Consider the following 60,948-nt stretch of genomic DNA (forward strand, 5'->3'; position numbering starts at 1 on the left):
CCGCCTTTCCCCAAGACCATGCAGCTGTCTTTGCTAGTAATTTATGCAGCGGCTCGGCTACTGTTGCCTTGTTCCTTAAGAATACTGCGTAGAAGTTGACCAGACCTAAGAACGCCTGTAACTCCGTTTTGTTCTTTGGAACCGGGGCCTTCCTGATGGCCCGTACCTTGCTCTCAGTGGGGTGAATCCCGTCCCTGTCTATCCGGTAGCCCAGGAATTCCACAGACTCAACCCCGATCTGGCATTTGTTCAGTTTAACTGTGAGACCGGCAGACCGGAAAATGCCCAAAACTTTTCGCAGCCTTACTCCTAATTCCTCTAGATTCTCAGCGGATACCAGTACATTGTCAAAGTATGGTACCACCCCTGGTAGGCCCTGCAATAGCCGCTCCATTAGGTTCTGGAATAACCCTGGAGCCACGCTAACCCCAAACTGTAACCGGGTGCACTTAAAAGCCCCTCTGTGAGTCACAATTGTCTGCGCTTTGGCTGTGCTGCTATCTACGGGCAGCTGTTGATAGGCTTGGGCCAAGTCTAGCTTGGCAAAGACTTGCCCTTGCCCCATTGAATGCAGTAAGTGCTGTACCACCGGGACGGGGTAAGCACTCTTTTGCAACGCTTTGTTAAGCGTTGCCTTATAGTCAGCGCAAATCCGGACCGATCCGTCCGGTTTGACTGGGGTGACTATAGGGGTCTCCCACTTAGCATGGTCAATTGGCACTAGAATTCCCTGGTTTACTAGCTTGTCTAGTTCCTGGTCAATCCTGGGCTTTAGGGCGAACGGGACCCTCCTAGCCTTTAGATGGATAGGGGCAACTTGGGGGTCTAAGTTAAAAGAGATAGGGGTCCCCGTGTACTTGCCCAGGCAGTCTCTGAAAACGTCCCCAAATTCTTTCACAAGTGCGTCTTTGAGGTTGACTTCGTTTCTGAAGATTCCAGTCACTCCCATGCCCAATGCTCGGAACCAGTCCAGTCCCAACAAGCTTGGCAGGGTCCCATCGACTATGGTGATGGGCAGAGTTTTCTTGTATTGTCCATACTCGACGTGGACGGACGTTACCCCTCGAACAGGGATGCGATTCCCTTGGTAGTCTTGTACCTTTAATTTCTGTGTTTTCAGCTTGCGCTTTGCGATGGCGGGTAAGGCTTTCACGAGAGTGTCCCAGGACATGATTGTGATCGCTGAGCCTGTGTCCACCTCCAATCGGCACGGCACCCCCTCAATCTTTGGCTTCGTAAAGATTTTTTTCTCTAGGCGTGTTGCTGCGTGACCCACTCTCACGACAGTCTTATTCAACTTCGCGCCCTTTTTGAATTGACCAATCGCGGGCTGCTTCGCCGTTCCCGCGCTCTGGTTGGTCAGTTTGAATTTTTGGCGGGAAGGTTGGGGTGCTCTACAGACCTGTGCTAGGTGCCCCTTCCTTTCGCACCGCCGACAAGTGGCATCCTTAAACCTGCATTGTTGTCGTTGGTGTTGCCCTCCGCAACTCGCGCAGTCACCCCGGTTTTCTTTCTCCGGCCTTCCGGTGTGGAAGACTCCTTCCTCCTCCTCACCGTCCGATTCGGCCTGGACCTCTTCATTGTGGACCGGGGTTGATTTCGCACCAGCCGTTGGTGTGACCTGCTTTTGTAGGGTTTCCGCCGCTTGGGTAGACATCTCGTGAGCCCTGGCTTCGTCCAGGGCGTTTGCCAGCGTTAGGTTGCTTTTAGACAGCAGCCGCCTCCGCAACCGGATGTCCCTGACCCCGCGGATGAGTTGCTCCAGCAATGCCTCATCCAAGTCTCGGTACTCGCAATGTTTTGAGGCTTTCCTCAGGGCAGCCATGTATGTGCTGATGGGCTCGCCCTCTTGCTGTCTGCGCTCCCCGAATTCGAACCATTGCACGTACTTGGACGGCGTTGGTGCAAAATGGGCTTTCAATAGAGTCTGCAGCGTTTGCCACGGTACCGACTGTACCGGCGTTGGCTCTGCCAGGGATTCTGCGGTGTCGAAAACTTCTGGGCCGCAGTGGCTCAGGAAATACGCTCGTTTCCTGTTGTCTGAAACTCCTTGAAGTTCGTTCGCCTCGAGGAAACACTCGAAACGAGCCATGTATGACCCCCATTTTTCCTTAGCTGGGTCGAATGGCGCTGGCGGTGTGTAGCCGGACATCGCTGCTTTCCGCCCCTTGTTTGCTGGGTTCGCGTCTTCCTGGTGAGTTCAGCTCTTTTCCTGGCGCTCTTAGCCTCGAAATCCCACCTTCGTCGCCAGTGTTAGATTCAGGCAATAACGAGGCAGGAGACCAGGATAGTGACAACAGCTCTTTACTATATGGTGAACCCAGCAGCCAGTGCTGGGAAAAACCTCTCTTTATATACAGTTTAGCCGGGGGCTTCAACCAATCAGCAACGTGCTATTTTCCCGCCAAAACTTTTAAAGATACATTACAATTTCCTCTGTATCTCTTTGCCTGTATCTGTTTTATGAGGTGGATAATCTCACCTCCTGACAGGATGGAATTAACTAAGTCCTGGGCTTCACTTACTGTATCTCTCTCATACATTTCCCTAAATAAATCTTTCTGTTACAAAGCCTCCTTCCTTAATATGTACTGAGACTAGACTCCTGTGATTAGGATTCTTCACATGCACGGACTGAAAACTTCTATTTTGCATGTCTCTGGAGATTCTCAGTCTTCCAGGTCATGATTGTTCCAAAGGTGCTTTTTCAAAAGGCAACTGGACTTTCTGGTTTTTCCTTGAAGACGTTTCGCTTCTCATCCGAGAAGCTTCTTCAGCTCTGACTGGATGGTGAGGAATGGAAAACATTTCACTTCTCATCCAAGAAGCTTCTTCAGTTATGACTGAATGGTGGAGAATGGGAAGATTTATATTCCTTCCAGCCTGTTAGCCTCTTTCTGTCAGTTGTTGAGGCCACTTGGAGGTTCATCTGTGCCCTCAGGGTCACCTGAATCCTGTAATTTGCAATTTTTTCTGAGAATCTGTTCATACTCCTGCACCGTTCGAAGGGTGTTCATTCACTTCCAGTTTACATATTGTGTTTCCAGTGAGGGATCCTGATAACAACAACCTTGTGAAGTTCATCAGGCCAAATAAATGTGAGTCTGTACTGAAATAATCCAGTCAGTTCTGTGACTACACTTGCTCTCACACACAATTCCACATATCCTTTGTGAAAATAATGTACAAAAAAACATTCAGTTATGAGGAAAATATGAAATAAGGTTTCAGGTAGGTTGCGCATATTCAAAGGAAATTGGAGGAGAATGTGTATAAACCTTCATGCCACTTTTAAAAAGAAAAAAATTGAGACACTTATCAAAAAGTAATCATTACTCTCCAACATAGCTTATTGAAGTGGTGGCAGTTGGGAATTGACTGTTGATGGTTCTGACGTCACAGAGAGAGAGAGTAGCTGATTGGTTGTGAAGAGAAATAAAGCAAAGGGCAGTTAGGACTTGCAGGGAGAGAGGTTGGGAAGTATCTAAGGTCCCTCCAATGAAGCCACAAGGAGATTTTTGAAGGATACAAATTAAGGGATTCTCATCACTTTCCCATCTCATCTCAATCTCCCACAATTAAGCTCTTAGTGAAGCTGAGCATCATCCTTAGAATTGAAGTATCCTTAGGATTTGAAAAGCAACACGGGTCCAGGAAAAGAGCCTTTTCTGCCGTGGTCTCCCCTCTTTGGAAGATTTTGACCCAGGAGATGACATCTGCCCCACTCTGTTCTGGCCTTCAGGAAAAACCTTAAAACTTATCTATGGCAGTTGGTATGGAGCCCTAAAGAAAAAAAACTTTTGGCTGGAGATGGCTGGTGCACCAGAGAAAGGCACCACCATTTCTTCGCTCCAAACTCAACGTTGGAGCAAATATCAGTCCACACAAGATATGCAAGAGGAGTAATTCCTTAAAAGTCCTATTCTACTAACTGTTGTGCCCCGCCAGCAGCCAGCCGAGCTGGCAGCAGATTTGGACAGTGAGGAGGTTGGGGAGGAACATGGGCCAGTCCTGGAGGCTGGGGAAGGTTCTGATGAGGGCTCTGCATTGGAGGCAGAGATGACGCCAGGACCGGATAACAGGTATCAGCTGCCTTTGTAGTCAGACATCAGTGAGGCAGACAAACAGCTGGAGCCTGTTCCCAATGTGCACATGTGCAGTTGCCAGAGGAAGGGAACAGCTAAGGAATATGGGTTGACTTGGGAGTAAGGCTACAGGTGGATGATGAAGGGAAATAAAAGAGGAGTGAAAAGGGAGGGGTGTTTGCAGGAGACAATTATTTCTTTTCTTTTTTTTAATTTTTTTTAAGAAAAAACAACAATACATAACATAAATTGACATAAAGCATATATTCCTTTTTTACATCAGCTTTGTTTCCTTATTCTTCTCATATTTACATCCTTATTCCCCCTCTCGTTTATTTTAATTGTACTTTTCTTTTTTGTCCCATTCTCTCTTGTTTCTTTTTTCTATCCTATCCTACTAACTATTCATTTTCTTTCATACATTGCCATTTTTTATATATATATAAATATAATACAGTTCGCCTGTTTGGAACCCTCACCACATCTCTGACATCAATACAATTGAACGTGTCCAGAAATACTTTACAAGAAGAGTTCTCCATTCCTCTGAAAACAATAAAATACCTTATCCCACCAGACTTGAAATCCTCGGCTTAGAAAACTTGGAACTCCGTCGCCTTCGACAAGACCTAAGTTTAACTCACAGAATCATCTATTGTAATGTCCTTCCTGTCAAAGACTACTTCAGCTTTAATTGCAATACTAGAGCAACTAATAGATTTAAACTTAATGTCAACCGCTTTAATCTAGATTGCAGAAAATATGACTTCTGTAACAGAATCATCAGTGCTTGGAATACTTTACCTGACTCTGTGGTCTCTTCTCATAATCCTAAAAGCTTTAACCAAAAACTTTCTACTATTGACCTCACCCCATTCCTAAGAGGACCATAAGGGGCGTGCATAAGCGCACAAACGTGCCTACCGTTCCTGTCCTATTGTTTTTCTTTTCTTTTTCCTATATATATATATGCTTATACCTTTATATACTATATAACCTTTCTGTATGATAGTTACATGTATTGTTGTGACAAAATAAATAAATAAATAAATAAATAAATAAATAAATAAATATAAGCTTTTCACCTTTTTTCATCATCTAGTGTTTCTAGTCTCTAGCCAATTATACAATTTGTTCCATATTACGTAGTATTCCGACTCTTCTTTTTCTTTTAATTTCTTTGCTAGTTTGTCCATCTCAGCACATTCCAATATTTTGTTTATCACCTCCTCTTGCGTTGGTATATTTTCGTTTTTCCATTTCTGTGCGTAAGCTATTCTGGCTGCTGTTATTATATGTAAAATTAAGTATCCTATTTCCTTACTATATTTCATGTTAAATATTCCCAACAAGAAGGTCTCTGGTCTCCAGTCTATATGTTGATTAGTTATTTCTTCCAGCCACTTTTTGATTTTATTATTATTATTATTATTATTAATCATATTTATATACCGCCCTATCTCCCGAAGGACTCAGGGCGGTTTACAGGCGCTTAAAAAACACATAAACACATAAATACAATATAAAAACAATTAAAAAACTTATTCTATAAGCCCGTTATTAAAATATAAAACAAAAACCCAATTAAAACCCATAAATTTAAAATCTAGCCCAGTCCTGCACAATTAAATAGGTATGTTTTAAGCCCGCGGCGGAAGGTCCGAAGGTCCGAAAGCTGACGAAGTCCGGGGGGTAGTTCGTTCCAGAGGGTGGGAGCCCCCACAGAGAAGGCCCTTCCCCTGGGCGCCGCCAGGCGACATTGCCTCGCTGACGGCACCCTGAGGAGACCCTCTCTGTGAGGCGCACGGGTCGGTGAGAGGTATTCGGTAGCAGTAGGCGGTCCCGTAATAACCCGCCCAATGCCATGGAGCGCTTTAAAGGTGGTCACCAAAACCTTGAAGCGCACCGGAAGGCCACAGGTAGCCAGTGCAGTCTGCGCAGGATGGGTGTCATCGGGAGCCACGAGGGCTCCATCTATCACCCGCGAGCCGCATTCTGACTAACTGCAGCCTCGGATGCCCTTCAAGGGGAGCCCCATGTAGAGAGCATTACAGTAATCCAGGCGAGACGTCACGAGTGCGTGAGTGACCGTGCATAGGGCATCCCGGTCCAGAAAGGGGCGCAACTGGCGTACCAGGCGAACCTGCTAGAACGCTCTCCTGGAGACGGCCGTCAAATGATCTTCTAGAGACAGCCATTCATCCAGGAGGACGCCTGTTGCGAACCCTCTCCATCGGGGCCACTGACTCGCCACCGATGGTCAGCATGGATTTAGCTGACTGTACCGGGATGCCGCATCCACAGCCACTCTGTCTTGGCGGGATTGAGCTTGAGCCTGTTTCTCCCCATCCAGACCCGTCCGGCCTCCAGGCACCAGGACAGCACTTCGATAGCTTCGCTGGGGTGGTCCGGTGTAGAAAAGTACAGCTGGGTGTCATCCGCGTACAGCTGGTACTTCACACCGAAACCACTGATGATCTCACCCAGCGGCTTCATGTAGATGTTAAGAACAGTAGGGGCGAGAGGATCGACCCCGCGGCACCCACAAGTGAGGCGCCTCGGGGCCGACCTCTGCCCCTGTCAACACCGACTGCGACGGTCGGAGAGATAGGAGGAGAACCACCGATAAACGGTGCCTCCACTCCCAATCCTCCAACCGCGCAGCAGGATACCATGGTCGATGGTATCGAAAGCCGCTGAGAGGTCTAATAGGACCAGGGCAGAGGAACAACCTCATCCCTGGCCCTCCAGAGATCATCCACCAACGCGACCAAAGCCGCTCCGTGCTGTAACCGGGCCGGAAACCGACTGGAACGGGTCTAGATAGACAGTTTCATCCAGGTGTAAGGAAACTGATATGCCACCATATTTCTACAACCTTCGCCGCGAAGGTTGGAGACCGGACGATAATTACCTAAAACAGCCGGGTCCAGGGAAGGCTTCTTAAGGAGGGGCCTCACCACCGCCTCTTTCAAGGCGGCCGGGAAGACGCCCTCCACCAAAGAAGCGATCGTAATCGCCTGGAGCCAGCCTCGTGTCACCTCCCGAGTGGCCAGCACCAGCCAGGAGGGGCACGGGTCCAGTAAACACGTGGTGGCATTCAGCCTACCCAACAACCTGTCCATGTCCTCGGGAGCCACAGGGTCAAACTCATCCCAAACAATATCGCCAAGACCACCCTCGAGCATCTCACCCGCGTCACCGCAATCTTGGTCCAGACCATCCCGAAGCTGAACGATTTTATCGTATAGATAACCGTTAAACTCCTCAGCACGTCCCTGCAACGGGTCATCCCGCTCCCCCTGGTGTAGGAGGGAGCGAGTCACCCGGAACAGGGCGGCTGGGCGGTTATCTGCCGATGCAATGAGGGAGGAGGCGTAGCTACGCCTCGCTTCCCTCAATGCCACTAGGTAAGTCCTAGTATAGGACTTCACTAGTGTCCGATCAGCTTCCGAACGGCTAGACCTCCAGGAACTCTCTAGGCGTCTTCTCCGGCGCTTCATCCCTCTCAGCCCTCGGAGAACCAAGGAGCCGGTTGGGACCCGCGCCGGGTCAGAGGTCGCAAAGGCACGACACGGTCTAAGGCCCCGCCGCGCCCGTTCCCAGGCCGCAACAAGTTCCTCAACCGAGCCGTGAGCCAGACCTCAGGAAATGGCCCAAGCTCCGTCCGAACCCATCCGGGTCCATCAGGCGCCTGGGACGGAACCAACGATCGGCTCCGTCTCCCTGCGGTGGTGAATGGCGGTCAGAAGTCCAGGCGAAGAAGAGAGTGATCTGACCATGACAAAGGTTCAGTGACTATTTCCTTTAAGTCCAGATCTCTCAACCACTGACCAGAGAAAAATCAAGTCCAGAGTGCCACCCCCAATGTGAGTAGGGCCATCAACTACTTGGGTCAGGTCCAAGGCCGTCATGGAAGCCATGAACTCCCGAGCTGCCGTCGATGACGAGCCGGAAGATGGCAAGTTAAAGTCCCCCATGACTAAAAGTCTGGGGGTCTCAACTGCCACCCCAGCAAGCACCTCCAGGAGCTCGGGCAGGGCAGCTGTCACGCAGCAAGGAGCCAGGTACGCCACCAGCAAGCCCATCTGACATCTATGACCCCATCTCACAAAGAGGGATTCACACCCGGCAATCTGAGGTACAGTGGTCTCCCTCGGCTCCAGACTCTCTCTAATCACAACCGCCACCCCACCACCCCTACCCTGGCCCCTCGGCTGATGGAATGCCCGGAAACCCGGCGGGCACATTTGAACAAGGGGCACGCCCCCTTCTGTGCCCAACCAGGTCTCTGTAACGCCCATAAGGTCCGCGGCACCCCCCTGGATAAGATCGTAAATCAGGGGGGCCTTATTGACCACGGACCGTGCGTTGCACAACATCAGCCAAGACCAGGGCTCTGAGGGTCCTGACCATCCGGGAACGGGAGAAGTTTGAGGGCTCGGACGCGCGATCGCCTGCAAACATCGAGCACGCGTCCCCATAACACGATATGAGCCCCACTTCCGCCATATCTGCCCCTCCCCTTACCGTGGAAATAGCACCACCTCAACCGATGGAACACAAACACCCCGTGACCTCGGACCTATTAACTTACCGCCACGAGCATGCGCAGGAACTGGATCCCCACCCGACGGGTTTCCCCAACACCCGCCCTTTCCTCCCACCCTTAAGAATGCCCTATCTAAAACCCCAAAGGCTCTTCCTCTTCGCATGCCACCTCTGTGGGTCCCAAAACCCGTCATAGAGGCCGGCCCTCGTAACGAGCGGGCCATTCCTGCGGCGGGGCACTCGAGGCGCAAGAGTTCTTGTGCAGCGTAACGCATAGAAAAGTACGAATCGGTGAAGGATGATAAGATGGCAAAATCCCAGGTGGTAGGACATTGGGAGATGGTAAAGCCTCCAAGGGATGTCCAGATGTCAAGTAGGACAAATAAAAGCCGGAACTGGATAATAAGGATGATACAGCCAAATAGGTAGCACAAAGGCCTCCATGATTAAACCTATGGATAAAGTCCCTACAGAAGGTCTTAACAAGGCAGAAACTACCATCCATAGTCACAGTCTGTGGTCCAGTCCAAAATCCCATAAGATGAAAATAGATGGCATCACAATCCCCCACCATCGGTGTCCGTTGTCGGTTTCTCCACCGGGCCCATCATATCACCCCCAACTCCTCCGAGAATGGGCTGCGGACTACTGAGGCCCAAACCTGCCCACGGCCACTACTGACTCCAGAAAGCCACAGGTCCCAACGTGGTAGGGGTCAGCAGGGGCCAGCTCGGATAGATGATACCAGGGGGAGAGGGCGAATGAAGGCCAGGAAAATCTTCACCCCTTCAATGATCGAAAAGTCAAGGGCGGACAGCCATAGGCTAGGGAACAATCCTTCGCCCCTTCGATGGTCAGAAGTCCGATGTTCGCAAAAAAGTCCGATGGGGGGGAAGAAAGGCAGACCAACAATAGGGGACCAGATGGAAACATGATGTAAAGTGCCAAAAGGGGGAACAAATCGTAGCCACATCTCAGGCCTCGCCTCAGGCCTCGTCTCCCACTGCGGCCTTAACCCAGAATTTTTTCACTGTTGGGCATGTCCACCATGTATGGTAATACGTTCTGTATATTTGGGTTTACGCCAAATACCTGACCTTCGGACATTCCGTCGCGAACTGAAGACACATCTTTTTATTCGCGCGGGGCTGTCTTAAATTGTATTTTATCAAATTTTAAAATTCTTATTAACTAATTTTAAATGGGGTTTTTAGCTCACTGTATATTTTAATTTTCAGGCCAATTTTAAAATAAGTTTTTTTTTTAATTTGCATTTATATCCCGCCCTTCTCCGAAGACTCAGGGCGGCTTACACTATGTTAGCAATAGTCTTCATTCTATTTGTATATTTATATACAAAGTCAACTTATTGCCCCCAACAATCTGGGTCCTCATTTTACCTACCTTATAAAGGATGGAAGGCTGAGTCAACCTTGGGCCTGGTGGGGCTTGAACCTGCAATAATTGCAAGCAGCTGCTGTTAACAACAGACTGTCTTAGCAGTCTGAGCCACTCGAGGACCCTTTAATTGCATTTTAAATTATATATTGTACTGTTTGTTTTATTTTTGCCTGTACACCGCCCTGAGTCCTTCGGGAGAAGGGCGGTATAGAAATTAAATAAATAAATAAATAAAAATATTTTTTTACACTTCCAACATAGTGCAGAGCTATTCGGGTACATCTTAGCAAGCCTTGCAGGTGGAAGGTGCCATCTATAAAACATTTTCAGCTGGTTTTCCTTGAATGCCGCTGACATTGTCATTTTTATATTTGTTTTCCACATTTTTTCCATTTCTCCAATTCCATATTGTATCCCAAGTTTTTTGCCCATTTGATCATTGTTTCTTTAACCACCTCATCTTCCATTTTATATCGCAGTAGGTATTCATATATTTTACTGATTAATTTTAGCTCTGTTCCATGTACAGGAGACAATTATTTCATTCCCACATTCTTGCCAAGTATTGCGGCATCTGGAAGATATCGGCCTGCCACTCTCCAAGCCTGATAAAGGTCAGTAATTGTGAACTATCTTGAAAGACTGTGTGAGAGGAAGGACTTTGCTGGAGAGGAATTCACTGTAAATGAAATAAAAGGGGTTTATCGGGACAAGGACTCGGCTTCCTGCTGCTGGGGAAGCCTAGGTCAGAACACCGACTTCATGGATTTCTTCCATCTGGCCAGGATTAGGACTGGGTGATAATCAGGATTCAGTGATTGAAAAAGTACTTTCTAATGGGTGGAGATAATCGCGTACACAATAATTCAGAAATGGACAAATGCTTATTAAGTTTTTAAAATCAGTTTGCTATTTCCTAAAACTCCAGGACTAATGAATAAATGTGTATAACGTGCTGTGTTGTCTTATAGAAGTTACCTGGGAGCTACAGATTCTTGGGGCAGAAATGTCCGTTTTGTCAACAATAATTAATGAGCTCCATAGTAGAAAAGTAAATGGTTAAAAAGCAACTGAAATATGGGAAAGAAGGAGACACAATCAACTGTTGAAGTACCTCCCGCTGTTTGTAAAATAATAGTTCTTAGATCACGATGTGGTCTCAAGGACATAGCTTACTTCAGTTGAAGATATTTCTTCAACAAGATATTTCTTTTCCATAACTGGAAGCAGCACCTGGATTAAAATTCTGACCATATCAGGTGGGCTGCTAAAGAAGCTTTTCTGCTTTAGAACTGGAAATGTGTTCACTCTTTTCTAGGTAGAGCACCTAAATTATGTTACCTTACACAAGATGATGCAGTGGTTAGAATGCAGTATTGCAAACTAACTCTGCTCACTGCCAGGAGTTCATCCCCATAATTCAACTGGCATTCTAGAAGAGGTGTAGAGGTCCAGTTGGCTCCATTTTAAGTTACCTTCTGGAAGAGGTTAGATTGATAGTGTTTCCAAAGTTCACTGAAAAATGTTTATTATTATTTCTGAATTTTCTGTGAGAGTTTGCATGTAGGTCTTTGGTTATTCGGGTTTTCTCCCGCGTAAGATTGGAAGTGTCTTGGCGACATTTCGACGAAGTCTCATTCGTCATCTTCAGGCTTCAGCTTCGTGCTTCTGGGAGCAATGTGTGATTGCAGCTGTTTCTTCCTTTTTACAAGGAAGAAAGGTAACAAGGTAAAAAGGTAACAAAAAAACATAAAAATCTCATCAAACCAATTACAATGTGCTGGTGGGGTGTTTACATATCTTCTTGTGCAAAAACATCTCTTTCATACATCTATCTTACATTGTATAGATCTCTTATTCAATCTGGGTCTTTTCTAACATATCTTTCCTTCTAACCAGTAGTAAAATAAATCCCATATTTTATAATATTGCTTATCTTCTTGTTCTCTAATTTCAAATGTCAATTTACTCATCTCTGCACATTCCATCATCTTCCTAATAATTTCATCTTGCGAAGGTAATTTCTCATTTTTCCAATTTTTAGCAAACACAATCCTGGCTGCTGTGATGATATTCACAATCAAATATTTTACATCTCTAGTATATATTTCAGGTACAATTCCCAACAAAAAAACTTCTGGCTTAAAGTCAATATGTTTTTTAATCATTTTCTCCAACCATCTGTGTATTTTAGTCCAATATCTTTTCGCTTCAACGCATGTCCACCACATGTGGTAATATGATCCGGGTATTTGATGACACTTCCAACAGATTTTATAGATCATAAGGTGACCCATCCTCCTCCTCTATTTCATCCCATAGGTCTCCCAGGGTTGGCTACTGACTGTAGTAAACCTAGCGGCTTTCCAGGGTGTGGTTTAGTGGTAGCACACGTCCTACACTTTCTAGTATATTCCTTAACGTCTCTACGCAGGCCAGGCCACCAAAATTGCCGTCTTGCCAGATGTAATGTTTTAAGAAAGCCAAAATGGCCTGCCAATTTAACACCGTGACATCTCTGTAAAACAGCAAGACGCACATCCTTTGGGATATATAGTTTATCCCTTTCCAGGCAAAACCATCTTTAAATGATACTAGGGCTTTATTATCCTGTAGCCAGGTGTCGGTGGCTAGCACTTCTCGAACTTTCTCATACCAAAGATTTCCTGGCTGGTCTGCTGTATTTGACCAACTGACTGACTAGTCGGTATTATGGCCTGTATTACCTCCTCCCTTTTACTATTATATTGTGGCATATGCAATCTGCATCTGCTAAGCAATTTATTATTGAACCAGTGGTGAAATTCCAATTTTTTTACTACTGGTTCTGTGGGCATGGCTTGCTGGGCGTGATGTGGCTTGGTGGGTGTGGCAGGGGAAGGATACTGCAAAATCTCCAATACAACCCCACTCCTGGGGGAAGGATATTGCAAAATCTCCATTCCCACCCCACTCCAGGGGAAGGACACTGCAAAATCCCCATTCCCTCCCCACTCCTGGGGGAAGGATATTGCAAAATCTCCATTCCCATCCCACTCTGGAGCCAGCCAGAGGTGGTATTTGCCAGTTCTCCAAACTACTCAAAATTTCCACTACCGGTTCTCCAGAACCTGTCAGAACCTGCTGGATTTCACCCCGGCCTGAACCCAGGGACAAAGTTGGGACCTCATGCTCCTAATCAACACCAAATGGAGCTGACCACAGAGTAAGGAGAACCAGTGCCAGACAGAGCCCCATCCACCCCAACCTCTATGGCCAGTCCAGAAGGAAGCCACAGTGGAAGGCCACCAAGAAGCCTCTATCCTGATCATGCTATTACTGAAGCAATTTGATACTGTTTTAATCCCACAGCCAGATCTGAAACCTGACTTGAAGAGGCCCTGATAATTCATTTCATCCAAGATTCTCTAAAGCTGTTCCATGATTACCTTATCAGCAAACCTCCAGAAGGCAGAAAAACTCCCCCAAATGGTTTGGTCTCACAATGGTTTCTTGATAAAGGGGCTAACCAATGACTCCTTAAGAAGCAACGAACAATCCACCACGAACAAAGTACATCACCTCCCAGGAGGGACATCAATCCAATAGAAGATGGCCAAGCTCAAAGTCATGAGGACCCTGTCCACATCTTCTGGTCCAACAGGTTCAAACACCTCCCAGACACCATGGCAGGACTGTGGCCCTCCACATACATCAGGGCTGGCTCCCAGTTGTCTGGGAGTGAATTTAAGCTGGTTTGACTGACAGATGCTTTGCAATTTCCTCCACACAGCCTTGAAGGTGAATCCCAGAGCAGCCTCTACCCAAGGTGGCTCAAGACATCCTCAGCAAGGCTGTCAGTTGGCTATATTACTTTGGATGTAGACATTTAATTTAACTTTGTGCCTGTACAGGTGTCAATATGTATACACAAACACACACGCGCGCGCACACACACACACACACACACACAAAGAATCACCCATGAATCTCCATTCTATATCCTGGCCTGAACCCAGACTGAAAAGGGTCCAGATAACCTATTATATCCAGGGACCTCTGCATCTGAAAGCCAACCACCCTCTCAACAACCTTACCTCTCAAAAAAGAAGAATGAAAACTGAAAGAAAGCTATCCAATACAGTCAAGTCCAAGGATGAAATGTTGAGGAGGGGCAGCACCCCTGACACCTTCAACAGCTGGCATAATCCTTCCTCCATCCCTAAAAGATTCATGAACCATCATTTGGACAGAGGCTTTAATCAACTCAGAAGGGGAAGGGTTCAATTGGTCAAGCTTACCACGGCGAGGATCTTGTCCAATTCCTCAGGATGTCTCAGCTCACACTCTTTCCAGATAACTGAGTTCAGAAGTGCCTTGGTCATTTCCAGGAGATCTGGCCAGAATTAGACCAGTTTCATCTCCCCAGTTTCTTGTCCTGAGATACTGTAATATGATAGAACAAGGTAACCAGGCAGCTGGGGAATTAGCTCAAATGGTAGAGCGTAACAGCTTCTAGGTGGCCCTTTTGTGAGAAATGATGGAGCAGAACTACTGGGATATAGTGCAATCAGCTCAAAGGATGGAGTGCTTGCTTTACATGCAAGAGATAGCAGGAGCAATGGCTGCATTCTGCTAGTCAACCTTTTGCTCCATTTTGCCAGGTTATCTGGACATTTTATTATCTCTTTAGTTTCTGCATCCTGAATTCTTGTAGTTTGGTGTGGCCAGGGTAGATGGAGCTGGGGAATTAGCTCATATGGTAGAGCGCTTGCTTTGCATGCAAGAGGTGGTGGGATCAATACCCACATTCTCCAATTGTATATTTATTTTATTTTGGCCATAATATTTGACCATTTTTATCTCCTCCATTGCCATCCATGTATAAAATCATTCTCATCAAATCTCTTTTTATATATGATCTAGCACAGGGGTGTCAAACTCAAGGCCCAGGGGCTGGATTTGGCGCACGGGGTGCTTAGATCTGGCCCACAGGGCTGCCCTGGAAACAGTGAAAGACTGGCCCACAGTGTCTCTGCCAGCAAAAACGGAGCTCAGAGGGCTGCTTACGGCCCTCCCAAGCTCCATTTTTGTGGGCAGAGGGTTGCAGGAGGCCATCACAGCAAAAAATGGAACTCAGGAGCCCGTTTTCTCTGGCAGAGTTCTCGCGCCAGCACAGGTGCCTCTCGATACGAGTGAAGTCGAGTTGACCATGCCAACCCTGGTCACGCCCTTTCCTCAATGAAATCAAGTTTGACACCCCTGACCTAGTATCTTCCTGTTCTTTCATATACTCTGGGAAGTACATCTGGGAGGCAATTGGGGAAATTGTTCAGCCTATAAGAGGGCTAATTAATTGTTTTCTGCTAGAGGACTATTAATGCCCAGGATCTTTCGAGAAGCAAATAATCAGAGCCATTCATGAAGAGCTAAACTCAGTAATTTTATTGTCTACCACCTACATTACAAGAATCTCACCAGGCTGCTTGCCTTCCCATGGGAATGATCAGATTCAACTTCATGGGACTTGGGAGCGGTCAAGCTTACATCATTTACAGATGTGCAATGACTCCAAGCTAAGTCTTCGCTTAACCCAGGGCTGTCAAACTCCCAGCCCGCAGGCCAGATGCGTCACACACTGGCCACACCCGCGCCCGGTTTGGCGAAGGGGGGGGAATCCTGATACGTCACGTGATGCCGCTGTGATGATGTGAGTTTGACACCCCTGGCTTAACCCATCTTTCCATCCAAGTTGGCAGTTTTCCACCTGATCTCCACATCAACCCTCTGCTCTGTCTTCTTCTTTCTGTCAATTCTACTAAGGTCTTCCTTTGTATGAAGTCACAGTTCTCTAATTGTCTCAAGACATTCAGAAATGTGATTGACAATGGGCTTACTTTCCATGTGAAATAGAAAGGGAACAGAACAGAACAGAACAGAATAGAATTTTTTATTGGCCAAGTGTGATTGGACACCCAAGGAATTTGTATTGGAGCATACGCTCTCAGTGTACATAAAAGAAAAGATAAGTTTATCAAAAATCATAAGGTACAACACTTAATGGTAGTCATAAGGTACAAATAAGCAATCAGGAAACAATATCAATATAAAGAATTGGGAGGAGGAGGAGAATCTTATTAGCCAAATGAGACTTTTAATTTTTAGCCCTGACATTTTCCAACATATCTATAAACTCTAATATCCATCTACCTGTCTATGTCTGTCTGTCTATCAATCATCTAACTGACAAGACTTTAAGAATCAAATGTGTGCCATACTGGGTTGTGGAGTTATATTGGGAGCTAAAGATTCTCAAGTCAGAGATGTCATTTTGTCAACAACCAATGATCAGTGAGATCCACGGCTGAAAAACAAAAAGTTAAATAGCAATTAAAATATCGGAAAGATACATCAAGGGAACATAAGCTCTTTTCTTTGGAGCTTCAGGGATGCTACTCTTGCTTTGGAGCTGGAAATGTGTCAACTAACCCTTAATTAAGTAAGCTAACCCAGTGGTGTCAAACTCATAGCCCATGAACCGGATCTGGCCCTTGAGGTGCTTAGATCAGGTCCATGGGACCACCCTGGAAATAGTGAAGGGCCAGCTTGGCGTCACTTGTGTCAGGGGCACCTGTGGTGGCCCAAGTGCTCTGCCAGTGAAAACAGGCTCCCAATCTCTGTTTTCAGCTGGGATGGCCTCCTGCAACCCTCTGCCAGCGAAAATGAAGCAGAGGGTTGCAGGAAGCTGTCCCAGCCGAAAACGGAGATTGGAAGCCCATTTTCACTAGCAGAGCACTTGGGCCACCACAGGTGCCCCTGACACAAGTGACGCCAAGCTGGCCATGCCCATCCTGGCCACGGCCACCCTGCCCCCCCCCCATGGTCAAACATAACCCTGATGCGGCCCTCAGTGAATTAGAGTTTGACACCCCTGAGCTCAGTGAATTAGAGTTTGACACCCCCATGATTTAATGATTATCCCTAAGTGATTGGATCCCCACTTAACAAGATCCACCTGAGGTGGAGCGGTGCCTCTTACTACTAATTCAGGCATCCCTCTGAAGATCTAGATGTATTGATTCAAGAGGCTTCCTTTGATGTAGGTAGGTTGGATTTAGTAGTGGGTTCCTCTTACCTTCGCTACCAGTTTGGAACAAGGAGCGTGTGCGTGCATGGCACTTCCGTGATGACATCCGGGTGGGTCGGTGGAGCCTCCCACCGAAGCCACTACCAGTTCGTGCAAACCGAGGCAAGCCGGTAGAAACCCACCACTGGTTGGATTGCACTCTCAATCTTCTGTTAGTTTCTGTATGTTATCTTGGCTTCTTTCTTGGGAAATTTTGCAACAGGACTATCTGGCAGCTGGGGAATTAGCTCAAATGGTAGAGCGCTTGCTTAGCATGCAAGAGGTAGCAGGATCGATGCCTGCATTCTCCAGCCATTCTCCTTTATTTTGCCCTATCCATAGAAAGTCCGTCAACAGTTTTTCCATCTCCCCCAACGATGTGGTGCTTCTAAGTTGCTGAGAAATATATCTTAACGTTGGGTGACCGCTTAGTCTGAAGAGATAATATAATATAATATAACAACAGAGTTGGAAGGGACCTTGTAGGCCTTCTAGTCCAATCCCCTGCCCAGGCAGGAAACCCTACACCATCTCAGACAGATGGTTATCCAACATTTTCTTAAAAATTTCTAGTGTTGGAGCATTCACAACTTCTGCAGGCAAGTCATTCCACCCATTAATTGTTCTAATTGTCAGGAAATTTCTCCTCAATTCTAGGTTGCTTCTTTCTTTGATCAGTTTCCACCCATTACTTCTTGTTCTACCCTCAGGTGCTTTGGAGAACAGCCCGATTCCCTCTTCTTTGTGGCAACCCCTGAGATATTGGAACACTGCTATCATGTCTCCCCTAGTCCTTCTTTTTATTAAACTAGACATACCCAGTTCCTGCAACCATTCTTCATATGTTTCAGCCTCCAGTCCCCTAATCATCTTTGTTGCTCTTCTCTGCACTCTTTTTAGAGTCTCAACATCTTTTTTACATCGTGGCGACCAAAACTGGATGTAATATTCCAAGTGTGGCCTTACCAAGGCATTATAAAGTGGTACTAACACTTCACGTGATCTTGATTCTATCCCTCTGTTTATGCAGCCCAGAACTGTGTTGGCTTTTTTAGCAGCTGCTGCACACTGCTGGCTCATATCTAAATGGTTATCCACTAGGACTCCAAGATCCCTCTCACAGGTACTACTATTGAGCAAGGTACCACATATACGGTACCTGTGCATTTTGCTTTTGTTTTTTTGGCCTAAATGTAGAACCTTACTTTTTTCACTGTTGAATTTCATTTTGTTAGATAGCGCCCAATGTTCAAGTCTGTCAAGATCTTTCTGTAACTTGAGCCTATCTTCTGGAGTGTTGGCTATTCCTGCCAGCTTGGTGTCATCTGCAAATTTGATGAGTTCCCCATCTATCCCCTCGTCCAAGTCATTGATGAAGATGTTGAAGAGTACTGGGCCTAAAACAGAGCCTTGAGGTACTCCACTTGAGGTACTTCACTGATGATGGGATATTTTTCAGTTAAGAGCTTTAGGTTTTAATCAACATAGCTGTGTTTGTAGAGATATAGATAAAGGGGTATCACTAATGTGGGTAGGATCCAACTTGTGTGGATGTTGCTTACCAGATGCAGCAAACCCGGATCCTTTTCATTTTGGAACAAGAGAGTCTGTAAGGCAGACTTCTGAATCCTGTATCCTGGAGTCACAGAGATGGATGATGGTTCTACTACCCATCCTGGAAAGGATACCCATTTGCTTCTGTTGGAAGAAATGTCCATCTGGTTCAGTTCTAAGTGGGAGAAAGGCACTGGAAACATGGAGGCTGCTTGGAAAGCTGGTTTAAGGGAGCATAACCATTAAGCACATGGTCCTGGTGTAAATGAACACATGGATGGAGAGTGAGTTGTATTTATACTGTCTCTTGGGCTTTGAATGAGAGCTTCCTGTTCCTGTGGTAAGGGCAAGTATTCTATTGGCTGTCAGGCTCCCAGGGGGTTATGCGGGGGTCACATTAACCTTCTAGACTGTCTGTGTCCCAGGCTTGGTTAAATATTGCTGGTTGATGATGTAATAAAAAGGCTTGTGTTCTGAAAAGGTGTTGGGCAATTCCTATTATGGCTTAATGGCTTTGTCCTGGTTTGGATTTTGCATGAGGTCTAATCCGATCACCCTGGAGCTGAAGGCCTTTTGTCTTGTAGATAAGATGGCCCAGTCTTTCTGGGGCTATTAACAAAGGTGGGGGCTGCTTTCCAAGAGCATGTTTCTCCTTTTCTCATCCAGGGAGGTATAATATTCTGCCTTTTTAATATTTCCTAGAATATTTCATTCTTCTAAGAGGGGTGGGTGCTAACTTTCTTCACTTCAGTGAGCATTTCAGTGTTTTCCATTGAAAAGGGGGTGTGTGGAAAGATAAGCAGAAAGTAAATGATCAAACTAATGATTGCAACATTCTCTTTTACACCCGTTACACGAGTTGTTGCTTTGCTTTCTGTTTTAAAACCCATCTATAGAAGGTTTCCGTACCAAGTCAGACTCTAAGATTATACTGGACTCTCCTACATGCATCCTTGTTTAATGAAGAGACTAGTTACAAGTGGGAGGACCTATTTGGTGGTGGGCCCAGCCCTTAGTTGTGTGCTCTCTAGACAGAATCACCTTTCATTCTTTCGTGCAAAATGTTTTTTTTTAAGAAAAAAACTGAGATTTTTTTTTTGTTTTGACGACTGCATGGGTTTTTATAGGGTTCTGAGATGCTCCAGGGGGGTGGTGCAATGTAGTGAGCCTGGTGTCTTTTGCTATTCTAATAGTGGTGGGTGAATCCTATTATGTTCTAAAGGTCATGTCCTGTCCTTAGAATTTGGGGGGAGGGGTAAATTTTAATCCCATCCCTGCAGATGAAGGTGTTTTATTTGTGAATAGGCTGGCCTGGATTTCTTAACGGGCATAAAATTTCCATCTCTAAAGACTTTAGGCATTTGCTGGAAGCTGTTTCACTATGCAGGAAGACTGGGTTGCTGGGTTGCCTTTAACAACCTGTTTTCTCCATTTCTCCTTTGGCAGATATAATATTCTACTCCTTTTAATATTCCCCAAAATATTTCATTCTTTAGACGGGAAGGCTTCCTATAGTGGGCAGCCAAACCTTGGATATGCTTTGGTGCAGAGAAGAGCAACAAAGATGATTAGGGGACTGGAGGCTAAAGCATATGAAGAACAGTTGCAGGAACTGGGTAGGTCTAGTTTAATGAAAAGAAGGACCAGGGGAGACATGATACTGTAGCAGTCTTCCAATATCTCAGGGGCTGCCACAAAGAAGTAGCTATTCTCCAAAGCACCTGCGGGTAGAACAATAAGCAATGGGTGGAAACAAATCAAGGAGAAATTTCCTGACAGTTAGAACAATTAATCAGTGGAATGACTTGACTCCTGAAGTTGTGAATGCTCCAACACTGGAAGTTTTTAAGAAGAGATTAGATAACCATCTGTCTGAAGTGGGGTAGGGTTTCCTGCCTAAGCAGGTGGTTGGACTAGAAGACCTCCAAGGTCCCTCCAACTCTGTTATTCCGATGGCTGTTATTCTGCTTTCATTTGGATTTCTCTTCTGGGCAAGACTTCTTTTCCTGCTATTTAATTGGAAGAATGAGCAATCATGGGGTTGTTTTTTTCTTTGCAGAATCGCAGGCAAATGTACCACTGGCCCAAGGTTTTTAGGGGTGGGTCCTGTGGAAGTGACGCGAAGGGCACCGTGTACAGAGTTATTGATTTGTTTGCCAACTCATGGGGATTTTGTTTGGCTGCAGTATCTGCCTCTTTTCACTCCCAAAAGACAACATACGCATGCATCTTCGTCCCATGCCTTATTGGCTGATCTTGGAAGTTTGGTGAACGCACACTAGGAATCCAATCCTGCATTGAATTTCTGCTTTTTATTCGGGGGGGTTTTTTTTTTGGCTTGTTAATATTGGTTTGGGACATTTCCACTTGAGAGACCTAAAAAAAAAAAAAACCCAGGATGAATGTGATTTTTCTACTCGGGTTTCCAGCTTTGCTCCTCTACAGCACTGGTAGGTATTTGCATGACTTTAGAGACATACAATTTGAATCTCAAGATGGAAGATTTATCATAACAATAATAACAGAGCTGGAAGGGACCTTGGAGGTCTTCTAGTCCAACCCCCTGCTTAGGGAGGAAACCTTACACCACTTCAGACAAATGGTTATCCAATCTCTTCTTAAAAATTTCCAGTGTTGGAGCATTCACAGCTCCTGGAGGCAAGTTGTGCCACTCATTAATTGTTCTGACTGTCGGGAAATTTCTCCTTAGTTCTAAGTTGCTTAGAACTTTTATTTATTATTTATTTATTTATTTTCGTCAAGCATGTATTTTATGATAGATACAAGTGTAAACATAATTATAAATACATGTAAAGGGTATGAATAAAAGAAAACATTAGGGCAGGGACGGTAGATATACTGGTGCGCTTATGAATGGGGTGAAGTCTACAGTAGACAGTCTTTTTTTTTTTTTTAATTTATATCCCGCCCTTCTCCGAAGGCTCAGGGCAGCTTACATTGTGTACAGTCTAAGGTTAAAGTTCTGGGGATTTGGGAAAACTCTTGAAGAAGCGTGTTCACTGAGCACCTGGCTTTCAGAAGGCCTTCTGTCTTCTAATAGCATCAGGGAATGGATGGAAGGATAGAAACAGAAGCGATTCAGTCAATAAAATGGACGGTTGACAGGACTTAAAATGGTGCTGATAGGCAGGAACCTGGAAAAACTCACCATGCAGAAATGGATGAGATTAGCTGGTGTGCCTAGCTAATCTGCAGAGCACACACACACACAGAGAGAGAGAGATTCCAGGAAAACGCATCCAAATTCAGATGTTTTTTTCCAGAATTCCATCTACACATGATAATGGGAAGATGACTTGGTAGTCTACTCTTACCCGCCTGATTCTTCTAGATAGATTCAAAACGCCTCAGGACTTATTGTTCTCCAATCCTGTTCAAGATGGCCCTTCCCTGGGACAACCCCATTCCATAGCCTGCATTTCCCAGAGAACGAAGTAGAGCCTGGTCCATCTTCATTCGCCCCGTGCAACGCCTGAATTGCTCCAAAGAGACTTGTTCCCGCTTTTCTTGACCTGCTGCCCAGCCAAATCATTTGACTGGGGTTAAAGATGATTTGAGTTGTGAAACATCTTCAGTTTTTGAGGGTGGGGAATGAGGATTAAAAACAAAAACGGCAACTCTCTTTCTGATTTTTGTTGTCTGCGGGACAAGGCAGCCTCCAACAGCTTAAGGCTCCCCCCATTTTTCAGCTACTTGCTAATTAAAATTGATTTCTGCTCTTGGGGACTTTTAAAAGCTTCACTGGCTGTTTTTAACGGGGCTGTAGAGCAGAAATCCTCATTATCGTCATTGTAATTGAAAAAAAAATAATATTTGGAAAGATGAAACTGAATTTCCCAAAGCAATCTGTAGACGGTAGAAATTTAATCCTCCCTACATGCACTGTGGTTGGTAACTGATTGGTTTCCAACTACTTACAGTGCAATTAAAAACATAAGTAGAAGAGCTGCGCCTAGTATATTTTATTCACTGTCTATTTTTTGCCTCAACAATTTGGATTTCCGGGTAATACCTTGCCCTCGTTCCTTCTTGAAAATATGAAAATTGTCATTGGATTTGGTTAGCAGTTGTATTTTATATACATTTTCTAATTTAGGGTTTTTATTTAATTCAGGGGCACAAAATTGTGTCTGGCTTTGCAGTAGTTCCTGTACAATCGAACCTTTCCCTCTCTATTTGTGGCAAATCTGTCTGCCTGAAAAACACCTAAATAGGGTTGTGGCCATCCACTTGATATAAAGCATTGATGAAAACCAGATGGTCTCAAGTCTGCTTGGGCTGGTGGGTGGGGGTTGGACTAGATGACCTATAAGGTCCCTTCCAACTCTTTTAATCTGTAATCTAATCAGGAAAAGAACTAGATTTCTCGCAAAATGCATCTGTTTAGGGAAAATTCCCGTACTTGCAAGTCAATTCTTGCTTCTTATTCAAACTTGAGCAAAACCACTTCCGGTGCTCCATGCCTTTCACTGCGGAGTTCATGTCCCTTTAACATTCTTCTCTTCTCTGTCAGCCCAAGGTATCTTCTGTAGAGTCTGTGATTCTGGAAATGGCAAAGGTTGCTATGAGAAAGAAGAGATCTGTAAGACTTACTCTGGACAGTGTTACACATATGCAAGTTATATCGGTAAGATGCAAGGATGAAAATCACACAATAAGGGAAAGAAAGCCAGCCAGATATGGGGATGTGAATACAATTTAGCGCAGGCAAGAATCTTGGGTGGTGGTTTTGATATTTTAAGAATGGTATTCTGTTTAGGTTTGTCTAGACCAGTGGTGGCAAACCTATGGCGCGTGTGCCAGAAGTGGCACGCAGAGCCCTCTCTATGGTCACGCGAGCCGTCGCCCCAGCTAAGCTCTGCCATGCATGCACACGTGCCTCCCGCAAGCTGGTCTTTGTGTCTCTACTGTGCATGCGCGTGGGGCAGAGCACATACAGGGTACATACACATGTGCAAGGGTGACAGGGAGCACACATGCATGCAGGGGGTGGAGCACATGCGGGGGTAAGTGCATTCATGGGAGGGGCAGGGCACATGCCAGGGGGCTGCACACGCATTGCATTTTGGGGGTTTGCGCACACGCGGGCTTTGGGCACTCAGTCCGGAAAAGGTTAGCCATCACTGGTCTAAACGGACAAATGGTTTTCCAAATGGAGAATGTGAAGACCACTTGATTCCACACATCACAGAGTAGTTGTTATTCTTTGCTTCCTCCTGTCCAGTATTGCCTAAATTCATCTTGTCCAACTTACAGATCTACAGTCCCCTCTTCTAGGTGGCACGCGAGGCAGGCGACTTGTTCCATTATCATCTGCACATAAATTGGCCCTTCTTGTTGAAAACATGATGCAGATCTGGTCTAAAGCAGAAGTCGGCAGGCTGATTCCTTCTTAATCAGCAGCCAATGTGGACAAGTGACCAAAGATTATGAGAGTTGTTGTCCAAAAGATCTGGAGGTTGCTGACTTCCTTGGATAGATAAGAGATGTGCATTATTGTTATTGTAGCTGGTGGGATACGTGGGGCAAATGTTAAAATTAGCCAGATTTTAGAGAATGTTTCTTGCTGATCCACAGAAAGCATTTTTAAAAAAAAAAAAAAACAAAGATGGGAATTGAAATCTGAGCAGCAGTATGTACCCACTGAACTCCCATGGTAAGAACCGCAATGGTCTTGGGGTCTCTAAAATGGCATTTGGGGAGCTGGTTGTTTATTTTCTGGTGTAAACACTCTCACAGACAGCATGAAATGCTTTCTCTTTTCCTTTCTTTTTCTTTTCATGACAAGAGGGTAACTTTTTTTTTTATTGTGAGATCCTGCTTTTATTTTGTCCAACTCAAGACAGTGCACACCCCGAGTGGGATGGTCTGAGACTAATTATAATTGTCTCAAAGACACCAGCCAGCTTAAGGAAGAACTAGAACTCACATTCTCCTGATTTCTGGTTCATCACCTTCAAGCTGGCTCTCATGTTGAGCTGCACTTAGAACCACTTCAGCGGGTGCATATCTTCACATGTGTGTTATTAAATTTCAATCCCACGTTTGTTTTGTACAACTCAAGAGGGTGTATGTAATGATGCTCCTACCTTCCACTTTCCCCACAACAAACAACAACCCAATGGTGAGCTGAGAAGTGGGCAGTTCTTCTGGTCATCCAACCAGACTTTGTGTCTAAAGAAGAACTGCAATTCATGGTCTCCTAGTTCCTAGTCCACCACCTTTGCTCAACAGGCTTCATCTATCTATCTTCTCTGATCCCGCCCCCTCCTGACACACTAAAGGGCAGCCCCACCCACAGAGAAAAGCACAACTAACAAACTTTGGTGTTTGTTCTAAAGCAGGTTCATTGGAGAACTTGGAAACTTTTCAAGGCTGTGTCCTCACTTGGCAAGAGTTATTCAGTCAAAGAGATTGCAGGGATGCTAATAAGTAACAGAGAGGTGCAAGGGGATTCCATTATGTGTGAGTCTTCAAAACCCTCTCCCGTGGTGTGCTGTATATTTAAATTTTTTATGGCATGCCTCCCAGAGTCAGGCCTTTGAACTATATAACAACCGAGGCCTTTGAACTCTGCTGCTGGAGAAGATTTCTGCGAGTCCCTTGGACTGCAAGGCGATCAAACCGGTCAGTCCTAGAGGAGATCAACCCTGACTGCTCTTTAGAAGGACAGGTCCTGAAGATGAAACTGAAATACTTTGGCCACCTAATGAGAAGGAAGGACTCGCTGGAGAAGAGCCTAATGCTGGGAAAGATTGAGGGCAAAAGAAGAAGGAGACGACAGAGAATGAGGTGGCTGGACGGAGTCACTGAAGCAGTTGGCGTGAGCTTAAATGGACTCCAGAGGATGGTAGAGGACAGGAAGGCCTGGAGGAACATTCTCCATAAGGTCGCCATGGGTCGGACATGACTTCGCAACTAATAACAATAAATTTAATTGCTCAATAAATAAAGTAACTGATGTTCCTGGAGTAAGATTCTGGGATCACCCCCAGGTATTACTTACAATGTCCTGAAGATTTCTCATCAATTGTTTTTAAGAGATGTGTAACATCACAACATCACTTCCATCTCATGTGCTGCCAGTTGCAAATGCAGCCTGTGTGGTCATCTTTAATTGTTTCGCAGCGGTTTTTTTGCTCTTCTTTCAGTACAAACCTTGCTGTCTGATCTATGAAGACTTAGTGAGGATTCTGCCAATGAATTGCCAAGCTACAATTAGCTGTTTAAGTCTGCTTAAGCCAGTGGCCCCCATTTCTATGTAGACATTACCTCCTGTATGAAAAGCTGGTTTTGTGCTTTGTGCAGATCTATGTGCTTATGTAATGCTTAACACACACACATACACACACATGCACACATTCTCTCAGAATAGAATAGAATAGAATAGAATAGAATAGAATAGAATAGAATAGAATAGAATAGAATACAGCTGGAAGGGACCTTGGAGGTCTTCTAGTCCAGCCCCCTGCTCAAGCAGGAGAATCTATACCATCTCAGTCAGACAAGTGGCTTCCTCCAGTGAGGAAGCACCCACGATTCCCTAAGGCAAGCGGTTCCACTGGTTAATAATTGTCCTCCTTGTTAAGAAGTTTCTCCTTAATTCCAGGTTGCTTCTCTTTGATTAGTTTTCAACCATTATTTCTTGTCCTGCCCCCTCTGTAATCCATCTGTCTATCGCTGTCTGGGAAGAAGATAGAATGGAGAAGGGTGCAAACTGGAATAGGAGGGAGCTTGAATAGACATTGCAGAACTCTCCATTTACATTAGCTGAAGCTCATCTTATGCCCTACTAACATATCAACGGTGAGTTCTGTGTTACAACTAATTCCTGGAAAACTGAGGTGGGACATAATAAGACATCATTTGTGTACAACGCCAGCTTCAAGAAGAAGGCAGATCCTTCCACAAGAATACTACTGGGGGACTTTGTCGAGATATAGCTCATCTCCTCATCGTTATGTTTACTAGATCAGGGGTCTCCAACCTGGGCAACTTTAAGACTTGTGGACTTCAAATCCCAGAATTCCTCAGTCAGCAAAGCTGGTTGTGGAGTTCTGGGAGTTGAAGTCCACAGGTCTTAAAGTTGCCAAGGTTGGAGACCTCTGTACTAGATCACTCTATTCCATCACTTATATCAAGCTTAGAAACCAGTTGTTCATGATACTGGATCAGTCAGATCCATTGGCTCCAAGCAGCACAGCCAACGCAGAGAGCAGTTGATCCAATACGTCAGGTAGACAGCAAGTTCCTTCTTTCCTTGCCATGTATTGTTCTTTTTCTTTTCTTTTTTTAAAGGTACCCATTTCACATATTCTTCTCTTTCCCCTTGCAGATGGTGAGCTCTACTACGTAAGGTATACCTGTATCTATAGCAGATTTGGAAATTGGTTTTGCAACAAAACAACAAAGGGAGGTCGGTATGTTCACGTTTCAACTTGTTGCACCACTGACAAATGCAATGGAGAAGTACCACCTTTTCCTCAGAACTGGAATTAAAGAAAGCTGGTAAGTATTGTGGGTGATGTTCTCTTATGTAGGAAGTTAGCACCCACCCCTCTCCTAGAAAAATGAAATATTCTAGGAAACATTAAAAAGGCAGAATACTATATTTCCCTGGATGAGAAATGGAGAAACACTTTTTTTAAGGCAGGAAGCTGACTCACTCTTAATAGCCCCCACCCTCCTCAATAGCTCACAGCAGATGTCTGCAGTTAAGAGAATAATAATAACAACAACAACAAGAAGAGTTGGAAGGGACCTTGGAGGCCTTCTAGTCCAACCCCCTGCCCAGGCAGAAAACCCTACACCATTTCAGACAAATGGTTATCCAACATTTTCTTAAAAATTTAGTGTTGGAGCATTTACAACTTCTGCAGGCAAGTTGTTCCACTTCTCTGCACTCTTTCTAGAGCAGGGGTGTCCAAACTTGGTCCCTTTAAGACTTTTGGACTTCAACTCCCAGAGTCCCTCAGCCAGCTTTGCTGGCTGAGGGACTCTGGGAGTTGAAGTCCAAAAGTCTTAAAGGGACCAAGTTTGGACACCCCTGTTCTAGAGTCTCAACATCTTTTTTACATTGTGGCGACCAAAACTGAATGCAATATTCCAAGTGTGGCCTTACCAAGGCATTATAAAGTGGTACTAACACTTCACGTGATCTTGATTCTATCCCTCTGTTTATGCAGCCCAGAACTGTGTTGGCTTTTTTGGCAGCTGCTGCACACTGCTGGCTCATATTTAAATGGTTGTCCACAAGGACTCCAAGATCCCTCTCACAGTTACTATTGAACAAGATACCTCATATACCATACCTATATAAAGAGATAGCTAGTTCCATTCAAAGGCAAATGCCCTCACCCAAATAAAGATCCAACAAAGGTAGGATTAGCCCTCTACCCATCTAGCAGAAGAACTCACCACATAGTACCTGGGGAGATAGCCTCACCCAGGAGGGCTCAACCAAGCTTGGGACTCAGCAGAGGTGGGTTTCAGCAGGTTCTGACCAGTTCTGGAGAACCAGTAGTGGAAAAGTTGAGTAGTTCAGAAAACGGGTAGTAAAAATTCTGATTGGCCCCGCCCCCATCTATTGTCTGCCTCCTGAGTCCCAGCTGATAGGGAGGAAATGGGGATTTTGCAGTAATCTTACCCTGGATTGAAGAAGGAATGGAGATTTTATAGTATCCTTCCCCTGGAGTGGGGAGGGAATGGAGATTTTGCAGTATCCTTCCCCTGCCATGCCCACCAAGCCGCACCCACAGAACTGGTAGTAAAAAAATTTGAAACCCACCACTGGGACTCAGGACAGACTACAGAGTTGCCCCTGCATGGCCCCATGTGAGTCATTCTGACAAACAATCAGAATACAAGCTCAATTTCAAAGCCCAACAGAGGGCATAAAACCCAGGCACTCTCAGCATCTTGGCCATTTCTCTGCTCAGGAACTCAAGCCATGTGATCCTGTTCATCAATAAACCTTCTTTCCAAGCAATTTCCATGAATCCAGTGTCTTTTTCCCCACTTGGAACTGAACCCAGAAGGATATTTCTTCCAACACTGTGACTCCTCAGAAATCTCTCTCTCTCTCTTTCATCTGAAGAACTTGCCAAAAGCAATGAATATCTACAACATTAGTCTCTAATCTGTATCTCGTTACTCTTTTAATCCAGGGATTAGCAATGGGGGCCCTTTCCAGATTTTATTGAATGCCACTTCGAAACATCCTCCTGAGCAAGGGATGTGGGGACTTGCCATCCAACAACATTTGGAAGGGATCACACGCTGCTCATCCTTGATTTAATGAAACTTATTCCTGAAGAAACCTGCAGGGGATTGCAGCCAACACACTGTATATAATACATACATAAAAGAAATTCTATGATGACTCATTGTACATAATAATTGCTCTGCTTAGCGCATGTTGGTGATTTGGTGCAATGATAAAAATTTGGAAATGGAACCCTCTCCGCGTTGTTTATATTCTTCTTGTAACTTGCATGCTCAGAAACATCTACAAAATCAATCTGATGTGTATTTCAGCCACCTTTTCGTCTTGTTGTCTGTTGTGACTAGAACAACATACCTGAATTTATTTATTTATTTATTTATTTATTTATTTATTTATTTTGTCACAACAGTATATATAAGCAAAAGCATGAAATAACTATACAATATATAGAATAGAATAGAATAGAATAGAATTTTATTGGCCAAGTGTGATTGGACACACAAGGAATTTGTCTTGGTGCATATGCTCTCAGTGTACATAAAAGAAAAGATACGTTCATCAAGGTACAACATTTACAACACAATTGATGATCAATATATCAATATAAATCATAAGGATTGCCAGCAACAAGTTATAGTCATACAGTCATAAGTGGAAAGAGATGGGTGATGGGAACGATGAGAAGATTAATAGTAGTGCAGATTCAGTAAATAGTCTGACAGTGTTGAGGGAATTATTTGTTTAGCAGAGTGATGGCCTTCGGGAAAAAACTGTTCTTGTGTCTAGTTGTTCTGGTGTGCAGTGCTCTATAGCGTCGTTTTGAGGGTAGGAGTTGAAACAGTTTATGTCCAGGATGCGAGGGGTCTGTAGATATTTTCACGGCCCTCTTCTTGATTATATGATATATAATATATGATATATAAGCATATATATATGATATATATATGATATATAAGCATATATATAAGCATAAGTATGTAATAACTATATTAATTGGATATAATGAAAGGAAACATTAGAACAGGAACAGTAAGCATGCTTGTGCTCTGATGCACGCCCCTTACAGATCTCTTAGGAATGGGGTGAGGTCAATGATAGATAGTTTTTGGTTAAAGCTTTGGGGATTTTGGGAAGAGACCACAGAGTCAGGTAATGTATTCCAAGTATTAACAACTCTGTTACTGAAGTCATATTTTCTGCAATCAAGATTGGAGCGGTTAACATTAAGCTTAAATCTATTGTGTGCTCGTGTATTGTTGCAATTGAAGCTGAAGTAATCTTCAACAGGAAGGACATTGTAATAGATGATTCTATGAGTTAAACTCAGGTCATGTCGAAGGCGGCGGAGTTCTAAGTTTTCTAAACCCAGGATTTAAAGTCTGGTGGCATAAGGTATTTTGTTGTATTCAGAGGAGTGGAGAACTCTTCTTGTAAAATATTTCTGGACACGTTCAATTGTATTGATGTCTGAAATGTGGTATGGGTTCCAAACAGTTGAGCTGTATTCAAGAATTGGTCTAGCAGATGTTTTATATGCTCTGGTTAGTAGTGTAATTTTTCTAGAGATGAAGCTACGCAAGATTAAGTTTCCAACTCTTAAAGCCTTTTTTGCAATGTAGTTGCAGTGGGCTTTGACACTTAGATCATTTGATATGAAAACTCCAAGGTCTTTAATGGGGTGGGGGGGTCATCAGTAAGGTAATGTTAATTGAGCTTGTATTTAGTGCTTAGATTCTTTTTTCCAATGTGTAAGACAGAGCATTTGCTGGTTGAGATTTGGAGTTGCCAAGTTTTTGACCATTCTGACACAAAGTCAAGGTCTTTTTGAAGGGTAGCTGTATTGTTGGTGGTGTTAAATATTTTGACATCGTCAGCAAAGAGAACACAATTACTTATAATATGGTCACAGAGATCATTAATGTATAATACGTTCTTGGTCCAAGAACGCTGCCTTGGGGAACACCGCTATTGACAGGAACAGGATTTGATAGGGCACTGCCTATTTTGACCACTTGTCTGTTTGACAGGAAAGCTGAACCTGAGCAACCATTCTAGAGAAGATTGATTGTTCTTGTAGCCTATCAAATGCCATCTCTTTCATGCCTCTTTAAGCAAATATGTGTGGGGGGGAATCATTGAGGTATTTAGTATTTTAGTATTTATTGGTTCGTCAAACATATACAAGACAGCAGGTATAACTATAAATAAACATGGATTTGAACGAAAGAAATTAATGCAAATAAATGGGGACAGTAGGACAGGGACGGTAGGCACGCTGGTGCACTTCTAGAGCATTCCAGGCAGGGGTGAAATGTAAAATTTGTTACTACCAGTTCTGTGGGCATGGCTTGGTGGTGGTGGTGGGGTAATGTGACTGGGTGGGCATGGCCAACTTTTTTTTTTCTTTTAAAAGCATTTTTTCTACAACATCTTCGGCCAAAGAAGTTGCAGAAAAAATGCTTTTAAAAGATTCTGATGATCCCGGCTGAGCCTTTCTTCTTTTTACTTTTAAAAGCATTTTTTTGGCCGAAGAAAAAATGCTTTTAAAAGTAAAAAAAGTATAAACCTCTGATGATTGTGCGGCTCAGCTGGGCATGGGGCAGGCAGGGATTTTTGCTACCGGTTCTCTGAACCACCCACCGCGTTGCTACCAGATTGGGTGATCTGGTCTGAACTGGGAGCATTTCAACCCTGCCTCATACTATATATAATTACGGCCACCAAAATTTCATTTGCACAAAATTGGAAGCAAAAATCTTCTCCATCAATGATAATTAAAAAGGTGCTAGAATGTGCAGAAGCAGATAAATTAATAATGGAATTAAAAGACCAAGAGGAAACAATATACTACGAAACATGGAATAGACGATATAACTGGTTGGAGAAAGAATCTAAAATTAACATAACATAATAACAGAGTTGGAAGGGACCTTGGAGGTCTTCTAGTCCAACCCCCTGCCCAGGCAGGAACCCTACATCATTTCAGACAAATTAATTAATGTACAAATGTATCAACGTAAGAGAAGATAAGAGAAGTTTGGAGCGGTTTACCTTGAGTTTCTACTGATTGTTTGCCAGTGTATTATTGAGGTTGAAGCTGAAGAAGTCATTGACAGGTAAGACATTGTAGCAGATGATGTTGCGTACTATGCTTAGATCATACCGCAGGCAGCACAGTTCCAGATTGTCCAAGCCCATAATTTCAAGTCTGATGGCATAGGGAATTCTATTGTGAGTAGAGGAGTGGAGTACTCTTCTCGTGAAGTACCTCTGGACCCGCTCAATCGGATTAATGTCCGATATACAGTGTGGATTCCAGGCAGATGAGCTGTATTCGAGAACTGGTCTGGCAAAGGTTTTGCTTGCCCTAGTTAGCAATACCATGTTACCGGAGAAGAAGCTTCACAAAATTAGGTTAACAACTCTTAATGCCTTTTTGGCAATGCTGTTACAGTGGACTCTGGGGCTTCGATCATTTGAGATGAGTACTCCTAGATCTTTGTTAGAAGTCCTAATGTTTTAGTTTTGGAGTTAAATTTTTCATTGTAACTTGAATGGTTTACACATGATATGGAGCTGGAGGAATATTACCATCAGCCATTTACCCCGGACACATCGCTGCCTATTAAGATGGAGTTTTTGGTAGCAATTCCCTGCCACAGAGAAGAAAAATCTATTTGAAGAGACGATTCCAGGAGCTTGATGGACAAGATTAAATTTCAAAGGGAACTTGGGGTTGTCCCTGAGACACTGACTGATCCATGCTTCGACTGAAGCCTACTTGTATTGAGGAATTGTTAATTTGGAGTAACTCCTTCCAGACATAAACTGCTCACCCAAAATATTTCCAGAGAGGCTTTCTGAATGTTATTAAGCACCGTCAGGTCAGTATTGACTGTTAGTAACCACATAGGCAGACATTCTCTATGATCATCTGCCCCTTACTTGGTCCTTCAGCTCTCCCAAGGTTTCCTCCATCCCTTTGCTGCTGGCCATCCTCTTCTTCTCTTCCTTCCCACCATTTCCAGCTTTAGAGCCTTCACCAGATGGCCAGGCCTTCACATAATGTGTCCAAAGTCAGACTGAGCCTGGTCATTGTGCTGATATTTGCATGATTATACTGTATTATGATGATGTGCTTGCTTTATGATTGTTGTGATGTATTTCTTTATTTTGATGACTGCATGATTATTGGTATATTTGTATGTTGCTGTTGATGTCTGTTTGAGAGCATCAGCACATCTTTCCCTCTAAAGAATATTTGTAAGGAAATATTGTAAGAAAGAGCAAGAAGTTGCCTGTTCTACCCAGGAAGGAAATTGTCCAGTGATTTAGATCAGGGGTCTTCAACCTTGGCCACTTTAAGACTTGTGGACTTCAACTCCCAGAATTCCTCAGCCAGCTTTGCTGGCCGAGGAACTGTGGGAGTTGAAGTCCACAAGTCTTAAAGTGACCAAGGTTGGAGACCCTTGATTTAGATGGACGAGGAATGAAGCTTGAAGAACTAAGAGGAAAAGGCACAGGGTTCAAATGGGTCAAGTAAAGGAGAGCCTGTTGAGGGAGAGGGACTGAGAAGCGAAGGAGAAAGTAAGAGGAACTGCTACGTAATATAAAATCTATAGCTGAGGAAATTGGGGAAAGTGGAGAGATAAATTAGTTTGTTCAAATATATTCTGTGCTTTTCAAGTGTAGCACACTCTTCAGACTGCCGAGTCTGTTCTGTTCCAAATAAAACCACAAAACCAGCCTTCCTATAGAACAAATGAACTTTTATCTTAAAGTGATTTTGTTTTTGAATCATGGTCAGAAAGCAAACAGCGTTTGGACAATGTTGGTCTCCAGAGGGAGCTATTCCATAAATCAGATATTACAGGAAAAAAGATCCATCATCTCTTCAGGCTAAACTTTGCTGCATTAGGCTGAGCTTCTCTGTAGCTAAGGACCAACACATTGGGGTGGGGCTTGGAGGAGAGGCAGCAATTGGAGAAAGGACTTTCTAAGGATGGAGCAAAATAAAGGAAAGTGGCTGGAGAATGCAGGCATCGATCCTGCTACCTCTTGCATGCTAAGCAAGCGCTCTACCATTTGAGCTAATTCCCCAGCTGACTGATAGCATTCTTGCGCAACTTCCCAAGAAAGAAAGAAGCCAAGATAACATACAGAAAGTGATAGGAGAAGGGTGGTGTTCGGTGCTGAGAGTGAAATCCAACCTACCTACATCAAAGGAAGCCCCTGGAATCAATACATCTGGAGCTTCAGAGGCAACGGTGGGCTGCTGCCACTTCGGACCGGTTCGAGTGAACTGGTAGTTCCAACGATCAGCTGTCCCTACCCACCCACTCCCTCCCTATCCTGTCCTGTATTTTCTTCTTTTTGGCTCAGCTGATTCGTGCGGCACAGCTGATTTCCGCACCTCCGCTGTTCTACTTAGCAGAGCTACCTTAGAAGGTAAGCAGCTGAGCTTCAAATTGCTGTATTTTGAATGCTACTTAGGTGCGCATGTGCGTGATGTCTGCATGTGCGCACAAAGCACACACTCACAGTTGTTAAACTGGTTGCAGCCCACCACTGTTCATAGAGATGCCTGAATTTGCACTAAGAGGCACCCTTCCCCCTCTGCTGGATCTGGCAAAGTGGAATGTGGGGATCCAGTCACTAGGGGATAATTATTAAACCACGGTTAAGAAAGGGTTAGTTGACACATTTCCAAGGTAACATACAAAGCAAAAGAGCTTCTCATGAGTGGCTATTCATGAGTGGCTCTAGTTGCTTGCTTTCACAGGGTGAACGATTTCCCAATTGCTTCTTGGAAGTACTTCCCGCAACATACAAAAGCAAAGGCAAATACAACATAACGTATGCAGCTGGATTCAATGAGGTTGAATCTGTGTATGGATCAGGGGGAAAAATAAGCAAAGAGCTGTCTGGAGAATGTGGGCATCGATCCCACCACCTCTACCATCTGAGCTAACTCCCCAACTACCTAGCAACTTTGATTCACCATGTTACAAGAATTCAGGGCAAGAGACACCAACTGAAGAGCTGAAAAGGATCTAACAAAATAGTAAAATAAAGTAAACATTTACTGGAGAATGTGGGCATTGATCCCACCACCTCTTGCATGCAAAGTAAGCGCTCTACCATATGAGCTAATTTCCCAGCTGCAGGTAGATTTTAAGGCACCGAACTGTAAGACCTCAGGACAAGATGCAGAAACTAAATATATAAAAGTGGTCCAATAAACTGGCAAAATGAGGTATATGTTTCCCTTGGAGAATGCAGGCCCTGATCCCGTGATCTCTTGCTTGTAAAAGAAGTGCTCGATCATTTCAGTTGATTGCCCCACATCCCAGTTTAAGAAATAAAGGAATTCAAAAATAAAATAGTAATGAAGTGAATAGTAATAAATGAATGGAAACTTGTTATGCTGCTACAAAAGTATTTTCTATTTAAGCATTTATTTCTTAAGCATTTATAATACATGTACGTCTGTAAAAACATATGTATGAAATCAATTGTATCCTTCCTGCATTAAGATCTAAAATCCTTCATAAATCCTTTTTCCTTCTTCCTTAAAATGCCACGCCGTTTCCTACAGGAATTGGCACGTAACTATATCTCTATTTCAAACTACCAGAACAATCCATACACTTTTTGTGCAGTTAATAGGGGACCAATTAGTGGCCAACTAGGAAGACGAAATGAAGGAATCTGTCTGTTGTAGGGAGATATAAACCTAAGTTAGGGTATATGACTGAGTTTTACAATGTAGTTAGATTATATGCTTTGTGGAGCTTTTCTCCCATGTCTATGGCATATGCTTGGAGAAGGACATGTGGGCATTATCTTGTTCTTTGGCATAGGAGAGGGGCCCTGCTGAGGGTGCACAGAGACATTCCTTAACGCTAGAGAGCTGATAGATGTTATGTAATAATGTATGAACAGATAGGTACGAATAGGTATGGGAGATATTGAAGAGAAAGTAATCTGAGACAACAAAGAGAGAGAAAATATATTTATTTATTTATTTTATTTCTTTATTTCTTTTTCATATTTTTATACCGCCCTATCTCCCTAGGGACTCAGGGCGGTTTACAGGCAGATAAAAATAAATATAAATACACAATAAAACATACAATTAAAAAACTTATTCTAAATAGCCAATTAGTTAAAATATCAAAGTACATAATAAAAACCCGTTAAATTTAAAATCTAAAAACTAATCCAGTCCTGCGCAGATGAATAGATGAGTTTTAAGCTCGCGGCAGAAGGTTCGGAGGTCCGGAAGTTGACGAAGTCCTGGGGGGAGCTCGTTCCAAAGGGTGGAAGCCCCCACAGAGAAGGCCCTTCCCCTGGGTGTCGCCAGACGGCATTGCCTAGCCGATGGCACCCTGAGGAGTCCCCCTCTGTGAGAGCGCACGGGTCGGTGAGAGGTATTCGGTAGCAGCAGACGGTCCCGTAATATTCCTTTGAGGCATCTTGGATTAGCTAAAACCTTAGAGGCCCTGTCCAATAAGTCCAAAGGAAGAGGGAAATGGGCCGTTGGGATAGCACTGTATATAATGAATGTTTTTGAAATCTAAGGGTGTGGCTTCCTGACTCAAACACCTTGCTGAGGTCTATGCTGGGATACACCACCACATTTTACAAAATTCCTTTCTTGCTTATTTTGAAATAAAATCGCAGTGATTTCACCGACCCAAGTTTGTTTGTTGAAGTCAGTTCCAACACCAGCAGTGCCGCTCCATCGTTTTTCAAGAAAAAGCCACCTAGAAGCTGTTGTGCAGAATCACAGAGAGTGGGCTGGGTGTGGATCCTCTGCATGGATGGTAAAATAAAGCAAAATTGTTATCTGGAGAAGATGGGCATCGATTCTACTGTCTACTGAAGCAAAGCAAGTGTTTGGTATTGCCACTAACAGCCAACTGCCTGTCTGGACTGCTTTGCAACAGTGTAGAAATTTAGGATAATAAGGATGCACAATTTACCTGGAAAAGGATTTTCAGTATAGAAGCCAAAAGTGAATAGAGATTGATTGGAGAATGCAGGCATCAATCCTGCTACCTCTTGCATGCTAAGCAAGCGCTCTACCATTTGAGCTAATTCCCCAGACATAAGGGAATCTTCCCCCACCAAACTGCAAGGATTTAGGATAAGGTTCAAAGAGCTGTGGACATGAAATTATAATGTTATAATTCTATTGGAGAAAAATCCAAATCCAAAAATGCAAGAGAATTCCTGGAAGCCTGACACTCTGACAAATCAGCCATCCACTGGCACATACACATAAACAATATCTACGTGTATACCATCAATTTTCCCTTCATTTTCCAGTGTCTGAATAAATCCTTCCAGTTCACACACACACAAACACACACAAAAAGGAGGGGTAAAGATTCTACTAAATTAAAGCCAAGTGGGGAATTAGCTCAAATGGTAGAGCGCTTGCTTAGCATGCAAGAGGTAGCAGGATCAATGCCTGCATTCTCCAATCTGTTTACTTTTCGCTTCCTCACGCAGGCAAGTTCTGCATATTTTCCTGGACTAGGAATTAGTGTCAATGCAAAAGTCTTGCTTTGCTTGCAAGAGACCGTGGGATCAATCCCCACTTTTTCTAGATAGGATTTTGGTTGATTTAATCATCCTTCCCCAAGATCCACCCCACTCCACCCCTGTGATTCTGCATACGATTTTCTGTGTGGGTGTTTCTTGAGAAATGGTGGAGCAGCAATGCTAAATGCTAAATGCTGTGCAATTTGCTCAAATGGGAAGAAATAGAATAACAGAGTTGGAAGGGACCTTGGAGGTCTTCTAGTCCAATCCCCTGCCTAGGCAGGAAACCCTATATCATTTCAGACAAATGGCTGTCCAATCTCTTCTTAAAAACTTCCAGTGTTTGGAGCATCCACAACTTCTGGGGGCAAGTTCTTCCACTGATTATAAGACGGAATAACATGAAATAACATGGAATACGATGGAAGTAAGCTGAAAAAGGGTACAATAGTTTAATATATAATTCACTCTCATTAATATAAGACTTATAGGAGATAGATAAAATAGGAGGCAGACAAAAACATGTTTTTCAGAAGAATCAGCATGAACAAAAGGTCACACATAGCACTTAGCTTAACCGCAGACAGAACAGGAAATTTTCTTAGATGGAAACTTAGATAGCTTTGCAATATATAACTTTGCAAGATACCTGTGAGTAATAGGACACAAGATATTTAGCTTCTGCAAGCAGCAGCAATGGGGGGGGGGGGCAACAAGGGGACACCAGGGGGATGTCTACATTATAACCAATCATGATATGTTAAGTGTCTGTACAACCATATATAGCAACTTGTTTTTCTCTTACCTGTTTCCGGTACCTGAAAGAGTATAAGAATGTCTGTGTCAGATCTCATGGGTGTTCAGTATTGCTTATCTTTCATGCGGCTGAACCTTGCGCAATAAACCAGTTCTGCTCACCCAGGAATTCTCTGTGCATCCCTAAATTCCATAACAATTATAGGTTTGATGCCCAAATCTACCTTTACCCCTTTTTGCCAATTTACTAGACTATTTTTATATATTTCTTAATTTAAAGGATTTATATGATCATCCATCCTCTGTCAAATGACTCTGGGTGGCTAACAACAGTGATTAAAAACAGAAACACTAAAAGCAGTGCAACAAAAAATAAAAATAAAGGGGAAAAATGGGACCACAATCCATCAACATCATCCATTTATCTATACCAGGGGTGTCAAACTCATAACGACACGTCATCGTGATGTATCACAACTTTTTTCCCCATGGCTAAAATAAAGGTGGGTGTGACCCAGCACATGACTTATCTGGCCAGCGGGCTGCGAATTTGACACCCCTGATCTATACAATCCCCCAAGCTCCAATCTTTCTATCCTAGTATCTTGGAGGAAAGCCTGCGTGACTCCCTTGAAGGTAAGAGAGTGGGGCCTGCCAGATCTCATTGGAAAGGTGTGCAGGTTTAGGGTTACATTGGTGGGATTCAGCTGGTTTGGCCCAGTTTGGGCGAACTGGTAGTTAAATTGCTGGATGGCCCCACCCTTTCCAGGAGTCCCCATGCGCACCATTTTGGCTCCCAAGTAAGTGCAGGGAGGCCCAAAAGGTAGCACTAGAGGGTTTGGCCCAGTTTGGGCGAACTGGTAGTTAAATTGCTGGATGGCCCCACCCTTTCCAGGAGTCCCCATGCGCACCATTTTGGCTCCCAAGTAAGTGCAGGGAGGCCCAAAAGGTAGCACTAGAGGGTGCGGCGTACCCCACCCCCCGCGGCCCGTTTTCGCTCCCCAGGAGGCTTCAGGGAGGCCGCCTAGGTCCGTTTTCGCTCCCCAGGAGGCTTCAGGGAGGCCGCCTAGGTCCGTTTTCGCTCCCCAGGAGGCTTCAGGGAGGCCTCCTAGGCCCTGTTTTCGCTCCCCAGGAGGCTTCAGGGAGGCCTCCTAGGCCCCGTTTTCGCTCCCCAGGAGGCTTCAGGGAGGCCTCCTAGGCCCCGTTTTCGCTCCCCAAGCCTCCTAGGCCCCGTTTTCGCTCCCCAGGAGGCTTCAGGGAGGACTCGTAGGCCCCGTTTTCGCTCCCCAGGAGGCTTCAGGGAGGCCTAGCCCCGTTTTCGCTCCCCAGGAGGCTTCAGGGAAGCCTCCTAGGCCCCGTTTTCGCTCCCCAGGAGGCTTCAGGGAAGCCTCCTAGGCCCCGTTTTCGCTCCCCAGGAGGCTTCAGAGAGGACTCGTAGGCCCCGTTTTCGCTCCCCAGGAGGCTTCAGGGAGGCCTCCTAGGTCCCTTTTTCACTTCCCAGGAGGCTTCAGGGAGGCCTAGCCCCGTTTTTGCTCCCCAGGAGGCTTCAGGGAGGCCTCCTAGGCCCAAAAGGGAGGACGGGGGGGGGGCAGTGCACCCCCCCCCGGCCCAGTTTTGCTGCCAGGGGGATGCAGGAGCCCAAGTGCACAGGACCCACCATGGCCACGCCCACCCAGCCAGTTTTAGGGCAGAGAACCGGTTGTTTAATTATTTGAATCCCATCACTGGTTAAGGTTAGGAACTTCGTAAGTCCCACTAGAAAGCAACACTTAAGGGAATTGATCTGGGAAGGGCCTACTTCATGCAAACTAGAGAATGGGCAGATACCTCAGAGAGTGGTGGTCCTGCAAACAACCAGAACCTATACTAGATGAGGACCTTAAATGTGATAAGGAGCACCTTGAATAGCCCTGGAGAGAAACTGGAAGCCAATGTAGCTGGCATAGCTTTAATGCAACATGAGCAAGCCAAGGGGACTGTACACCAAAGACTGTGCAAGCTGCCTCATGCGGGACCATTTGTAACTTCTGTATGGTCTTCAAGGGCAGCCCCATGAGGACTGGATTGCAGTAGTCCAACTGCGAAATGACAGGGCATGATTGACAGTGAGTGTGAGGAAGACAGAAGGGAAGCTGAGGTTGCTGTCTGAGCTTGGGAAAAGCAGCTGAAGCCAAGTAGAAATGTTTACACACAGAGACACACACACACAAACCTTTTCCCAAGGCTAGGCTCAGCTCATCCCTTTCCCCAAAGGGCCATAAAAGGTCGTACAGCCTCGGAAACCTAAAAGGAGATGGGCTAACTCATTCCCCCCTGCCACCTCCGTACCCGCTGCCAGTTTGGTGAGAGAAACTTCACCTTCACAGGCCCCCATGCTGGCATCTCTGCAGTCTGGCACAGCTCCAGAACTCGCAGCTGGGAGGAACTTGTCCACTTCCTCTGAATCCACCTGCTCAGCTCTTCCCAGGTAAATGGAGCTCAGGTGTGTCTTGGTCATTTTTAGCAGACTTACTACTTGGCATCTAATTTCATCTCCTCGGTTTCTCCTCCTCCTGAATTCTTGCAGTTTTGTGGGTCAAGGCTGCTCATAGCTGGGGAATTAGCTCAGATGGTAGAGCGCTTGCTTTGCATGCAAGAGGTGGTGGGATCGATGCCCACACTCTCCAGTCCATTTTTTTTTACTTTCCTTTGCCAAAAAAATACTAGATCATTTTCATCTCTTCATTTTCTGCATCTTGTCCTGAATTCTTGTAACATGGTGGAACAATGTTGACAGGGGAATTAGCTCAAGCGGTAGAGCGCTCGCTTAGCATGTGAGAGGTAGCAGGATCGATGCCTGCATTCTCCAGTCAATCTCTCTTCAGTTTTGACATCCATACAGAAGATCCTCAGGCAGGCAAGTTTTGCATGCAGGAGGTGATGGGATCGATGCCCACATTCTCCAGTCCATTTTTTTTAACTTTCCTTTGCCAAAAAATATTAGATCGCTTTCATCTCTTCGTTTTCTCCATCTTGTCCTGAATTCTTGTAACATGGTAGAACAAGGTTGACAGGGGAATTAGCTCAGATGGTAGAGCGTTTGCTTTGCATGCAAGAGGTGGTGGGATCAATGCCCACATTCTCCAGTCCAGTTTTTTTTACTTATTTTTCCAAAGTATTAGACCCTTTCGATCTACTCAGCTTCAACATCTTGTCCCGAATTCTTCTTATGTGGTAGAACAAGGTTGACAGGCAGTTTACTTTCCTTTGCCAAAAAAATATTAGATCATTTTCATCTCTTCATTTTCTGCATCTTGTCCTGAATTCTTGTAACATGGTGGAACAATGTTGACAGGGGAATTAGCTCAAGCGGTAGAGCGCTCACTTAGCATGCGAGAGGTAGCAGGATCGATGCCTGCATTCTCCAGTCAATCTCTCTTCAGTTTTGACATCCATACAGAAGATCCTCAGGCCGGCAAGTTTTGCATGGAAGAGGTGGTGGGATCAATGCCCACATTCTCCAGTCCAATTTTTTTACTACTTTTCCAAAATATTAGACTCTTTCGATCTCTTGTCCCGAATTCTTCCAACATGATAGAACAAGCTTAATAGGCAGTTGGGCAATTAGCTCAAATGGTAGAGCACTGACTTAGCATGTGAGAGGAGGCAGGATTGATGCCTGTATTCTCCAGGCGGTCTCTCTTCAGTTTTGACATCCATACAGAAGATTCTCTTTGCATATTTTCCTGGACTTGGAATTAGTGGCAATACAGAAGCTTTGCTTTGCTTGCCAGAGGTGGTGAGGATCAACGCCCACTTTTTCTAAGACAGGCATTTGGTTGATTTCATTGTCCTTCCCCAAGATCCATCCCACTCTACCCCTGTGATTGTGCGAATGATTTTCTGTGTGGTGGTTCTTGAGAAGTAACAGCACAGCAATGGTAGAACACAATGCTATGAAGCTAGTTCAAATGGAAGAGTGCTTGCTTCACACACAACAGGTAGTAGGCCTGATGCCCACATTCGCCAACCACCCTTTATCCTTTTTTTTTGCCATGCTATTAGAGCACTTTATTTCTTTATTTAAGGGATATATAAAGTCATCTTCTGCCACACAACTCTGGGTAGCTATAACAGTGATAAAAACATTGAAAGCAATGCAACAAACAATAAAGAAAAACCAAAAACCAGTGGATCTGAACACTGATCAATTGTTCTCACTGTCAGGAAATTTCTCCTTAGTTCTAGGTTGGTCCTCTCCTTGGTTAGTTTCCATCCGTTGCTTCTTGTCCTGCCCTCAAGTGCTTTGGAGAATAAGTTGACCTCCTCTTCTTTGTGGCAATGCTTAGATATTGGAAGATTGCTATCATGACACACCTAGTCCTTCTTTTCATTAAACTAAACATACCTAATTCCAGCAACCTTTATATGTTTTCCATGCTCCAGTCTTACTGTCCTAGCAAAGGGAGAAAGCCAGCTCTTCATGACTCTTTGGAAAGTTAAGAGGGTAAGGCCTGCCAAATCTCAAGGGGAAGGTGCTTGATAGGGCATAAGCATTCATTGTAGGTCGGCATCCCACATGTTGGCATGCTCCAGAACTTCTATGGCCAACTCATAGCTGTCTTGTCCACTTCTTCAGGATAGACCAAAACATTCTGTCACATAAGTGAGCTCAGATGTGTCTTGGTCCCTTCTAGTGGATTTGACCAGCTGGCATCTAATTTCATCTTCTCAGTTTCTGCTTCTTCTGAATTCTTGCAGTTTTGTGGGTCAAGGCTGCACATAGTTGGGGAATTAGCTCATATGGTAGAGCGCTTGCTTTGCATGCAAGAGGTGGTGGGATCGATGCCCACATTCTCCAATCAAACATTTATCTTGCTACACAATTGAATTATTTTCATCTTCTCAGTTGCTGTTTCCTGTCCTGACTTATTGTAACATGGTGAATCAAAATTGACAGGCAGTTGGGGAATTAGCTCAGATGGTAGAGCGCTTGCTTTGCATGCAAGAGGTGGTGGGATCGATGCCCACATTCTCCAGCCATCTCTCTGCTCATTTTTAAGATCCATACACTAATTCAGCCTCACTGAATACATATATTCATTATTGTATGCATTACCTTGTATCTGCTTTTTCCTTTGTATACTATGGAAAGTGCCTCCGAGAAGCAATTGGGGAATTGTTTACTCTGTGAGAGCAGGCAGCCAAAGCCACTCATGAATAGCCACTCATGAAATCAGTAATTTTATTGTCTACCACTTACGTTATACTAATCTCACCAGACTTTTTAAAATGCCCTGGGAACAACCATATAAGGCTTCAGAGATGGATCTTGGGGCAAGTCAATCTTATGCCAGTTGCAGCTGAACAATAACTCCAAGCTAGGCCCTCACTTGACCCCTCCTTCTAGCTAGCTGGCATCTCTACAATAATTTTCCAATCTATCTCCATAGCAACCTTCTGCTCTCTCTTTCTCTGCGCAGAGTCAATTAGGTTCTTTGTATATAGTCACAGATCTACACTTGTTCTCAGGACATTCAGAAAACTGATTGGGACTGGCATTTCCATGTAAAGAGAAAAAATGATAGGGATGTGGGGTGGAGGAGGAGGAGGAGACAATCTCTCATTAGTCAATATGAGCCTTTAAATCAGCGGTGAAATCCCCCCCGGGTCTATCCAGCTCGCCGAACCAGTAGCGCCGGCGGCAGGAGGCTCCACCCACCCGCTGGAATGTCATTACGTCCTGTTATTTTACTATCTGCACATGCGCAGAAGAGGCATATGCGCACATAGCGTGCTCCCATTCCCAAACCGGTAGCAAAGGTAAGTGGATTTCACCGCTGCTTTAAATGTTAGCCTTGTCATTCTTCCACCCTTACTATAATTTCTCTCTCACTCTCTCACTCTCTCTTCCTTCTCACAGTCTCAGACAAAAAACAAACAAACTTGGTAGCCATTCTCACCTCTCTGTGACAACATGCTAATGTGTGCTGTGCTGTGCATGTTACATTGAGAGCCAGAGATCCTCGGGTCAAAAATGTCAGTTTTGTCAACAGCCAATGAACACTGAGTTCCATATCTGAAAAACAAAATGTTAAATAGCAATTAAAATATGGGGAAGAAACATCAGAGGGACATAATTACCTCGTTCTTTGTAAAACAATACTTCTTAGATCATCTCGCCCTTTTGAAGACCTGGCTTACCTCAGCTGAGTTTCACTTGGAAACTGAGGAAAAGATTGGCGTTATGCTCTGGCTTGGAGCAAATGCTTACCCCTAAATAATAGGGAACGTTCTGGATAGAGGCTTTACTCACCAGAGGTGGAAGGATTCTCTTAGTGCTAATCCAGGCATCCCTCTGAAGCTCCAGATATACCGATTCAAGGACTTCCTTTGATGTAGGTAGGTTGGTTTGCACTCTCAGCATGGAGCACCAACCTTCTCCAGTTTCTCAGTGTTATTTTGGCTTCTTTTTTGGGGGGAAATTATGCTAGCATGCTATCAGACAGGTGGAGAATTAGCTCAAATGGTAGAGCTTTCCTTTTCATAGCTGGAAGCAGCATTTGAGCAGGATTCTGCCCATATCTGGTAGGTTTATACAGAAACACTTTTGCTTTGTATGTTGCCTTGGAAATGTGTCACCTAACCCTTCCTTAACCAGGGTTTAATGATTATCCCCTAGTGACTGGATCCCTACATCCCACTTTGCCAGATCCACCAGCGGGGGAAGGGTGCCTCTTAGTGCAAATTCAGGCGTCCCTCTGAACAGTGGTGGGCTGCAGCTGGTTTAGAACTGGTTCTGTGAGAGTGCGCTTTGTGCATGCACACACCTAACATGCTTGCGTGCAGCGTTCAAAATACAGCAATTTGAAGCTCGGCTGCTTACCTTCTGACGCAGTCCCAGTAAGTAGAACAGTGGAGGCTTGGAAATCAGCTGTGCTCTGCGAATCAGCTGAGCCAGAAAGAAGGAAATATAGGACAGGATAGGGCGGGGCCAAGTGGGCGGGACCAGCTGATCGTTGGAACTACCAGTTCACTCGAACCGGTCCGAACTGGCAGCAGCCCACCGTTGCCTCTGAAGCTCCAGATGTATTGATTCCAGGGGCTTCCTTTGATGTAGGTAGGTTGGATTTCACTCTCAGCACCGAACACCACCCTTCTCCTGTCACTTTCTGTATGTTATCTTGGCTCCTTTCTTTCTTGGGAAGTTGCGCAAGAATGCTATCAGTCAGCTGGGGAATTAGCTCAAATGGTAGAGCGCTTGCTTAGCATGCAAGAGGTAGCAGGATCGATGCCTGCATTCTCCAGCCACTTTCCTTTATTTTGCTCCATCCTTAGAAAGTCCTTTCTCCAATTGCTGCCTCTCCTCCAAGCCCCCCCCCCCCCATGTGTTGGTCCTTAGCTACAGAGAAGCTCAGCCTAATGCAGCAAAGTTTAGCCTGAAGAGATGATGGATCTTTTTTCCTGTAATATCTGATTTATGGAATAGCTCCCTCTGGAGACCAACATTGTCCAAACGCTGTTTGCTTTCTGACCATGATTCAAAAACAAAATCACTTTAAGATAAAAGTTCATTTGTTCTATAGGAAGGCTGGTTTTGTGGTTTTATTTGGAACAGAACAGACTCAGCAGTCTGAAGAGTGTGCTACACTTGAAAAGCACAGAATATATTTGAACAAACTAATTTATCTCTCCACTTTCCCCAATTTTTATTTATTTATTTATTTTGTCACAACAGTATATACAATCATAAACATAAACAATTATTCATCATGAGAGAAAATGTATATATAAGTAAAAGTAATAGTATGCATATAATACTATAATGAAGGGAACAATAGGACAGGAACGGTAGGCACTTTTGTGCTCTTATGCACGCCCCTTATAGTCCTCTTAGGAATGGGGTGAGGTCAATAGTAGACAGTTTTTGGTTGAAGATTTTGGGGTTTTGAGTTGAGACTATAGAGTCAGGTAGTGAGTTCCAAGCGTTAACAACTCTGTTACAAAAGTCATATTTTCTGCAATCAAGTTTGAAACGGTTGACATTAAGTTTAAATTTAAATTTAAATTTCCTCAGCTATAGATTTTATCTTACGTAGCAGTTCCTCTTACTTTCTCCTTCGCTTCTCAGTCCCTCTCCCTCAACAGGCTCTCCTTTACTTGACCCATTTGAACCCTGTGCCTTTTCCTCTTAGTTCTTCAAGCTTCATTCCTCGTCCATCTAAATCAAGGGTCTCCAACCTTGGTCACTTTAAGATTAGGACTTCAACTCCCACAGTTCCTCGGCCAGCAAAGCTGGCTGAGGAATTCTGGGAGTTGAAGTCCACAAGTCTTAAAGTGGCCAAGGTCGGTGACCCCTGATCTAAATCACTGGACAATTTCCTTTCTGGGTGGAACAGGCAACTTCTTGCTCTTTCTTACAATATTTCCTTACAAATATTCTTTTAGAGGGAAAGATGTGCTGATGCTCTCAAACAGACATCAACAGCAACATACAAATATACCAATAACCATGCAGTCATCAAAATAAAGAAATACATCACAACAATCATAAAGCAAGCACATCATCATAATACAGTATCATCATGCAAATATCAGCACAATGACCAGGCTCAGTCTGACTTTGGACACATTATGTGAAGGCCTGGCCATCTGGTGAAGGCTCTAAAGCTGGAAATGGTGGGAAGGAAGAGAAGAAGAGGATGGCCAGCAGCAAATGGACGGAGGAAACCTTGGGAGAGCTGAAGGACCAAGTAAGGGGCAGATGATCATAGATAATGTCTGCCTATGTGGTTACTAACAGTCAATACTGACCTGACGGTGCTTAATAACATTCAGAAAGCCTCTCTGGAAATATTTTGGGTGAGCAGTTTATGTCTGGAATGAGTTACTCCAAATTAACCAGGCCCCACTACAAGTAGGCTTCAGTTGAAGCATGGATCAGTCAGTGTCTCAGGGACAACCCCAAGTTCCCTTTGAAACTTAAGTCTTGTCCATCAAGCTCCTGGAATTGTCTCTTCAAATAGATTTTTCTTCTCTGTGGCAGGAAATTGCTACCAAAAACTCCATCTTAATAGGCAGCGATGTGTCCGGAGTAAAGGGCTGATGGTAATATTCCTCCAGCTCCATATCATGTATAAACCGTTCAAGTTAACAATTAAAAATTTAACTCAAAAACTAAAACATTAGGACCTCTAACAAGGATCTAGGAGTACTCATCTCAAATGATCGAAGCCCCAGAGCCCACTGTAACAGCATTGCCAAAGGGGCATTAAGAGTTGTTAACCTAATTTTGTGAAGTTTCTTCTCCGGTAACATGGTATTGCTAACTAGGGCAAGCAAAACCTTTGCCAGACCAGTTCTCGAATACAGCTCATCTGCCTGGAATCCACACTGTGTATCGGACATTAATACGATTGAGCGGGTCCAGAGGTACTTCACGAGAAGAGTACTCCACTCCTCTACTCACAATAGAATTCCCTATGCCACCAGGCTTGAAATTATGGGCTTGGACAATCTGGAACTGTGCTGCCTGCGGTATGATCTAAGCATAGTACGCAACATCATCTGCTACAATGTCTTACCTGTCAATGACTTCTTCAGCTTCAACCTCAATAATACACTGGCAAACAATCAGTACAAACTCAAGGTAAACCGCTCCAAACTTCTCTTATCTTCTCTTACGTTGATACATTTATACATTAATTAATTTGTCTGAAATGGTGTAGGGTTTCCTGCCTGGGCAGGAGGTTGGACTAGAAGACCTCCAAGGTCCCTTCCAACTCTGTTATTATGTTAATTTTAGATTCTTTCTCCAACCAGTTATATCATCTATTCCATGTTTCGTAGTATATTGTTTCCTCTTGGTCTTTTAATTACATTATTAATTTATCTGCTTCTTCACATTCTAGCACCTTTTTAATTATCATTGATGGAGAAAAATTTTGCTTCCAATTTTGTGCAAATGAAATTCTGGTGGCCGTAATTATATGTAGTATGAGTCAGGGTTGAAATCCTCCCAGTTCAGACCAGATCGCCTGATCTGGTAGCAATGGCAGTGGGTGGTTCGGAGAACTGGTAGCAAAAATCCCTGCCCCCCCCCCGCCCTTCTCCTGTCACTTTCTGTATGTTTATTTATTTATTTATTTATTTATTTTGTCACAACAATATATGTAGGTATCATACAAAAAGATTATATAGTATATAAACACATATATGAGTAAATATAGGAGGTATAAGCATATATATATATAGGAAGAAGAAAAGAAAAACAATAGGACAGGAACAGTAGGCACGTTTGTGCGCTTATGCACACCCCTTATGGTCCTCTCTGAATGGGGTGAGGTCAATAGTAGAAAGTTTTTGGTTAAAGCTTTTAGGATTATGAGAAGAGACCACAGAGTCAGGTAAAGTATTCCAAGCACTGATGATTCTGTTACAGAAGTCATATTTTCTGCAATCTAGATTAAAGCGATTGACATTAAGTTTAAATCTATTAGTTGCTCTAGTATTATTGCAATTAAAGCTGAAGTAGTCTTGGGCTCCTTTCTTTCTTGGGAAATTGCACAAGAATGCTATCAGTCAGCTGGGGAATTAGCTCAAATGGTAGAGCGCTTGCTTAGCATGCAAGAGGTAGCAGGATCGATGCTTGCATTCTCCAGACATTCTCTTTTATTTTGCTCTATCCATAGGGAGTCCTTCATCCAACCTTTGCTAAGCAGAAAAGTTATCTTATACTGAAAAAAACAGTTAACTGTCGTTATTTGTTTATCAAATTTATATAGCTGCCCACCTCATGAGTGTGACTCTGGGAGGCATGCTGTAAAGCCATGGGAGAGTGTTTTGAAGATTCACACACAATGAAGTCATTTCCTGGCTCCCTGATGTTTATTACTGTCCCTGCAATCATTTTGGCTGAGTAATTTTTATAAAAAGCCTTAGTAAGACCACATCTAGAATACTGCATCCACACTATAAAAAAGATGTTGAGACTCTAGAAAAAGTGCAGAGAAGAGCAACCAGGATGATCAGGGGGCTGGAGGCTAAAGCATATGTTGAACGCTTGCAGGAACTGGGCATGGCTAGTCTAGTGAAGAGAAGGACCAGGAGAGACATGATAGCAGTCTTCCAATATTTGAGTGGCTGCCATAGACAGGAAGGACTCGAGCTATTTTCCAAGGCACCTGAAGGCCAGACAAGAAACAATGGATGGAAACTGATCAAGGAGAGATTCAACCTAGAAATAAGGAGAAATTTTCTGACAGTGAGAACAATCAACCAATGGAACAGAAGTTGCCTTCGGAAGTGGTAGGAGCTTCATCACTAGAGCCTTTCAAGAAGAGACTGGACTGCCATATGTCAGAAATGGTGTAGGGTCTCCTGCTTGGGCAGGGTGTTGGACTAGTTGACCTACAAGGTCCCTTCCAACTCTGTTATTCAAGCCCTCCAATGAACCTGCTTTAGAACAAACAAAGGTTTGCTGGCCGTGCTTTTCTCTATGGGAGTAACGGCTCTTTCACCATAGGTGGAGTGGATCAGGGAAGATAGGTACAGCTGGGTAAAAGTAGTGGGCTAGGAACTAGGAGACCATAAATTGCATTCTTCTTTGGACATGAAGCCTAGCTGGATGACCAGATGTTTAGTCCATCTCTCAGGTTACACCACCCAATTGGGTTCTTTTTGTTGTGGAAGTTGGGAACATTGCATACACCACTTTAAGTTGTGCAAAACAAAGATGGGATTTAAATTTCTAATAATAAAAGATTGCTTTCCTTGACCACTTTTGTTCCTTTTATACCTTGTAGCTTCAATATACTGAGCACAAGCTGTATCTGTGCTTACAGTTGAAAAATTACTAATATCCCTTTCCCTTGCCAGTAATTCAACTGTTTTGAGTTGTGCAGAAAGAAAATAAGACACTCAAAATAACAGTGGGAACAGCAACCTCCAGATCTTTTGGACTGCAGCTCTCATAATCTTTGGCCACTTGTCCACATTGGCTGTTGATTAAGAAGAAATCAGTCTGCTGACTGATTCTGCTTTAGACCAGGGAGTGATCATGTTTAATTCACGTGCTTCATTCCTACGAATCCTCGAGTTATGAATGGAGTTGGCAGACTCCATTACCTATACATGGATGGCAATGGAGGAGATAAAAATGGCCAAAATAAAATAATCATGTGACTGGAGAATGTGGGCATCGATCCCACCACCTCTTGCATGCAAAGCAAGCGCTCTACCATATGAGCTAATTCCCCAGCTCCAGTTACCTTTGACTCACCAAACTGCAAGAATTCAGGATGCAGAAACTAAAGAGGTGAAAAAAATATGTCCAAATAACCTGGCAAAATGGAGCAAAAGGCTGATTAGCACAATGCAGCCATTGCTTCTGCTCTGTCTTGCATGTAAAGCAAGCGCTCCATCCTTTGAGCTGATCGCACTACATCCCAGTAGATCTGCTCCATCATTTCTCAAGAAAGGGCCACCTAGAAGCTGTTATGTAGAATCACCCAGGGTGGGCTGGGTGGATCAATCAAAAAACTTTCCCATGAAGGTGGGCATCGATCCCACCATCGCCTGCAAGTTAAAGCAAGAGTTTGGTATTGCCACTAGTGCTCAACTGCCTGCCTGGTGTTTTGCAATTGTGTAGAAATTTAGGATAATATACACAATTTGCCTGGGACTGGATTTTCTGTAGGAAAGCCAAAAACTAATAGAGATTAACTGGAAAATGCAGGTATGGATCCTGCTATTTCTCGCATGCTAAGCAAGTGCTCTACCATTTGAGCTAATAGCCCAACTGCCTGGCAACCTTGTTCTACCATATTACAGAGTCTTAGGACAAGATGTAGAAACTGGGAAGATGAAATTGGTCTAATTCTGGCCAGATCTCCTGGATATTACCAGCACTTCTGAAAGAGTTTGAGCTGGGACATCCTGAGGAATTGGACAAGGTCCTTGCAGTGTAAGATTGACCACCTGCGTTCTGAACCCTTCCCCTTCTGTGTTCATTAAAGCCTCTGTCCAAATGATGGTTCATGAATCTTTGAGAGAATTTTGCAGAAGAAAAAAAGCAAGTAGGAGCAGCTCCCCTGCTTGAAAGCAAGGCATTTAGAGGCCTTCATGTTGGTTCTCCTCCTGATTTTCTCCTGGATTCACTGAATCTTATATTCTTTATCTTACATCATAGAATAGAATAGAATAGAATAGAATAGAATAGAATAGAATAGAATAGAATAGAATAGAATAGAATAGAATTTTAATTGGCCAAGTATGATTGGACACACAAGGAATTTGTCTTTGGTGCATATGCTCTCAGTGTATATAAGGAGAATAAAATACATTCATCTAGAATAAAAAGCCAAGATACAGCTACATATCCCTCCTCCATTGGCTCTTCCAGGATCTTCACCCCAAATCAACAGGATGATCGGGTCTACACAGGACAGCACTCTGCAGATGCTAGAGATTTTCCCTCTTGTTCATCCTCACCCTTTCTGCCAAGTAGGAAATCTGAGCAAGAATGAAGGAGGTGCTTCTCTGTGGGTTTGTTGCTCTTCTTTCCTTCTCCTTGGATAAGTTTAAAGAATTACTTATGATAATGCCTCTTATCAGCTCTTTCTTATCTCAGAAAGAGTGGGAGAGACAGAAGGGTTGAAAGCAGGGTCCTGAAAAAAAGACATGAGGGTATAGGTGGGTGAGAATCAGCGCGCATCCGCGCAGCATTAAAAAAGGAACATTTTGAAGCCTTCCAAGTCTGCAAAGGTAAGTAGAACAGCAAGGGGGAGGGAATCCACTCTGCCACACAATTTAGATTAGCTAGAAAGCAGGAAATCCAACAATTCTAGCTAATATAAGTTGTGCGTCACATCTGATCGTCGCCCAGCTGATTGTCAGAAATACCGCTTCGCCTGAACCAGTGGCATTTTTTACTACTAGTTCGCCCGAACCTGGCCAAACTGGTAGCATTTCACCCCTGGTGAGAATAATCATAACTTCTTATTTTTCATTTCATATATGACTGCTAACCAAATCCTTATTCAAAATTTGAACATTTCCAAATGTCAAAATGCAGTTTATCAGCTACAGTTATAGATGCGGATATGGAGTGAAAAAAGCTCTTTCCATGAATGGTACAAAACAAAGGAGAATGGCTGGAGAATGCAGGCATCGATCCCGCTACCTCTTGCATGCTAAGCAAGCGCTCTACCATTTGAGCTAATTCCCCAACTACCTGTCAACCTACTTCTACTGTTGTCCCCAAATTCGGGTCTTAGCCTGGTCCCAAAGCTAATGAAGATTACCAGACACGAGGTGCAGGATTGATTTCCTTTTATTGAACTGCTTCAGCAAAAGGGGTCCCTGCCAGAAAAATGCCAAGACTCACAACAAAGAATTCAACCAGCTTTTATATATTTTTTCAAGGCATTTTGAAAGTTATCTAAAGGGTCCTCTATTGACTCCATTCCATCCCTATTTCTAAGTCCTAACTAATAAACACTTCAAAAGTTACTCCTTTGACTCTACTTCAGCCCTATTCCTAAAAGTTAATTACCGTATTTTTCGGACTATAAAATGCACCTAAATTTACAGGAGAAAAACAAGAAAAAAATAGTTTTTGGCCTCTGCGTGTCGTGTTTTCTCCCTCCCCGGCCCCCAGAAGCACACTGCAATGTTATAAACACATTGTTATAAACACTGTTATAAACACAGCTGCTTGCAATTACTTGCAGGTTCAAGTCCCACCAGGCCCAAGGTTGACTCAGCCTTCCATCCTTTATAAGGTAGGTAAAATGAGAACCCAGATTGTTGGGGGCAATAAGTTGACTTTGTATATAATATACAAATGGATGAAGACTATTGCTTGACATAGTGTAAGCCGCCCTGAGTCTTCAGAGAAGGGCGGGATATAAATGCAAAATAAATAAAAAATTTAAAAAAATGCTCCGCACAGCCTGTTTTTGCCAAAAATGGGCTTGTTTTAGGACTCCCAAACCCTCTGCGCATCATGTTTTTGCCCTCCCTGGCCCCCAGACGCACTCACCACCTCTTGATCTTACCACCTCTTACATGCAAAGCAAGCACTCTACTATATGGGTTAATTCCCCAGCTCCAGGTAGCTTTGAGGTACTAAGAACTCAGGATAAGATGCAGAAACTAAAGTGATAAAAATTGTCTAATAACCTGCTTAAAGATTTTTTTAAAAATCTGTAGGAGAATTCAGTCACTGGCTCTGCTACTTCTTGTATGTAAAGCAAGTGCTCTATTCTTTGAGCTCATTGCTCAATATCCTAGTGGAGCTGCTCCATCGTTTCTCTAAAAAGAAGCATATAGAAACTGACCTGCAGAATCACAGTGGGTTGACTGGGGTGGACCTTCTGTATGGATGATAACACCAAGCAACAGGCTGTCTGGAGAAGGTGGGCATTGAGGCCACTATCTATTAAAGCAAATCACTGCCTCTAATTCCTAATTGCCTTCCTGGACTGGTTTCCAACTCTGTAGAGGTCCAGAAAAATATGCAAAATTTGCCTGGAACAAGAAGTTTTTGTATGGAAACCAAAAGTGAATTGACACAAACTGGAGAATGCAGGCATCGATCCCGCTACCTCTCACATGCTAAGCGAGCGCTCTACCATTTGAGCTAATTCCCCAACTATCTGTCAACCTAGTTCTACTGTTGTCCCCAAATCTGGGTCTTAGCCTGGTCCCAAAGCTAATGAAGATTACCAGAGAAGAGGTGCAGGATTGATTTCCTTTTATTGAAGTGGATGTAGGTGGGTGAGAATCAGCGCACACCCACACAGCGCTAAAAAAGGAACATTTTGAAGTCTTCCAAGTCTGCAAAGGTAAGTTGAACAGCGAGGGGGAGGGAATCCGCTGTGTCACACAATTTAGATTAACTAGAAAGCAGGAAATCTTTCAATCTGTCCTATTGTTTCCTTTCATTATATCCAATTAATATAGTTATTACATACTTATGCTTATATATATGCTTATATATTGCATAGCTATTTCATGATTATGCTTATATATACTGTTGTGACATAAATCAATCAATCAATCAATCAATCCAACAATTCTAGCTAATATAAGTTGTGTGTCACAGCTGATCGTCGTCCAGCTGATCGTTGGAAATACCGCTTCGCCTGAACCAGTGGCATTTTTTACTACCAGTTTGCCCGAACCTTGGCCGAACCGGTAGCATTTCACCCCTGGTGAGAATAATCATAACTTCTTATTTTTCATTTCATATATGACTGCTAACCACCTCCTTATTCAAAATTTGAACATTTCCAAATGTCAAAATGCAGTTTATCAGCTATAGTTACAGATGCGGATATGGAGTGGAAAAAGGTCTTTCCAAGAATGATACAAAACAAAGGAGAATGGCTGGAGAATGCAGGCATTGATCCTGCTACCTCTTGCATGCTAAGCAAGTGCTCTACCATTTGAGCTAATTCCCCAACTACCACAGCTGGGCGATGATCAGCTGTGACACACAACTTATATTAGCTAGAATTGTTGGATTTATTTTGGGGGCCACTGGAATAGATGAAGGGTGTTGTTGATGGATTGGGCTCCTGGTTTTTCTTAATTCTTTGTTGTGTTTCTGTTTTTATCACTGTTGTTTGCTATCCAGAGTTATGCGGATGGGGAGAGGGGGCAATTTAAATCCTTTAAATCTATATATATAAAAGCCAAATACCACTCACTCATCACGAAATCTCTAGAATGGTAAAGCCTACAAACTTGAAATTTAGCACGTATGTTTCTCTTTGCTTCTAGGTGCTCGCTAACAAAGAATTTTGGAAATGTCTATCAGATCATTAGTATTTCATATAAAATATTATATTCACATGCTCTGATGCTAAAGAGTTAGACGTTCTGCTCCCCCTCCCCATCTGAAAGGAGCTCTGTCCCAACTGCCAGTTGCCTTATATTAACACACTCTGATACTAAGGAGCTAGACATTCTACTCAGTAGTGGGTTCCTCTTACCTTCGCTACCGGTTTGGAACCGGGAGCGCATGCTCACTTTGCTCACGCGCGGTGCTTCTGCACATGCGCAGAGCATCCGTGATGACGTCCGGATGGGTGGGCAGAGCCTCTTGTTGCCTCCACTACTGGTTTGCCTGTACTGGGGAAAACCAATAGAAACCCACCACTGATTCTTTTCCCCCTCCCCACCTGAAAAGAACTCTGTTCCAACTGCCAGTTGCCTTATATTAAAACACTTAGATTCTATCCCTTCGTTAAACCGGGTGTGGGCGTGCCAGCGCGTGACTCATCTGGTCTGTGTGCTGGGACATTCTATTCCTCCTCCCCCTCTGTTCCAACTGCCAGTTGCCTTATATTAACATGCTCTGATTCTACGGAGTTACACATTCTACATTAAGTTTCAGGATTTAAGTGTCAATTTATCACACCTGATCACATAGTTTCGTAGCGAAGCATGGGCATCCAGTTAGCAAAGATATAAATAAAAATGGTCTAATAACTTGCCAAAATAGGGTAAAGGTTGACTGGAAAATAAAATCTACTACCTCTTCTGTGTAAAGTAAACACTCTTCCATTTGAGCTAGTTTTACGGCATTCTAACATTGCTGCTCCATCACTTCTCAAGAAACACCACACAGAAAATCATATGCACAATCAGAGGGGATGGATCTTGGGGAAGGAAGATAAAATCAACCAAATGCCTATCTTAGCAAAAAGTGGGCATTGATCCTCCCCACCTCTTGCAGGCAAAGAAAAGCTTCTGTATTGCCAGTAATTCCAAGTCCAGGAAAATATGCAAAACTTGCCTGCATGAGGATCTTCTGTATGGATGCCAAAACTGAAGAGAGATTGACTGGAGAATGCAGGCATCGATCCTGCTACCTCTCGCATGCTAAGCGAGCGCTCTACCGCTTGAGCTAATTCCCCTGTCAACATTGTTCCACCATGTTACAAGAATTCAGGACAAAATGCAGAAAATGAAGAGATGAAAATGATCTAATATTTTTTAGGCAAAGGAAAGTAAACTGCTTGTCAATCTTGTTTCTACCACATTCGAAGAATTCAGGACAAGATGTTGAAGCTGAGTAGATCGAAAGGGTCTAATACTTTGGAAAAATAAGTAAAAAAAAACTGGACTGGAGAATGTGGGCATCGATCCCACCACCTCTTGCATGCAAAGCAAGCGCTCTACCATCTGAGCTAATTCCCCTGTCAACCTTGTTCTACCATGTTACAAGAATTCAGGACAAGATGGAGAAAATGAAGAGATGAAAGCGATCTAATATTTTTTGGCAAAGGAAAATTAAAAAAATGGACTGGAGAATGTGGGCATCGATCCCACCATCTCTTGCATGCAAAACTTGCCTGCCTGAGGAGCTTCTGTATGGATGTCAAAACTGAAGAGAGATTGACTGGAGAATGCAGGCATCGATCCTGCTACCTCTCGCATGCTAAGCGAGCGCTCTACCGCTTGAGCTAATTCCCCTGCCAACATTGTTCCACCATGTTACAAGGATTCAGGACAAGATGCAGAAAATGAAGAGATGAAAATGATCTAGTATTTTTTGGCAAAGGAAAGTAAAAAAAAAAATGGACTGGAGAATGTGGGCATCGATCCCACCACCTCTTGCATGCAAAGCAAGCGCTCTACCATCTGAGCTAATTCCCCAGCTACGAGTAGCCTTGACCCACAAAACTGCAAGAATTCAGAAGGAGGAGAAACCGAGGTGATGAAATTAGATGCCAAGTAGTAAGTCTGCTAGAAATGACCAAGACACACCTGAGCTCCATTTACCTGGGAAGAGCTGAGCAGGTGGATTCAGAGGAAGTGGACAAGTTCCTCCCAGCTGTGAGTTCTGGAGCTGTACCAGACTGCAGAGATGCCAGCATGGGGGCCTGTGAGGATGAAGTTTCTCTCACCAAACTGGCAGCGGGTACAGAGGTGGCAGGCGGGAATGAATTAGCCCATTTCCTTTTAGGTTTCCGAGGCTGTACGACCTTTTATGGCCCTTTGGGGAAAGGGATGAGCTGAGCCTAGCCTTGGGAAAAGGTTTGTGTGTGTGTGTCTCTGTGTGTAAACATTTCTACTTGGCTTCAGCTGCTTTTCCCAAGCTCAGACAGCAACTTCAGCTTCCCTTCTGTCTTTCTCACACTCACTGTCAATCATGCCCTGTCATTTCGCAGTTGGACTACTGCAATGCACTCCGCATGGAGCTGCCCTTGAAGACCATACAGAAGTTACAAATGATCCTGCATGAGGCAGCTTGTACAGTCTTTGGTGCCTCTCGGCTTAAAGGGGTATAGATCAATAGGTAATATTGCTGGATTGGTGTCCTGGTTTTTCTTCATTTTTTGTTGCATTGCTTTTAATGTTTCATAGAATAGAATATTCTATTTGAGACTGTGGCTCCCGAGGATGTGGACAGCTTACTGGGGAGGCTACATGCGACCACATGTTTACTGGACCCGTGTCCTTCCTAGCTGGTGCTGGCTACTCAGGAAGTGACACGAGGCTGGCTCCGGGGAATTATAAATGCTTCATTGTTGGAAGGGGTTTTCCCCGCCGCCTTGAAAGAGGCGGTGGTGAGACCCCTCCTCAAGAAGCCTTCCCTGGACCCAGCTATTTTGGGAAATTATCGTCCAGTCTCCAACCTTCGCTTTCTGGCGAAGGTTGTAGAGAGTGTGGTTGCTTGGCAGCTCCCCCGGTACCTGGATGAAGCTGTCTATCTAGACCCGTTCCAGTCCGGCTTCCGGCCCGGTCACAGTACGGAGACAGCTTTGGTCGCGTTGGTGGATGACCTCTGGAGGGCCAGGGATAGGGGTTGTTCCTCTGCCCTGGTCCTATTAGATCTCTCAGCGGCTTTCGATACCATCGACCATGGTATCTTGCTGCACCGGTTAGAGGGGTTGGGAGTGGGAGGCACCGTTTATCGGTGGTTCTCCTCCTATCTCTCCGACCGGTCGCAGACGGTGTTGACAGGGGGGCAGAGGTCGACCGCGAGGCGCCTTACTTGTGGGGTGCCACAGGGGTCGATTCTCTCGCCCCTCCTGTTCAACATCTACATGAAGCCGCTGGGTGAGGTCATCAGTGGTTTCGGGGTGAGTTATCATCTGTACGCTGATGACACTCAGCTGTACTTTTCCACCCCGGACCACCCCAACGGTTGTCAAGTGCTGTCCCGGTGTCTGGAGGCCGTACGGGTCTGGATGGGGAGAAACAGACTCAAGCTCAATCCCTCCAAGATGGAGTGGCTGTGGATGCCGGCACCCCGGTACAGTCAGCTGCAGCCGCAGCTGGCTGTGGGGGGCGAGTTATTGGCCCCAACGGAGAGGGTGCACAATTTGGGTGTCCTCTTGGATGGGCGGCTGTCGTTTGACGACCATTTGGCGGCCGTCTCCAAGAGGGCCTTCCACCAAGTACACTTGGTGCGCCAGTTGCGCCCCTTCCTTGACCGGGATGCCTTATGCACGGTCACTCATGCCCTTGTCACTTCCCGTTTGGACTATTGCAGTGCTCTCTACATGGGGCTGCCCTTGAAGTGCACCCGGAGGCTGCAGTTAGTCCAGAATGCAGCTGCGCGGGTAATAGTGGGAGCAACGAGTTGTAACACCAATCCTGCGCAGTTTGCACTGGCTTCCTGTGGTCTTTCGGGTGCGCTTCAAGATTTTGGTTACCACCTTTAAAGCGCTCCATGGCTTAGGACCCGGGTACTTACGGGACCGCCTGCTGTTACCTTATGCCTCCCACCGACCCGTACACTCACACAGAGAGGGCCTTCTCCAGGTGCCGTCCGCCAAGCAATGTCGGTTGGCGGCCCCCAGGGGTAGGGCCTTCTCTGTGGGAGCTCCTATGCTTTGGAATGAGCTTCCCCCTGGCTTACGTCAAGTGCCTGATCTTCGGACCTTTCGCCGTGAGCTGAAAATGCACCTATTTATTCAAGCGGGACTGGACTGAAATTTTACTGGGGTTATTTATATTTTAAGATTTAAATTTGTTTTAAAATTTGGGCCACGTTATAATATGTTTTTTAACTTTTTCTTAATGTTTATATATTGAATTTTACTTGGCTGTACACCGCCCTGAGTCCTTCGGGAGAAGGGCGGTATAAAAATCGAAATAAATAAATAAATAAATAAAATAGAATAGAATAGAATAGAATAGAATAGAATAGAATTTTTTATTGGTCAAGTGTAGTTGGACACACAAGGAATTTGTCTTGGTGCATATGCTCTCAGTGTACATAAAAGAAAAGATACGTTCATCAAGAATTCTAAGGTACAACACTTAATGATAGTCATAGATTATAAATAAGCAATCAGGAAACAATATCAATATAAATCGTAAGGATACAAGCAACAAAGTTACAGTCATACAGTCATAAGTGGAAGGAGATGGGTGTTGGGAATGATGAGATTAATAGTAGTGCAGACTTAGTAAATAGTTTGGCAGTGTTTGAGGGAATTATTTCTTTAGCAGAGTGATGGCATTCAGGAAAAAACTGTTCTTGTGTTTAGTCACTGTTGTTAGCCACCCAGAGTCATGTGGTAAAGAATGGATGGTCATATAAATCCTCTAAATAAAGACAGAAATAAAAATGGTCTACTTTGAATACTAATATTCAAAGACGTTTCAAAAATGGTCTAATAAAATGGCACACAGTGGTAAAGGTAGGTTTGGGCATTGAACTTATTGCCTCGTGTGTGTTAAGCAAACACTGTTTCCTTTGAGCTAATTTCACAGCATTCTTGCTGTGCTTCTCCACGATTTCTCAAGAAACACCCACACAGAAAATCATATGCACAATCACAGGGGTGGAGTGGGGTAGTAGATCTTGAAGGATGATAAAATCAACCAAAAGTCTGTCTAGAAAAGTCGGGCATTGATCCCAGCACCAAAGATTCTGCATTGCCACTAATTTCTAGTCCAGGAAAATATGCAAAACGTGCCTGCATGAGGATTTTCTGAATGGAAGACAAAAGTAAATAGAAACCAACTGGAGAATGCAAGCATTGATCCTGCTACCACTCGCATGCTAAGCAAGCACTCTACCATTTGAGCTAATTCCCCACTTGGCTTTAATTTGGCAGGATTTTATACTCTTTTTGTGAACAGAAAAGATTCATCCAGATACTGAAGCTATTAAAAATCCATTGTGAGAAGCTTTACAGGTAGTCCTGGAGTTACGAATGTAATGGAGCCTGCCCATTCCATTTGTAACCTGAGGATTCATGAGAGTGAATCTCACACCTTGAACAAGATCACTCCCTCCTTTCGCCCACACATTTGCTAATCGAACGTGAGGCTCATTAAGTGCACATGAGGTATTTCAGGGTGGGGAAGGCCATGGAGGGGGGGCTAGTGATGGAACAGGCCACCTGCCTAAGACCGCCCAAGGCCTCCTCGACCCACTGAAATAACTGATGCTCCCCAAATTGCTTTCCCACCCCCCAACCTGCCACACCGCGTCAATAACCTTGTGAAGTTATAGCAAGCAGTCTCCTCCCCAGCCTCCTGCGCCCCTCTGCAGTTCCATTCAGGCCTCCACAGACCTCCCCCAGCCCATCGCAGACCAAAATGGAGCCTCCAGTGGCTGGATCCATGCAGATCTGGCCCCCAGAGGCTCCATTTTGGCCTGCAATGGGCCGGGGAAGGCCTCTGGATGGCCGAACGGGACTTCTGAGGGGCTAATCCGCCCCTCAGAAGCTACATTTTGGCTG

The 60,948-nt window shown here is 44.2% G+C and overlaps 15 non-coding genes across 15 annotated transcripts; 8 read left to right on the plus strand and 7 right to left on the minus strand.

Moving 5' to 3' along the window:
• Positions 1-14,760: 14,760 nt before the first annotated feature.
• Positions 14,761-14,833, plus strand: TRNAA-UGC (transfer RNA alanine (anticodon UGC)). The gene has a single exon. It is a non-coding gene; the product is annotated as a tRNA-Ala (tRNA).
• A 2,547-nt stretch (positions 14,834-17,380) lies between these two features.
• Positions 17,381-17,453, plus strand: TRNAA-AGC (transfer RNA alanine (anticodon AGC)). The gene has a single exon. It is a non-coding gene; the product is annotated as a tRNA-Ala (tRNA).
• Positions 17,454-33,969: 16,516 nt separating this feature from the next.
• On the minus strand, positions 33,970-34,042 carry TRNAA-AGC (transfer RNA alanine (anticodon AGC)). The gene has a single exon. It is a non-coding gene; the product is annotated as a tRNA-Ala (tRNA).
• A 3,318-nt stretch (positions 34,043-37,360) lies between these two features.
• Positions 37,361-37,433, plus strand: TRNAA-AGC (transfer RNA alanine (anticodon AGC)). The gene has a single exon. It is a non-coding gene; the product is annotated as a tRNA-Ala (tRNA).
• Positions 37,434-40,844: 3,411 nt separating this feature from the next.
• On the plus strand, positions 40,845-40,917 carry TRNAA-UGC (transfer RNA alanine (anticodon UGC)). The gene has a single exon. It is a non-coding gene; the product is annotated as a tRNA-Ala (tRNA).
• Positions 40,918-41,303: 386 nt separating this feature from the next.
• Positions 41,304-41,376, plus strand: TRNAA-UGC (transfer RNA alanine (anticodon UGC)). Its single transcript has one exon. It is a non-coding gene; the product is annotated as a tRNA-Ala (tRNA).
• Positions 41,377-43,018: 1,642 nt separating this feature from the next.
• Positions 43,019-43,091, plus strand: TRNAA-UGC (transfer RNA alanine (anticodon UGC)). Its single transcript has one exon. It is a non-coding gene; the product is annotated as a tRNA-Ala (tRNA).
• A 105-nt stretch (positions 43,092-43,196) lies between these two features.
• Positions 43,197-43,269, plus strand: TRNAA-UGC (transfer RNA alanine (anticodon UGC)). The gene has a single exon. It is a non-coding gene; the product is annotated as a tRNA-Ala (tRNA).
• A 2,195-nt stretch (positions 43,270-45,464) lies between these two features.
• TRNAA-AGC (transfer RNA alanine (anticodon AGC)) lies at positions 45,465-45,537 on the plus strand. Its single transcript has one exon. It is a non-coding gene; the product is annotated as a tRNA-Ala (tRNA).
• A 4,877-nt stretch (positions 45,538-50,414) lies between these two features.
• On the minus strand, positions 50,415-50,487 carry TRNAA-UGC (transfer RNA alanine (anticodon UGC)). Its single transcript has one exon. It is a non-coding gene; the product is annotated as a tRNA-Ala (tRNA).
• A 4,136-nt stretch (positions 50,488-54,623) lies between these two features.
• Positions 54,624-54,696, minus strand: TRNAA-AGC (transfer RNA alanine (anticodon AGC)). The gene has a single exon. It is a non-coding gene; the product is annotated as a tRNA-Ala (tRNA).
• Positions 54,697-56,084: 1,388 nt separating this feature from the next.
• On the minus strand, positions 56,085-56,157 carry TRNAA-AGC (transfer RNA alanine (anticodon AGC)). Its single transcript has one exon. It is a non-coding gene; the product is annotated as a tRNA-Ala (tRNA).
• Positions 56,158-56,367: 210 nt separating this feature from the next.
• On the minus strand, positions 56,368-56,440 carry TRNAA-UGC (transfer RNA alanine (anticodon UGC)). The gene has a single exon. It is a non-coding gene; the product is annotated as a tRNA-Ala (tRNA).
• A 203-nt stretch (positions 56,441-56,643) lies between these two features.
• TRNAA-AGC (transfer RNA alanine (anticodon AGC)) lies at positions 56,644-56,716 on the minus strand. The gene has a single exon. It is a non-coding gene; the product is annotated as a tRNA-Ala (tRNA).
• A 110-nt stretch (positions 56,717-56,826) lies between these two features.
• Positions 56,827-56,899, minus strand: TRNAA-UGC (transfer RNA alanine (anticodon UGC)). Its single transcript has one exon. It is a non-coding gene; the product is annotated as a tRNA-Ala (tRNA).
• Between the last annotated feature and the right edge of the window lie 4,049 nt (positions 56,900-60,948).

This window comes from Ahaetulla prasina, chromosome 2 (assembly GCF_028640845.1).
Source record: "Ahaetulla prasina isolate Xishuangbanna chromosome 2, ASM2864084v1, whole genome shotgun sequence".
NCBI classification, from domain to species: Eukaryota; Metazoa; Chordata; class Lepidosauria; order Squamata; family Colubridae; genus Ahaetulla; species Ahaetulla prasina.